This window comes from Bos mutus, chromosome 11 (assembly GCF_027580195.1).
Source record: "Bos mutus isolate GX-2022 chromosome 11, NWIPB_WYAK_1.1, whole genome shotgun sequence".
NCBI classification, from domain to species: domain Eukaryota; kingdom Metazoa; phylum Chordata; class Mammalia; order Artiodactyla; family Bovidae; genus Bos; species Bos mutus.
Genome location: NC_091627.1, coordinates 26561743 through 26633831, shown reverse-complemented (window position 1 = coordinate 26633831; position 72089 = coordinate 26561743). Strand labels below are relative to the sequence as shown.

Sequence of the window (72089 nt, the reverse complement as noted above, 5' to 3'; positions counted from 1 at the left end):
ACTTTATTTTGGGGGGCTCCAAAATCACCAGAGATGGTGATTGCAGCCATGAAATTAAAAGACGCTTACTCCTTGGAAGGAAAGTTATGACCAACCTAGATAGCATATTCAAAAGCAGAGACATTACTTTGCCAACAAAGGTTCGTCTAGTCAAGGCTATGGTTTTTCCTGTGGTCATGTATGGATGTGAGAGTTGGACTGTGAAGAAGGCTGAGCGCCGAAGAATTGATGCTTTTGAACTGTGGTGTTGGAGAAGACTCTTGAGAGTCCCTTGGACTGCAAGGAGATCCAACCAGTCCATTCTAAAGATCAGCCCTGGGATTTCTTTGGAAGGAATGATGCTAAAGCTGAAACTCCAGTACTTTGGCCACCTCATGCGAAGAGTTGACTCATTGGAAAAGACTCTGATGCTGGGAGGGATTGGGGGCAGGAGGAGAAGGGGATGACAGAGGATGAGATGGCTGGATGGCATCACTGACTCAATGGGCATGAGTCTCAGTGAACTCCAGGAGTTGGTGATGGACAGGGAGGCCTGGCATGCTGCAATTCATGGGGTTGCAAAGAGACAGACATGACTGAGCAACTGATCTGATCGGAGAAGGAGTCTGGACTGGCTCCCAGGGCTGCCCTTTGCCTTTCGAACCCTGTCGACCTTCATTTGTCATCTGTGCTCCTGAAGGGTATGAATTTATCTTATTTATATTTATGTCCTCAATGCCTCACCTAGTTTGTGACTCACGATGGCCATCCCATAGTGGCTGGTGAATAAATGTAATTCATTTTCCTACTTCACAAAAGATAGCTAAATCATGCAATATTAAGCTGTACAAGATTGACGTAAGGGTAATCAAACTGAAAGTCACTTCATCATATCCAACTCTTTGTGACCCGCATGGACTATACAGTCCATGCAATTCTCCAGCCAGAATACTGGAGTGAATAGCCTTTCCCTTCTCCAGGGGGTCTCCCAACCCAGGGATTAAACCCAGGTCTTCTGCATTGCAGGCAGATTCTTTACCAGCTGAGCCACAAGAGAAGCCCAAGGATAACAGAAGCCCAAGGGTAATAAGGCTAAAAACCTGGCTCTATTCTAGCTCATAGATTCCAGCCTACACAGACTCTTCTCTCCTGCCTTAGATTATTTATATAATACAAGGCACATATCTAAGTAGATTATCTTCTGATCCAAAAATACTCAAATCTTATATAGATCTCCCTACTAATGTCAAAATGATTTCCTTTTGAGTTGCACACGCTACATCTACTTCCTTTTTAAAAGCTAGACATTAATAGATCTAAATTGTTCTTAAATTATAGTATGTCATCCTTGAAGAATCATGAGACATTCTTCAAAAACTAAGATGATATTAATGGATACAATGTTTATATAATTTTCCTTTTTGACAACTACTATAGAGTTTGTGGGAAAAATGATTAATAGCATAAAAATGACTTCTATCTTTGGCTAACTAGTATCCAGTAATTAATCAACTCATCACAACTGAAGATAATGTGTACTTGTAGCATGCTCAAATTTCTTAAAGATGACATGATTGCAAGTGGCGATATTCCAAATCATGAAATATTTACATGGCAATGAAAACAGTTAAGACACAACAGGCAAGTAAGGACAGCATTGTTCTGGACAGAAAAACAGAAATGTGAAATGTGCGCTCAAAGATGAACAGATATATGGGTCCTTCATAAGAGCCTAAGACATCTCTCAGGATAGGCCAGTCTTCTACAAGAGTAAATGATTAGAACCCTTTGCTATGTCTGAGATGCAGCTGTAAAGGCTATTGCCTCTCAAAACTGGAAATAGAACTGCCTTATGATCCAGCAATCCCACTGCTGGGCATACACACTGAGGAAACCAGAAGGGAAAGAGACACGTGTACCCCAATGTTCATCGCAGCACTGTTTATAATAGCTAGGACATGGAAGCAACCTAGATGTCCATCAGCAGATGAATGGATAAGAAAGCTATGGTACATATACACAATGGAGTATTACTCAGCCATTAAAAAGAATACATTTGAATCAGTTCTAATGAGGTGGATGAAACTGGAGCCTATTATACAGAGTGAAGTAAGCCAGAAGGAAAAACACCAATACAGTATGCTAACGCATATATATGGAATTTAGAAAGATGGTAACAATAACCTGTGTACAAGCCAGCAAAAGAGACACTGATGTATAGATCAGTCTTATGGACTCTGTGGGAGAGGGAGAGGGTGGGGAGATTTGGGAGAATGGCACTGAAACATGTAAAATATCATGTATGAAACGAGATGCCAGTCCAGGTTCGATGCACGATACTGGATGCTTGGGGCTAGTGCACTGGGACGACCCAGAGGGATGGTATGGGGAGGGAGGAGGGAGGACGGTTCAGGATGGGGAACACATGTATACCTGTGGCAGATTCATTTTGATATTTGGCAAAACTAATACAATTATGTAAAGTTTAAAAATAAAATAAAATTAAAAAAAAAAGTTAAAGTGAGTAATAGCTGCTCTGGCCATTGGCCAAGTGTCATTTAATTCATCTCTCTTTCTCTCTCCCTTCTTCCCTCCCTCCTTCCTTTCCTCCCTCCATCCTTTCTTGAATCCTCATTTTCCCCTTCTCCTCTTCCTTCTCTTCCTCCTTCTTCCTCTTTCATCGTCTCTACCTCTATTCTACCTCTATCACAATCTCAACCTCTCTACTCTGTCTGTCCATCCGTCTCTTTAGATTTTTCCTGAACTTGTAGCTTTAATGATTCAAGAATGAAAAGGAGATTACTAGTATATGTTGAGATATTCCTTTAAAATACTGTCAAGCATAGCAATAATAAACAGTCAAATCTAAGCCAATTTCTACATATCCATTATATTTGAACAATGTATTGTCAGAATGTCTAATCAATTTAGACTCTAGGAACTGGTTCCAAGGTTTCACATTGAATTAATTTACAAAATTTGCGCTGACTCAATTTCCCCTTCTTTCTACATTCCATTATCACTGGACTAAAGTAATCAAACTACTATTTTGTAATAGTAATCCTAATTTTTTACAAACACAGCTAATATAAGTAAACAGAGAACATTTGCAAACAGATATCAGGACACTGTTATTTGTATAAAATCTAGCCCAGAAAATATTGGATTTTCTTTGGTATAAGATGAACTACAGAATTTATTATTTTAAGAACCCTTCCAATTTGAAATTGCATAGCCTACATTTCTAGGATGCCAGATATCAATTGCCTTGAATTCCATAAAAATGGATTATTATCCATTTCTCTCATAGTTCTATGATTCAAGAAGTTATTAATAAGACACAAAAATGTACTGTTGCACTTTACTGTTCAAGCAAAAGTTAGAAAACATTTTTAAAAAAGCATTTCACTTAATGGTGCTTATCATTCTACAAAACCAGCTCATTTAGCCACAGTCCTTCCTAAAAACAACGGACACTCTTGCATATATATGCATTTTCCTATCTCCATCGGAGTGTCACAGTAGACCTCTTTAAACAGCAAACAGGACTTGTATCTAGCGTTAGCTTTATTTAAACATTGGGAGTATTGGTATTACTGACATCAGTCTCTTCCTTGAAGTCCCCATTCTCCATAACTAACTGTACAATGTATTTTCTCAGATTTACTTACCCAAAGGCAAGGGAAATATAATTGGCTTTCTGGTGACAGTAAGCAACTCTTCTCAGTAAAAGCCCATGTATTAAAATTGTATGGACTGGTTCACTACTAGGCATCATGTGGATGTTTCAGGAGAGTTTCCTAAATCAGTCAGTGGTGCGAGCAGGCTATAGTCAAAGGACATTTTGGCTAAATATTTGCTCCTGGCATTTCTTGACTTTCACTAGAAATCAGGCATGTTTTATTACACTGGAAATTCACCCATGGATGGTATAGCTGTAGTGGTAACTGAAGTGATTCCCATCGTGTTAATACTGCTAGCACTAGGTGTTACCGTTTATAAAATGATGACTTTCACTAAGCACTTCACATGTGATATCTCATTTAATCCTCCGAACCACTAGAAAATTATAATCATTACCCCCATTTTACTGATAAGGAAACAGAGTTTTAAACTTCAGGGCCAAATACCTAATAAGTAATAGATCTGCCTCTTAAATCCAGGTCTGGTGAATTCTACAGTCTGATTTCCCCCCTAGTTCTTTACTATAAATAATGTTTAGAGCATAAACAATTACTGGCATAGAAATAGAAATAAACTGGACATCAAAAGCTCTTTTTATAATGTAATTGAAATAGCTTATCTTCTAACCACATCCTTCATCCTGAGTTTGTTAGTATTCTGCAGGAAAACATGGGCCTAGAATCAGGTAAAAGAAGTACTGGCTTTGAAATTACCACCAAGTTAGTGTGTGATTTGGGGAAATCCAGTTAATCTCTTTGGGTTTTGGTATTGAGATATACAAAATGAAAGATATGGATTAGATCATCTTTGGGGTCACTTACTATTTTGAGATTCTATAGATGTCCATTAGTTGATAAAGCCTTGCCTTTGTGAAAACACACACTTTATCTAAACCACAATGACCATGCTTTTTCTAATTAACAGGATCTTAAGAAATGAGATTCATCTTTTTTTTTTTTTTTTTCCTGAAGCTAACACAGCACTAGAAATCAACCCTCTGTGTGCGCTTAATTGCTCAGTTGTGTCCAACTCTTTGTGACCCCATGATTGTAGTCCATCAGGTTCCTCTGTCCATGGAATTTTTCAGGCAATAATACAGGTGTGATTGCCATTTCTTCCTCCAGGGGATCTTTCCAACCCGGGTACCAGACCCACATCTCCTGCATTGCGTCTCTTGCATTGCAGACTGATTCTTTACCACTGAGCTACTTGGGAAGGCAGTAAATCAACTCTACTCCAATATAAAACAAAAAAAATTTTTTAAGTACTTAAGTGCAGTGCTGTGCTGCATGTGGTGGTGTTAGTGTTATTCTTTCCATTGACTGTTATCTTAAATGAGTTTTTATTTTATAGATAATGGTCTTATATGGTACAGAAGGTGCTTCTTCATACATGCTTCTCATTAATGATTAGTGTTCATTCATTCACTTGCTTGTGTGCTTTGACATTGCTTTTTGTTTTTTTTTTTTTTTTTTTTTTTTAAATTTTATTTAAAAAAAAAAATCACATGCTCCCCATCCTGAACCCTCCTCCTCCCAACCTCCCCATACCATCCCCTGGGCCTTCCCAGCGCACCAGCCCCAAGCATCCAGCATCGTGCACTGAACCTGGACTGGCATCTCGTTTCATACATGACATTTCACATGTTTCAATGACATTCTCCCAAATCTCCCACCCTCTCCCACAGAGTCCATAAGACTGTTCTATACATCAGTGTCTCTTTTGCTGTCTCGTACACAGGGTTATCGTTACCATCTTTCTAAATTCCATATACATGCGTTAGTATACTGTATTTATGTTTTTCCTTCTGGCTTACTTCACTCTGTATAATAGTCTCCAGTTTCATCCACCTCATTAGAACTGATTCAAATGTATTCTTTTTAATGGCTGAGTAATACTCCATTGTGTATATGTACCACAGCTTTCTTATCCATTCATCTGCTGATGGACATCTAGGTTGCTTCCATGTCCTGGCTATTATAAACAGTGCTGCGATGAACATTGGGGTACACGTGTCTCTTTCCCTTCTGGTTTCCTCAGTGTGTATGCCCAGCAGTGGGATTGCTGGATCATAAGGCAGTTCTATTTCCAGTTTTTTAAGGAATCTCCACACTGTTCTCCATAGTGGCTGTACTAATTTGCATTCCCACCAACAGTGTAAGAGGGTTCCCTTTTCTCCACACCCTCTCCAGCATTTATTATTTGTAGACTTTTGGATCGCAGCCATTCTGACTGGTGTGAAATGGTACCTCATAGTGGTTTTGATTTGCATTTCTCTGATAAAGAGTGATGTTGAACATCTTTTCAAGTGTTTGTTAGCCATCTGTATGTCTTCTTTGGAGAAATGTCTATTTAGATCTTTGAACAAAGAGAAGAAATACAGTTCCACCCATCAGAACACTGACACAAGCTTCCCTAACCAGGAAACCTTGACAAGCCACCTGTACAAATCCACACACAGTGAGGAATAGCCACAATAAAGAGAACTCCACAAACTGCCAGAATACAGAAAGGACACCCCATACTCAGCAATTTAAACAAGATGAAGAGACAGAGGAATAGCCAGCAGATAAAGGAACAGGATAAATGCCCACCAAACCAAACAAAAGAGGAAGAGATAGGGAATCTACCTGATAAAGAATTCCGAATAATGATAGTGAAATTGATCCAAAATCTAGAAATTAAAATGGAATCACAGATAAATAGCTTGGAGACAAGGATTGAGAAGATGCAAGAAAGGTTTAACAAGGACCTAGAAGAAATAAAAAGAGTCAATATACAATGAATAATGCAATAAATGAAATTAAAAACACTCTGGAGGCAACAAATAGTAGAATAACAGAGGCAGAAGATAGGATTAGTGAATTAGAAGATAGAATGGTAGAAATAAATGAATCAGAGAGAATAAAAGAAAAACGAATTAAAAGAAATGAGGACAATCTCAGAGACCTCCAGGACAATATTAAACGCTACAACATTGAATCATAGGGGTTCCAGAAGAAGAAGACAAAAAGAAAGACCATGAGAAAATACTTGAGGAGATAATAGTTGAAAACTTCCTAAACTGGGAAGGAAATAATCACCCAAGTCCAAGAAACCCAGAGAATCCCAAACAGGATAAACCCAAGGTGAAACACCCCAAGACACATATTACTCAAATTAACAAAGATCAAACACAAAGAACAAATATTAAAAGCAGCAAGGGAAAAACAACAAATAACACACAAGGGAATTCCCATAAGGATAACAGCTGATCTTTCAATAGAAACTCTTCAAGCCAGGAGGGAATGGCAAGACATACTTAAAATGATGAAAGAAAATAACCTACAGCCCAGATTATTGTACCCAGCAAGGATTTCATTCAAGTATGAAGGAGAAATCAAAAGCTTCTCAGATAAGCAAAAGCTGAGAGAATTCTGCACCACCAAACCAGCTCTACAACAAATACTAAAGGATATTCTCTAGACAGGAAACACAAAAATGGTGTATAAATTCGAACCCCAAACAATAAAGTAAATGGCAACGGGATCATACTTATCAGTAATTACCTTAAACGTAAATGGGTTGAATGCCCCAACCAAAAGACAAAGACTGGCTGAATGGATACAAAAACAAGACCCCTACATATGTTGTCTACAGGAGACCCACCTCAAAACAGGGGACACATACAGACTGAAAGTGAAGGGCTGGAAAAGATTTTCCATGCAAATAGGGACCAAAAGAAAGCAGGAGTAGCAATACTCATATCAGATAAAATAGACTTTAAAACAAAGGCTGTGAAAAGAGACAAAGAAGGTCACTACATAATGATCAAAGGATCAATCCAAGAAGAAGATATAACAATTATAAATATATATGCACCCAACACGGGAGCATCGCAGTATGTAAGACAAATGCTAACAAGTATGAAAGGAGAAATTAACAATAACACAATAATAGTGGGAGACTTTAATACCCCACTCACACCTATGGATAGATCAACTAAACAGAAAATTAATAAGGAAACACAAACTTTAAACGATACAATAGACCAGTTAGACCTAATTGATATCTATAGGACATTTCATCCCAAAACAATGAATTTCACCTTTTTCTCAAGCGCACATGGAACCTTCTCCAGGATAGATCACATCCTGGGCCATAAAGCTAGCCTTGGTAAATTCAAAAAAATAGAAATCATTCCAAGCATCTTTTCTGACCACAATGCAGTAAGATTAGATCTCAATTACAGGAGAAAAACTATTAAAAATTCCAACATATGGAGGCTGAACAACACGCTGCTGAATAACCAACAAATCACAGAAGAAATCAAAAAGAAATCAAAATTTGCATAGAAACGAATGAAAATGAAAACACAACAACCCAAAACCTGTGGGACACAGTAAAAGCAGTCCTAAGGGGAAAGTTCATAGCAATACAGGCACACCTCAAGAAACAAGAAAAAGTCAAATAAATAACCTAACTCTACACCTCAAACAACTAGAAAAGGAAGAAATGAAGAACCCCAGGGTTAGTAGAAGGAAAGAAATCTTAAAAATTAGAGCAGAAATAAATGCAAAAGAAACAAAAGAGACCATAGCAAAAATCAACAAAGCCAAAAAGCTGGTTCTTTGAAAGGATAAATAAAATTGACAAACCATTAGCCAGACTCATCAAGAAACAAAGGAGAAAAATCAAATCAATAAAATTAGAAATGACAGTGGAGAGATCACAACAGACAATATAGAAATACAAAGGATCATAAGAGACTATTATCAACAATTATATGCCAATAAAATGGACAACGAGGAAGAAATGGACAAATTCTTAGAAAAGTACAACTTTCCAAAACTCGACCAGGAAGAAATAGAAAACCTTAACAGACCCATCACAAGCATGGAAATTGAAACTGTAATCAAAAATCTTCCAGCAAACAAAAGCCCAGGTCCAGACGGCTTCACAGCTGAATTCTACCAAAAATTTAGAGAAGAGCTAACACCTATCCTGCTCAAACTCTTCCAGAAAATTGCAGAGGAAGGTAAACTTCCAAACTCATTTTATGAAGCCACCATCACCCTAATACCAAAACCTGACAAAGATGCCACAAAAAAAGAAAACTATAGACCAATATCACTGATGAACATAGATGCAAAAATCCTAAACAAAATTCTAGCAATCAGAATCCAACAACACATTAAAAAGATCATACACCATGACCAAGTGGGCTTTATCCCAGGGATGCAAGGATTCTTCAATATCCGCAAATCAATCAATGTAATACACCACATTAACAAATTGAAAAACAAAAACCATATGATTATCTCAATAGATGCAGAGAAAGCCTTTGACAAAATTCAACACCCATTTATGATAAAACTCTCCAGAAAGCAGGAATAGAAGGAACATACCTCAACATAATAAAAGCTATATATGACAAAACCCACAGCAAACATTATCCTCAATGGTGAAAAATTGAAAGCATTTCCTCTAAAGTCAGGAACAAAACAAAGGTGCCCACTTTCACCATTACTATTCAACATAGTTTTGGAAGTTTTGGCTACAGCAATCAGAGCAGAAAAAGAAATAAAAGGAATCCAAATTGGAAAAGAAGAAGTAAAACTCTCACTATTTGCAGATGACATGATCCTCTACATAGAAAACCCTAAAGACTCCACCAGAAAATTACTAGAACTAATCAATGATTATAGTAAAGTTGCAGGATATAAAATCAACACACAGAAATCCCTTGCATTCCTATACACTAATAATGAGAAAACAGAAAGAGAAATTAAGGAAACAATTCCATTCACCATTGCAACGAAAAGAATAAAATACTTAGGAATATATCTACCTAAAGAAACTAAAGACCTATATATAGAAAACTATAAAACACTGGTGAAAGAAATCAAAGAGGACACTAATAGATGGAGAAATATACCATGTTCATGGATTGGAAGAATCAATATAGTGAAAATGAGTATACTACCCAAAGCAAATTATAGATTCAATGCAATCCCTATCAAGCTACCAACAGTATTCTTCACAGAGCTAGAACAAATAATTTCACAATTTGTATGGAAATACAAAAAACCTCGAATAGCCAAAGCGATCTTGAGAAAGAAAAATGGAACTGGAGGAATCAACCTACCTGACTTCAGGCTCTACTACAAAGCCACAGTTATCAAGACAGTATGGTACTGGCACAAAGACAGAAATATAGATCAATGGAACAAAATAGAAAGCCCAGAGATAAATCCACGCACATATGGACACCTTATCTTTGACAAAGGAGGCAAGAATATACAGTGGATTAAAGACAATCTCTTTAACAAGTGGTGCTGGGAAATCTGGTCAACCACTTGTAAAAGAATGAAACTAGAACACTTTCTAACACCATATACAAAAATAAACTCAAAATGGATTAAAGATCTCAACATAAGACCAGAAACTATAAAACTCCTAGAGGAGAACATAGGCAAAACACTCTCTGACATACATCACAGCAGGATCCTCTATGACCCACCTCCCAGAATATTGGAAATAAAAGCAAAAATAAACAAATGGGACCTAATTAAACTTAAAAGTTTCTGCACATCAAAGGAAACTATTAGCAAGGTGAAAAGACAGCCTTCAGAATGGGAGAAAATAATAGCAAATGAAGCAACCGACAAACAACTAATCTCAAAAATATACAAGCAACTCCTACAGCTCAACTCCAGAAAAATAAATGACCTAATCAAAAAATGGGCCAAAGATCTAAATAGACATTTCTCCAAAGAAGACATACAGATGGCTAACAAACACTTGAAAAGATGTTCAACATCACTCTTTATCAGAGAAATGCAAATCAAAACCACTATGAGGTACCATTTCACACCAGAGATTCATCTTAAAACATTAATTATGGCTGAGAAAATTGTCTGAATAATCTAGTTATAAAGATGGGAAACACTGGACATTGTGCTCAGTGTTTCACTAATGCCTTATCAGTTCTGAGATATGTCTCTTTATACTTATTTTACAGAAAAGGAAATTGAAGCCCTGAGAGGTAATGTTTCTTATCTCAGGTTATGTAGCTAGAAAAGGGTGCAGCAGTGGCTCAGACCCAGATCCCTCTCCAAAATCACAGACTGTCAGGAATTAAAGGGGTTTTGGAGTTCACATAGCTTAATGTTCTGTCTAAAATTAATATTGCATTACTAATTCCAGTGAAGTAATTTAGGATCTTTTGTACTGGATAGAGCTGTGAAATGTACAGTCTCCTAAGGTTTGGATGAAGAGATAAGGACATAAAACACACTAGAAGATTTTTTTTAAAAAAAAGGTAAGATCCAATAAAATGAAGGAAAACCCAAATTTAACACAATGATTAGGAGCTCAAGCCTTAAAAACTGACTTGCCTGGGTTCAATCTTGACTCTGATACTTAATAGGTATGTGAGAAAACAAGGTACTTCAAACTCGGTAAGCCTCAGTCTCTACATCCATGAATTAGGAGTACAGTATCTATTTCAACACTGTGCTATTAAGATTAAATGGTATAATTCATGTTAAACTGCTTAGCAGAAGTATCTAACACACTCATAAGTAGGCTATTGTTCTTATTTTTCAATGAACAAAAGGGAAGAACATGAATCTACAGTCATTACTTCACTCTGATCTCCAAAACTCCCAACCTTTCTTCCCAATCCCCTACTGCCACTGTAAAGAAGTTACATTTCACTAAGGACAAATCATGCCCATGGTTCAGTAACTGACTTAAGTGTGTCAACCAGCCATTATTTGTCTGACTATTAGCTGTCTCACCAGAGATAGCTTTAAGAAAAGAGCAGCAAATATACTAGTCCCAAGCCCTCATTGTAGAGCTTCGGCATTCAATATAAACCTCAGCCTGACTAAAGACATCATCACAGACCAGGTAGTAACGCATGCAACCTCTAATCAAAAAAAAAATATTTGGCAAGAATTGGAAATGTCAGAAAATGAGGAGGGAAGGAAGAGTATGAGGTAAGAAAAGTGCTTCAGCTTCAAATATGATTAAGATGGATGGTTAGCGATAGGGTTGTGCCAGAAGCTAGTAGCATGGATGATTTGTCTTGGAAGAGCTCATCTAAAACAATAATTCTTGTTTACGTGCAATTTTTATAGCACTTTCCTTGGAAAACATGAAGGTTCTCAGCACAGTACCTCAAGTTCTTCCAAGGAACAATTATAATGAATAGTTTTAGGGCTACAACAAGTTTGGCAAGAAGGGGCGTAATTAGGGAACAATGAGGACAATGAGCAGCCAAAGGAGAACGGCATGGAACAATAAACTCGGATGTGTGATGATGCAGAACCAGGAAGAGAAATCAGTCTAGTGGTGCTGACTCTCAAACCCTCATCTCTTAGAATAAAAAAAGCTGTTTATTATAAATTCAACTTTGATTGAGCATACTATATTTTAGGGGCTTCCCAGGTGGTGCTAGTGGTAAAGAATCCACCTGCCAGAGCAAGAGACACAAGAGATGTGGGTTCAGTCCCTGGGTCAGGAAGATCCCTTGGAGGAGAGCATGGCAATCCGATCCAGTGTTCTTGCCTGAAGAAACCCTGGCAGGTTACAGTCCATTGGGTCGCAAAAAGTCAGACACAACTGAAGCAACTTAGCACGCACACAAGGGTTAGTATAGGGTAACCTCTAAAGGTTCTTCACGGTCTTAGAAGTGAAAAAAGCCTGGCAATAATTTAATATGGGACCAAATTTAAACAATACACATACTACATTCCTGAATATAAAAGCAAAGAATGTGTGCTATTTAAATGAACCACTATGAGAAAAGATTTAAATTTTATAAGCTGGGCAAAGAGATGCCTAATGAAATAACTTTACCAAGGAGGAAAATGAAAATGAATTTAGATTTGATTAAATAAATGAAGAAGCAAAAGATTTTGGTGACTCTCCAAAACTAAATTTAAGCCAAGTCGTTCAATAAAAATTTAGCAATATTTATTCAAGATAAAAGCTACAAGATTTGAACAAGTTGTTCTAAATTTAATATCAAATGGAGGCTTAAAATGGAAATTAATGCACTTACTCCCACAAGATGAAGAAATCAAAAAAGTTATTATAATTTCAAGCAAAACAGTGGTAAGTTACAGAAGTATTTTAGTTATTTCTGACTAAGAAACAGCTAAGCATAACACATGTATTAGAACTATTCCTTAATCAGGCAATCTGAAAAGATATCATATGTTTGATTTCCAAAAAAAAACAAACCATTTAAACATTTCTATAACATTCTTAGAAAAAATACACATAAAAGAGTGCTATTTGATTGTCTTGGAAATCTAATCAATCTTCATGTAACACTGAATTAATGGGAAAACACTTTAGTTTAAGTAGAACTTAAAGCAAATTACCTGCTTATGGCCCATTTTTAAGTTCAGTGCTATACCTACCAGAGAACAGAGGTATCTTATAAATCCACAGAAATGATTTACTCAGGGCCTTTAAAACTCCCCTATCCTGTGTAATTCTTTAGGTTACCAATCCCACACTTCCCTGCCCACCCACAGGCACACCAGGCCCAAGACAATTACAAGAGCCTGAACTTGTGTTGTGTTCACTGTTTTGGTTCTATATCATTCTCTCAATCCCTTTTTTGCAGCTGATTTCATACTGCCTTCCACTCTGTCTACTAAACTTGCTGCCCATTATCATCATCCTTACCTTACCTGTTACATCTGTCACTTACCACCACTTTCCTAGCTTCAACCTTGGTTTTTCTCAACAACACAGTTTTCTTTATACCATTCCTCTGGCCACCTTGAATGAGCTTCCTTGAGAAGTCCACTTGACCCCAAGACCTTCTGCTCCAGTGTACTCCACAGACAGGGCCACCATTAACTCTGCCCAATCCATCAGAGGAAAACAAGACCAATATTTTTATCCCCCCAAGTAAGTTATCCCAAGGAGTGAAAGTTGCTCAGTCGTGTCTGACTCTTTGTGACCCCATGGACCAGACAGTCCATGGAATTCTCCAGGCCAGGATACTGGAGTGAGTAACATTTCCCTTCTCCAGGGGATATTCTCAACCCAGGGATTGAACCCAGGTCTCCCACATTGCAGGCAGATTCTTTACCAGCTGAGCCACAAGGGAAGCCCAAGAATACTGGAGCAGTAGCCTATCCCTTCTCCAGCAGACCTTCCCGACCCAGGAATCAAACCAGGATCTCCTGTATTGTAGGCAGATTCTTTACCAACTGAGCTATGAGGGAAACCCTGATAAAAATTCTATAAAATTCTTAATAGGTGACTGAGCATATAGAAATAAGAGTGTCATCATTTGGCTGAATGAGAAATGACTACTCACTTGATCAATAAATAAAATTAAGTACCTGTGATGTATGAAACATCATACCAGGTGCTAAAGTCCAGCATATTCCATGACCACAGGTACTTTAAAATTTAATGGGTATAAACTTTTGACAGGTAATTATAAGAGAAATGAAAGTAATAAAGTAGAGATGCAAATACACAGAAGTGTATTAGAAAGAAATAGGAAGACTAGCTTATTGAGATGTCAAAGAAATCTGTGCAAAAGTCAGAGAAAGGTCTTTATAACATATTCCATCCAAAAACTCAATTTACAAATACAAGCATTTTGAGCTGGAAAGACAAAGTGACCAGTTTGCCCCATGAATGAAAGAGTAAAAGGGTAGTGGCTAACTTTATACACTTAGCTCTCTATCTTCTCACCTACTCTCTAAACAGCTTCCAAAACAAGGAACAGGTTAAAAATACTGCACTACACAGAGAGATGAACAGTAGGCAAGCAATTAAAGTTGTTATCGTAAATGAATTTTGTGTGTGTATATGTATGCGTGCGCTTGGGCTTCCCTGGTGGCTCAGATGGTAAAGAATCTGCCTTTAATGTGTGAGACCTTGGTTCATTGCATGAGTTGGGAAGATCCCCTGGAGGATGGCATGGCAAGTTGCTCAGTCATGTCTGATTCTGCAAACCCATGGACTTCAGCCCTTCAAGCTCCTCTGTCCATGGGATTCTCCAGGCAAGAATACTGGGGTGGGTTGCCACGCCCTCCTCCAAGGGATCTTCCCAATGCAGGGATCAAACCTGCATCTCTTATGTCTCCTGCATTAGCAGGCAGGTTCTTTACCACTAGTACCACCTGGAAAGCCCTTATAAATGGTAACCATCTTTCTCTCTGTCTTCATGTGGCCTGAGGCTGGAGAGAGAAAGAGATTGGATCAGCTCTGGTGTTTCTTCCTCTTTTTACAAGGAAACTAGTCCTATCAGATTCAGTTCAGTTCAGTTCAGTCACTCAGTCGTGTCTCTTTGCAACCCCATGAATCGCAGCACACCAGGTCTTCCTGTCCATCACCAATTCCCAGATCCCACCCAAACCCACGTCTATCTAGTCAGTGATGCTATCCAACCATCTCACCTTCTGTCGTCCCCTTCTCCTCTGGACCTCAATCTTTCCCAGCATCAGGGTCTTCTCAAATGAGTCAGCTCTTCCCATCAGGCGGCCAAAGGACTAAAGTTTCAGCTTCAACATCAGTCCTTCCAATGAGCACCCAGGACTGATCCTCTTTAGGATGGACTGGTTGGATCTCCTTGCAGTCCAAGGGACTCTCAAGAGTCTTCTCCAACACCACAGTTCAAAAGCATCAATTCTTCGGCACTCAGCTTTCTTCACAGTCCAACTCTCACATCCATACATGACCACTGGAAAAACCATAGCCTTGACTAGATGGACCTTTGTTGACAAAGTAATGTCTCTGCTTTTGAATATGCTGTCCGGATTGGTCATAACTTTCCTTCTAAGGAATAAGCGTCTTTTAATTTCATGGCTGCAATCACCATCTGCAGTGATTTTCGAGCCCAGAAAAATAAAGTCAGCCACTGTTTCCACTGTTTCCCCATCTATTTCCCATGAAGTGATGGGACTGGATGCCATGATCTTAGTTTTCTGAATGTTGAGCTTTAAGCCAACTTTTTCACTCTCCTCTTTCACTTTCATCAAGAGGCTTTTTAGTTCTTCACTTTCTGCCATAAGGGTGGTGTCATCTGCATATCTGAGGTTATTGAGATTTCTCCTGGCAATCTTGATTCCAGCTTATGCTTCCTCCAGTCCAGCATTTCTCATGATGTACTCTGTATAGAAGTTAAATAAGCAGGGTGACAATATACAGCCTTGACGTACTCATTTTCCTCTTTGGAACCAGTCTGTTGTTCCATGTCCAGTTCTAACTGTTGCTTCCTGACCTGCATACACGTTTCTCAAGAGGCAGGTCAGGTAGTCTGGTATTCCCATCTCTTTCAGAATTTTCCACAGTTTATTGTGTTCCACAGAGTCAAAGGCTTTGGCATAGTCAATAAAGCAGAAATAAATGTTTTTCTGGAACTCTCTTGCTTTTTCCATGATCCAGCGGATGTTGGCAATTTGATCTCTGATTCCTCTGCCTTTTCTAAAATCAGCTTGAATATCTAGAAGTTCATGGTTCATGTATTGCTGAAGCCTGGCTTGGAGAATTTTAAGCATTACTTTACTAGCGTGTGAGATGAGTGCAGGGTCCCAAATTTATGACTTCATCCAACTTTAATTACCCCTTTAGAAGCTTCATCTCCAAATATAGTCATGTGAGGGGTGGTTAGGGCTTCAATATATTAATTTTGGGACAATACAATTCAATCCATAATAAATAGGTAATTACAGCAGATAGCAGAGGTATGAATGGGTGACAGTGGAAAAAGAGGAAAAGGGACAAAACCCAGAAAAATCTATGAAGGAATAATCACTATGGCCTGTAGCTTACTTGTATACTGAGAAGGACAGAATAATCCAAACTGAAGACAAGTTTTAAGGAATGTAATTGACAAAAAAACAAAAAAACCTGATGGTTGGATGGCATCATCAACTCAGTGAACTTGAGTTTGAGCAAGGTCTGGGAGATGGTGAGGGACATGGATGCCTGGTATGCTGCAGTCCATGGGGTCGCAAAGACTGGGATATGACTGAGTGACTGAACAACAACAAACTGACAAAAAAGAAATCATCCTTCTTTAGAAGACCACTGTCTTTTTGTTTTGAAGAGAAGTATCAGAAAAAGAGGGATGGAAACAATGCAAGGAATTTGGTTGAAATTAAGGAGTTAGCAAGTCATACAAATGGTTGTGTCTACTAGACAACAAGAAATACAGGCTAAAAAAGTAAATAAGAGGTTCACATTTTAGCCAAAAGGATCATTGAGATGTAAACAGTTATAGAATTGTTACAATTAAGATTGAAATTAGTAAAAAATTATGGGATTTTTCTGTTTTTTAAACATAAGTATATTTTTATTTCCTAATAATCAACCCATTTTATTTTATTTGATAAAACTGAATGTGGAAAATGATCAAATATAAATTTATTGAAACTTGAAATATTTCATGCAGCACTTCTAAAGCAAGTTTATAGTATACAAACCTCATGAAGCAACTTTGTGGAAGTAAAAATGGATATAAACTCTAAGTCTCTACCAGAGATCTGTAATGTTCAATGAATGATTCCAGTATCAATAAGGATAGTCTAGAACAGTGGCTCCCAGCTTTGCACAGCAGTATCATCAAGGGGTATTAATGAAAATGAAGGTTAACAGGGTTCACCCCAGGCTTCCTGAGTCAGATCTTAGAGCTGGGCCTGGATACTTCTACATTTAAATCATCCTCAGACAAATGTGATGCATGACTAGAATCTTGGTCTACAATAGAATGGCAAGATACTTCTCTTGGTAACATGGTGCTTTATCTTTCTGTCATCATGAGCCATTAATATTTGCAATGTGCCCTTTCCATGAGACTAGGCTTCCTTCCAGTGTCTGAGAAATCTGACATTTCATTCAGAAATCTCTGAATGCATTCAATGAATATTTTCTTAGTATCAGCATCAAATACTTTTATGCCCTATAAAAAGATGGACTGCACAGCAACCCTAGCAAACTAATACAGTGAAATAGAGGCTGAAGGAGGGGCCACTGCTTTCTAGTAAGATGGCATACTAAATCAGACAGCTTCCAAGACCACAAGCATGAGGGGAGTCAAGAGCCTGCAGAATGCTGTGCCCTGAGGCGTCCTCTCTGGAGAACTGGGTCAGTTCCCTGTGAGCAGCTCCCAAGTCAGCCCCTCATCCTCTGTCTTGCACTTTTTTGTCTTGCATTCCAATCTGTTGCCAATGCCTTGTAACCATCCCTCCTGCTGCCTTTTCAGATCTCATTCTTGGTTGGAGTAACCGCTGACTACAGGCGGTGGCTGTTTTCTGACTGTGCCACCTACGGATCTCTTCTCTGTAAATTCATGCTTAATCACCTGCTACTCAGTGAAATGTTGAATTGTTCAAATAAACACTGCCGGGAGAGCTAAGATCAACAATTTAGGCCTGTGTGTTAGCAGTCACCTCTTAAAGGGTGTGGGGAGGCCCAGGCTTCTGTCCTCAGCCCTATGATTACCATACCTGACAATCCACTGCTTTCCCACATCTGATACCCGTGTGGATTAGGTACTTCCTGTTTAGAAATTCATTTTCTCACAGTTCTGGAAGCTGATGGTCCAAGGTCAAGGTGTTGCCAGTTTTGGCTCCTTCTGAGGCTTCTCTCCTTGGCTTGTAGGTGATCATCTTCTTCCTTTGCCTTCACACTGTCTTATGTCTGTGTCTGTCTGTATTCTAATCTCCAGTCCTTACAAGGACACCAGTCATACTGAGTTAGGGCCCAGCCATATGACCTTGTTTTACATTAATTTGAGCCTCCTTGGTGGCTCAGATGGTAAAGAATCTGCTGCAATGAGGAAGACCCAGGTTTGATCCCTGGATCGGGAAGACCCCCTGGAGAAGGAAATGGCAACCCACTCCAGTATTCTTGCCTGGGAAGCCCCATGGACAGAGGAGCCTGGCGGGCTACAGTCCATGGGGTCACAAAAAGCTGGACATGACTGAGAGATTAACATTTTACATTATTTCTTTAAAGGCCCTATCTCCAGATACAGGCCCTATTTCACATTCTGAGGGGCTAGAGGTTAGGACTTAAACTTATGAATGGAGCATAGGATATAATTTAGCTTAGCACCCCTTGATATGAGCACTTTTCTTCTGTTATACTACATTTTTCTGTCCATGAGGAACCTCAAAATTCTAAGTGGGGAGGATAATCTCCCTGAGGCATGTTTTCATCCTTTTGGGAGAGGTAAATGTCCTCTCAGATAACTAATAGGGCATGGAAGGATAGGCTCTGAAGAAGGCAGAGATAAACTTATGAAGCTTAATAAAGCTTATACATCGGGGCCTGCTCTTATGAGTTCTAGAAGCCACAGAGTGTTCTGGCAGGAAAGGAAAGTAAGGCTACAACCAGGAAAGGATTTCTAGATATTAAGCATTTCTGATAAACTGGCAAAGAGATTTCAAAAAGAGAAATCTGAATCACCAAGCTACCAGTAATTTGTTGTGATTTTGTTTAATTGTCTTATTAAATTTTTATTTTCACACCTAATATTATATTAAAACTTCTGTTTTGTTTTTTTGTTTCTCTTAAGCTTCAGAGTCTCCCAAAACCTAGAGCTGCCCCATGGAAGATTTGAAACACATGAAATTCTTTCTCACAGATCAAATACTTAAATGTCTAGAAATCTAGGACAAAGCTCCAAAGTTGAAGTGCTAAATCATCGACTAAAGAAAAGCAGAAGAGATTTGGGAAGTGAACAAGCAAAGTGTATTCTGTCTCTGGAATTCCACAAGATTGAGACAGAGCTGACAGAACCTGCCCATGGCTGCTGGCCACTCTTCCTGAAACTTAGCTATCTTTTAAGTATTCAGTCCTGGACTGCTACCCATGCTAAAAAATGCCAAAGTACAGAGGAGGGAAAAAATATATTTCACTGGAAAATAGTTTAAAAGTCTATATTCTAATTGTAAAATCATCTTTAACAGGAACTGAGGCCCCTTTTCTCAGCAACTTAATTTCCAATCTCACCCAAAGCCATGTCTTTGTAATCAGATCAAGGTGACACACTGAGGGCCATGCAGCTCATGTTTACCAGAGTTTTGATGCACCATACGAACTAATAATCCCAGCCACAGAGCTGCAACATGCACCGTACTAACTGCCAAGCTTGAAGACCCCCAACTGTAAGAAAAATGCAAAAAAAGCTGTAACACCTCATGCCAGTGCTTAGTGGTATGCAAAACCTCATTCCTCTCTGCTATTTTCAACTGTGAATTCTAGTCCCTCTAATTATGGCTCAATTATTCTTGGTCAAGGAGCTTATATTTGGAGTTTTGTGATACTAACACTTTTCTCTACAGTTTGAGTTCGGGACTAGTTGAGAATCAGACATGGTTGTCAGAGAGACCCAACATCAGATGTATTACTTAAAATAACTAGATAAGAGGATATGAATTAAATGAAAAGTCACAGTGAACTTTCTAAAATTTCTTCCAAACTTTACCCAAAAGTGGAGTGGACAACTGGAGGCCTGTCCAGCTGGCCAGAGTTCCCTGGTAATACGTGCTTATGGCAAAGAGAAGACCCAGAGGTACCCTCTATAAGAGCAGCCACATTTGAAAGAAATTGAATTTAGGAGCTAAACCAAACCACTTGCTTCCAAACTCACCCATTAGATGCGTCATGCCTATCCATGTGGAAAGGAGTATGGAGAGGCAGGAAGGCACAAAAACTCCAGGAGACGTCTCTCCTGCCAGAACACCGAAACAGAAAGCACAGGGAGTGTGGGTCTCCATCTAACAGCACTAGCAACACAGAGCTCAAGTCTTACAAATGTTTTGAACTAAAGATCGGAGGAAAGGTATTTCCATAAATATATCCAAAGAAAGTAATCAGTGACACTAATAAGCAGTGATGTACCAGTATCTTCATTTTAACATTAGAGCAGGAAAAGAAATCAAAACAATAAGGAAAAAGAATTTATGTCTCTCTTAAAATATTTTCTGAATGCTTTTAATGAAATAAAAAGACATTCATGATATAATGGTGAATTTTTAAAAAGGAAACAAAATTATATTACAACAAAATCTCAAAACGTTTTATTACAACAAAATTGTAAGAATATATATGAAACATTACAGGCATATTTTTATTATGTATTTTATAGATGTTTTACAAGGAACATATATTAATAAAATCAGAATAAGATTATCTGTTTAAATCTTCCCAGCGTATCCAATCCATGATTCACTATGTATACTAATTTTATATTTAGGCATCATTTTCATGAGTTAAAAAGAAACTCAAACCTGTATAGCATATTATCGTATTGGGGACAAATGAAAATTCATATTTGTGTGGGTATTCCCATATTTCCACACATAAAACAGAAAACATATATTTTATCCTATTGCTATAATTTGCCTAAAAAAATGGGGACAAAAATCTAATATATCTATTGATTTTAGTGAAATTATCCTTGATCAAATAAATTAGTTTCTGTGAACAACACCAATATTATCCTTAATTATCCATGAATAGGGTTACCAGATAAAATACAGTGCTCAGTCACACAGTCATGTCCATCAGACTGTAGCCACCCAGACTCCTCTGTCTATGGGATTCTCCAGGCAGGAATACTGGAGTGGGTTGCCATGTCTTCCTCCAGGGGATCTTCCTGACCCAGGGATTGAACCCGGGTCTCTTGTGTCTCCTGTATTGGCAGGCAGATTCTTTACCACTAGTGCCACCTGGGAAGCCCTTAAAATAGAGTATGCTCAATCAAATTTGAATTTATAATAAACAGTTTTTTTATTCTAAGTATGTTCTATGCAATATTTGAGAAGTTTCATGCAATATTTTCAGGCTTCCCTGGTGACCCAGCAGTAAAGAATCTACTTGCAATGCAGGAGACATGAGTTTGATTCTTAGGTTGGGAAGATCCCCTGGAGGAGGGCATGGCAACCCACTCCAGTATTCTTGCCTGGAGAGTCCCCATGGACAGAGGAGACTGGCAGACTAGAGTTCCTAGGGTCACAAAGAGTCGGACATGAATGAGTGACTAAGGACATGCAATTCTTGCAACATACTTACAGTGAGAAATCATTTATTGTTTATCTGAAATACCAGTTAAATTGGCCACCCTGAATTTTTATTTGTTCAATCTGGCAATCACATTTATGATATCATTTCAGAAAGCCACAATCTCTACTCTGCATATTCATTATTCTAGCTCCAGCAAGGACTAAACAATTGAATTAACTGGAACATAGTTTATCAAGCTAAAACTAGAGCTTTCTAATTCAGAGGAGCACACTCCCAGGGAGCGTGCAGAGATTCCAAGCTTGTACACCTCGCTCTGGATGCCCCACTATCATGGCCTTTGCAGACCCCTCTCTCCCCATCCCTTTAGAACAGTCCCAGATAAAACAAGAGAAGCAGAGAATCCAAGTGTTCTAGTTTCCAAATTAATTATAAGTGAAGTATGTGGGAGCCCAGCCATCCTTCCCTATCTCTAAAAGCCACCCAGCCACACCACTGTACCCCATGACAGCTGCAGGAGAATGGGGTTGCATCAACTGTGGGTCATTCCCTGAAACACAGAAAGCAGGAAGCCAGGAGTCACCCATGGAATACCTGTCACCATTGGAAGAAAGAAGGAAGAATCTGACTTCTTTCTTAGTATCCCAAAGATGCCTATCTCACACTGTGATCACAGTAAGATAAAGGCAGGGCACGGACAAGAGGGTCACATGGACAACTGCTGTTTTATTGGCCTGCAGCTAGTATTCCATTGATGTATGAACAATAAAGATATAGACCAAAAGAAGCAGGATTCAAATGCCCTGCCTCACACATAGGTGAGACCTCATCCTCCAGAAGATTTTAGTAGCCAGGAGGCTCTCTGGATCCTTCATTAAGTACTGATCTGAAACTTCAACAGATACCCCTCGTTGTTTGATACTGTTGTTTAAAAGAAAGATCAGCAATATGAACTCTGACAACCAGATCAGCAGGAAAAGGAAAGAATCCAGCAGAGGACCTCAAAAGGGGACATGTTCACTGTCTGACCTTATAACCACATGACCCGCCACACCGAAAGGCATTCACAATGGCAGGTCCAGCTTCCTCCTTGAATAACCTCCCCTCCCTCCAATTCACTAAAACATTCAATTTCTGCAAAGAAGTTTTATAATCTAGTAGAGAAAGTGACAAGTAAGACAGCATCATAGTTAACTCTTGTTATTCAATCACATAAATGGCCCTAAGACCCCAGCTGATGAATTATACGTTCATCACCCTACAGCTGTACTGTTCACCTGTCACGGTCCCACACACACACAGACTGAGGATAAGCCCCATCGTCCAACAGTTTGAAATCTATACTCTTAGCCCAACGTGCATTGGATGCAAACCAAGAAACAGAAATGACACCTTCTGCATTCTAATTTTTGCGACTTAAATATCATTTGCTTTCAAAATTATTCCAGTATTTTGTTTTGCATTTTGCTAAAAAGCCAATTCTGGGCTCCAAAATCACTGCAGATGGTGATTGCAGCCATGAAATTAAGAGACACTTACTCCTTGGAAGGAAAGTTATGACCAACCTAGAAAGCATATTAAAAATCAGAGACATTACTTTGCCAACAAAGGTCCATCTAGTCAAGGTTATGGTTTTTCTAGTGGTCATGTATGGATGTGAGAGTTGGACTATAAAGAAAACCGAGGGCTGAAGAATTGATGCTTTTGGACTGTGTTGTTGGAGAAGACTCTTGAGAGTCCCTTGGACTGCAAGGAGATCCAACCAGTCCATGCTAAGGAGATCAGTTCGGGTGTTCATTGGAAGGACTGATGTTGAAGCTGAAACTCCAGTCCTTTGGCCACCTGAGGCGAAGAGCTGACTCATTTGAGAAGACCCTGATGCTGGGAAAGATTGAGGGCAGGAGGAGTAGGGGATGACAGAGGATGAGATGGCTGGATGGCATCACCGACTCAATGGACATGGGTTTGGGTAAACTCCGGGAGTTGGTGATGGACAGGGAGGCCTGGCGTGCTGTGGTTCATGGGGTCGCAAACAGTCGGATATGACTGAGCAACTGAGCTGAAAAAAGCCAATGCTTTCCTGGTGTGCAGTTAGCATATTTTCTTTTAGACCTACCCTTTGTAACACTATACACTTTACTTATAGATTATTTGCCTTAACAGCCTATAGAACCCGGCTTCTAGTCCTCTTCAACCAGTCTAGCTCTTCAGTTGAGCTTTTCTTAACTATCTAGGCTGATTGTCTCCACATGTCCTTTGACTGGAAGCTTCTATTCAGCCAGCCCTTAAGTATACACAAAGAAGTAGAAAACTGAAAGCAAAGACTCCTAGCCATTAGGAATAAAGCTCTATTCCCATGTGTCCAATTTTTATTTTAAACTGATTCTGGCAATGAAAGGCATCTGAAAATCCTCCAAAAATTAAACTATATTGTCCCTATCAACAAAATACTTCTGATAACTCTTTGCAAACCAAGCCCCCTGTTAGAGAATCTGAAGGTCTGAGCTCTTTGACACAGGGGTCCATCAATTTGCTCCTTTCTCACTGAATTCACAGGAGTGTGAGGTGGGAAAGAATGATTAACTCATCTTGGCTATCACTCAATCTTGTGAGAGGACAGCATCTAAACTCAGATGACTGTACCAGACTATTTTCCCCTCACAGAAACAAAAGCTGGGTTTATCTCCTGGGTATTTTCATCAGAATGGTAAACCTCTACTGCTGTTCATCAAAAAAGACCACCTCCCCACTCTCATGCAGTGTTCAGATGGGGAGTGGTCAAAAAGCAGAAAGTCTGGTTGAGTCTCAAGGTTTCTACCTGCCAGGAGTGCTGTAATGAAAGTGCATAAGACCTGGTGTGAGCCCCAGCATCCTCATTTGTAAAATAGGAATGAAACCCTGCCTCCTAGGCCAATATAGGAAATGAATGAGAAAATTTGAGCAAAAATATTCTACAACATGGATGGATACAGAGATTATCATACTGAGTAAAGTAAGTCAGAGAGAAAGATAAATACCATATGGTATCATTTATAGTGAAAGTTGCTCAGTTGTATCCAACTCTTTATACAGCCCATGGAATTCTCCAGGCCAGAATACTGGAGTGGGTAGCATATCCCTTCTCCAAGAGATCTTCCCAACCCAGGGATTGAACCCAGGTCTCCTGCATTGCAGGCAGATTCTTTACTAGCTAAACCACCAGGGAAGCCCAAGAATACTGGAGTGGGTAGCCTATCCCTTCTCCATGTGATTTTTCTGACCCAGGAATTGAACCGGGTCTCCTGCATTGCAGGCAGATTCTTTACCAGCTGAGCTGCCAGGGAAGCAATCCCAAGGACTGTAGCCCACCAGGCTCCTCTGTCCATGGGGATTCTCCAGGCAAGAATACTGAAGTGGATAGACATTCTCTTTTCTGGAAGATCTTCTTGACCCAGGGATCGAACCCAGGTCTCCTGTGTTGCAGGCAGACAGATTCTTTACGGTCTGAATGACCCTGATAAAAGCAAGTTCATAGCATGTGAGTTGTAGCTACAGAGAAGAATGTCTCCAGAGGATTCCTCTCAAAGCACAGGCAGAGATCCTTATTTGAAAATAATGTTTTCATTTTAATATACTAATGTTAAGCAATGTTTATCTGCACCAGATATGTCACTTTGGAAAAACATAGCAGGCTGGTATTTTCAGTTTGTTTATTTTAGACCACTTATACAATAGCAGTTTCTCTCTCTATAAAAGCCTTTCCTGATCAATAATGTGTTTAACTTCAACTTTAAGAAGGTATTTAAATTAGCACATGATTCTCAAGTTCTTTCTTCCTAAAGCAGTTCTACAGAGTAACTTTCTAAATATTGCTTTCGTCTGGGCCAAATCAACTGGCAATGCCAGAAATACATTACTGCAAAGTTGCATTATAAGACAGTGCCATCAAAACAAAATGGTGAAAACCAGAACAGTTTTTATTAATAGCAGCAGAACCTAATTTCATGGGCTTTAATTTACCATTTTTATATTTTACTATGACATTATCCAGATATAAATTGTTATGATCAGAAGCTATTCACTAGGGATAAAAAAAAGTTAGAACTCTGCTTTTAAAATAAGACTTTGCCTATATCAGTGAAGGACACACTAATAAAGATTGGTCTGGAACATTTCTCTTTATGACGATTGACTTATCAGCAATAGTTACTGAAGCAGAGTTGGAAATTACATAATTGCCAGAAACTGTAGATATTTGACTTGGCAAGAACCCTAGGTTTATCTGATTTATTTTTGTAAGAATTGGGCCCCATGGATATTTAGAAATGTTTAATGAAAGAACAGTAGAATATAAATGAAACAAGCAAAAATCCTCTTTTCAAAGGCGGCATTTAACTCCGTCGTCACTGTTGCGATAACACAAATAAACCAAAGACAAACCTTTGGTGATGGTGCTGGGGAAAGCACAACTACTCCAAATCAAAACATCGTGAGCTACTAACATCTGGACATTTTCCCCCTCTTCATAATCATGCCCGTCCATTCTTGGCCTACTCTTTATCAGTGGGCACTGCATAATGTGACACTGAGCCTCAGAACATATGCACAGTAAAGAGAGGACAAAACACGAAAGACATGTTCATGTTACAGGCACGTTCTGACCTCTGTCTGCACTCAGGGAGGAGGCCATCCACTGTCAAGAACAGAGAGACAGAGAGAAAAAGAGACGAGTGTTTTACTAACCCGATTCCATTCTCCTGCCTTTGGACTTCAAATGCCTAATATAATGCTTGTTACAAAGCTGATTCTCAATAGAGTTTTGTTATTGAACTGAAGCAAATGAGAAAGATGGACTATGAGAAAATAAAATAAAATAAAGCAGCTAGATACAGTAAGAAGAGACAGACTGCAAAGCCCTGGCTTCTCTTCCTGGTTCCATCATTGATCTGCTTTATGACTTTAGGTTAAGTCCATTCTTCTTTCTAGACTTTAGTTTCTTCATTTATAAAATAAGCCCATTTTTCTTGATGGTATCCAAAATGTCATCTACTCCATTAACCCATACTTTATAAAAACCTGTTGTCCCACCAAAAGTGTCACACTTCCTCCCCAATACAACCAGCTGCTTGTACCAGCCAGTGTATTTACTTGATAAGTTCACTTATTTTGGTGATGCTTCTCAACATAATTTCATACATTACTTAACTTTTTAATTGTGCTTCCTCTTGATGTTCCTACTTGGCATAGCTCTGATATCATCCGAACTTTGGTGGGCAGTCACATAGCCAAAAAATTGTTTTGAAGTCAGATAAACAGAGTTCAGTTTTGGTTCCTTCATTTCCCCAGAAAGTTACTCAGTTCCCATGACACTTATCTGCAAAGTGAGATTCCTATTTCCTTCATCATTGAGTCGCTGTAAGACTGAAAACAAATAAACACATAGAGTAGTCATCTGGCATCTAGCAGTTTCTCAATATATGTGTTTGCTTATAATCCATCTATGGCCTTGCAGATCCTATTGTGGAAATGTAGGTATGTTTCCTATGTCAGTTTCACATTGTAAGATCAAGCTTGGAAATGAATGGGTTAAAGAGATCTTAGAGAAAGAGAAGTCCATTCATTTCAAAAGGTAGTCACCCAGCCTTCATTCTTTCAGAAATATTTATTGAGGCCTGTGATGAAGCAGGCCAATTTATGCACTAGAATACAAAGTATAATCAAGGTGATCCGGGAGGGACAGACATACAAATGACAATCGAAGTGTCCTGTAATATGTTTGATAATAGAGGGTTATACAATGTTAGAGGAGCATCATGGAGCATGAAAATCTGATAAGATTTGCCATTAACTTAGTAGTTTCAAAATTCTCTTGCTTGCATTAGCTTTTTTTTCCCTAATTGGAGGAAAATTTCTTTACAATGTTGTGTTGGCTTTAGCCATACAACAATGTGAAGCAGTCATAATTACATATAAATATATCCCCTTGCTCTTGAGTCTCCCTCCTCTCCCCCATCCCACCCTTCTAGTTCATCATAGAGGGACAGGCTGGCTTCCCGGTATTATATAGCAGCTTTCTACTATCCATTTGGCACATGATAGAGGATTTGCGTCAATGCCACTTTCTCAGTTTGCCCAGATCTCACCTTTCTCTGCTATGTCCACAAGTCCATTCTCTATGTTTGTCTTTCCTGCAAAATGTCCATCAGTACCATTTTTCTAGATTCCATACATGTGCATTAATATATAATATTTGCTTTTCTCTTTCTGACTTAATTCACTTTGTATAACAGGCTCTAAGTTCATCACATCCAATCCTAAAGAAAGACAATGCCAAAGAATGCTCAAACTACTGCACAATTGCACTCATCTCACACGCTAGTAAAATAATGCTTAAAATTCTCCAAGCAAGGCTTCAGCAATATGTGAACCATGAACTTCCAGATGTTCAAGCTGGTTTTAGAAAAGGCAGAGGAACCAGAGATCAAATTGCCAACATCTGCTGGATCATGGAAAAAGCAAGAGAGTTCCAGAAAAACATCTATTTCTGCTTTATTGACTATGCAAAAGCCTTTGACTGTGTGGCTCACAACAAACTGGAAAATTCTGAAAGCGATGGGAATACCAGACCACCTGACCTGCCTCTTGAGAAACATGTATGCAGGTCAGGAAGCAACAGTTAGAACTGGACATGGAACAACAGACTGGTTCCAAATAGGAAAAGGAGTATATCAAGGCTGTATATTGTCACCCTACTTATTTAACTTTTATGCAGAGTACACCATGAGAAACACTGGGATGGAGGAAGCACAAGCTGGAATCAAGATTGCCTGGAGAAATATCAATAACCTCAGATATGTAGATGACACCACTCTTATGGCAGAAAGTGAAGAGGAACTAAAGAGCCTCTTGATGAAAGTTAAAAAGGAAAGTGAAAAAGCTGGCTTAAAGCTCAACATTCAGGAAATTAAGATCATGGCATCTGGTCCTATCATTTCATGGCAAAAAGATGGGGAAACAGTAGAAACAGTGGCTGACTTTATTTTTCTGGGCTCCAAAATCACTGCAGATGGTGACTGAAGCCATGAAATTAAAAGATGCTTTCTCCTTGGGAAGAAAGTTAAGACCAACCTAGACAGCATATTGAAAAGAAGAGACATTACTTTGCCAACAAAGGTCTGTCTAGTCAAGGCTATGGTTTTTCCAGTGGTCATGTATGGATGTGAGAGTTGGACTATAAAGAAAGCTAAGTGCCAAAGAATTGATGTTTTTGAACTGTGGTGTTGGAGAAGACTCTTGAGAGTCCTCTGGACTTCAAGGAGATCCAACCAATCCATCCTAAAGGAGATCAGTCCTGGGTGTTCATTGGTGGGACTGATGTTGACTGAAACTCCAATACTTTGGCCACCTGATGCAAAGAACTGACTCATTTGAGAAGATCCTGATGCTGGGAAAGATTGAGGGCAGGAGGAGAAGGGGACGAAAGAGGATGAGATGGTTGGATGGCATCAGGGACTCAATGGGCATGGGTTTGGGTGGACTCTGGGAGTTGGTGATGGACAGGGAGGCCTAGCGTGCTGTGGTTCATGGGGTTGAAAAGAGTTGGACACGACTGAGTGACTGAACTGATAATAGGCTGTCAGTTCGTCACATCACTACAATGGACTCATATCTGCTCTTTTTATGGGTGAGTAATATTCCACTGTATACAGGTATCACATCCTTAGTTTTTAAGAGGAATATAGTGCTTGGGGAAATACCCAGCTCTCATGTTTGAGTCTATTTTTTAAAGCAGGGTAAAGATAAATAATCAACTTCTTCCATAGGAAAATAAGTAATGGAGTATTAGTTCAATAATTATTTCAAAGATACCAATGAAGGGACTTTCCTGGTGGTCCAGTGGTTTTAAGACTTCATCTTCCAATGCAGGGTGTGTGAGTTCATTTCTTGGTAATGTCACATAGCCAGAAGAAAACAGAACATAAATAACAGAAGAAATAGTATAATAAATTCAGTAAAGACTTCTAAAAAATATATGTTTCTCAGTCATGTCCAATTCTTTGTGACTCCATGGACTGTAGCCTGCCAGTCTCCTCTGTCCATGGAGTTCTCCAGGGTGGAATACTTAAATGTGTTGCCATTCCCTTCTCCAGGGGATCATGCTGATCCAGGGATCAAACATGTGTCTTCTGCATTGCAGGCAGAGTCTTTACCAACTCATATTATAAACAAGTCTATTTGTACTTTGAAACATATCATGCTTATGTTTTTTTCTCATCATTAAGAAAAAGTCCATGCATACAAATAACTCAAATGTTCACAAGGTCTTTATATAGTCAAAGTCAATACGGGTAGCTAAGAAGTTTCTCACGTTAGAATATTATTCAGTTTTAATAGTGAATAACTGCTAGATAGGATAAGTACCTTCAATGACCTGGATGCTAAATAACTTAACAAAATTAGGACTCTAATCTAATCCTTTTCATAAACATGGTGAAAGAAAGTGAAAGTGAAGTCGCTCAGTCATGTCTGACTCTTTGTGACCCCATGGACTGTAGCCTACCAGGCTCTTTCATCCACAGAATTTTCCAGGCAAGAATACTAGAGTGGGTTGCCATTTCCTTCTCCAGAGGATCTTCCCGACCCAGGGATCGAACCCAGGTCTCCCACATTGCAGGCAGACACTTTACCATCTGAGCCACCAGGAAGCCCATAAACATGGTACTTACTCTGATTTCAAATATTTTTCTCAAAATGACATAGGTTCTTTCTGAATCTTTTGCATTTTATCTTTCATTATCTCTTGAGTATAGAGGAGTGTTTCTAGTTTCAAATGTTTAAAAGTTGGTCTGATAGCTATGTGTATGTAAGAAACTGGGGCAAGAAACACTGGAGGCAGGACAACAAGGAAGAAGGCTCTTCATCTATTTTAAAAACTACCACAGTGTTATGGGTTAGCAATTTCAAAACTATCCAATCTTTACACTAGAACTAAGGGAAAAAATATGTTGACGGAAGCCCAAATAAGGGAATTACAAATACAGAAAAAGAGATTAAAGTGAATCATATAGAGCTAGATTGCAATTGGGGATACCAGAATAAATTCATGAGTTTCAATACTATAAACATGTAGGTAGATAAACAGATATGGAAATAAACACAGATGTGTGTTCGTGTGTGTGTGTGTGTGTGTGTGTGTGTGTATTACAAAGCTCCACCAACTGGAAGAAACTAGAAGCTGTGACATACTAGAAGCAACAAGCCACTTAATGCCTATATATTGGTTTCTAAATACTAAACAAAACAGAGCTCTCAAGAAATATTAATAGCTAATTTCAGAGGTGGAAGAGAGAAAGTGTAAAATACATCCTTAGAGCTCTGTTATTTCAGAAAGTAGAAAAGAACTGAAAGAATTATGGGGACAAATCAAAGACACATAAGAGGTTACTTGGAAGAGCTTTTACTGGCCAAATCTGGAAAAAATTTGTGCATCTAAATAAATGATGATATTAGTGAGTTTTTACCCATTGAATAAAACAGAAATCTATGAACCCTAACCCTAATTTATTTAACTTATATGCAGAGTACATCATGAGAAATGCTGGACTGGAAGAAACAGAAGCTGGAATCAAGATTGCTGGGAGAAATATCAATAACCTCAGATATGCAGATGACACCACCCTTATGGCAGAAAGTGAAGAGGAACTAAGGAGCCTCTTGATGAAAATGAAAGAGGAGAGTGAAAAAGTTGGCTTAAAGCTCAACATTCAGAAAACTAAGATCATGGCATCCGGCCCCATCACTTCATGGGAAATAGATGTGGAAACAGTGGAAACAGTGTCAGACTTTATTTTTCTGGGCTCCAAAATCACTGCAGATGGTGATTGCAGCCATGAAATTAAAAGACGCTTATTCCTTGGAAGGAAAGTTGTGACCAACCTAGATAGGATATTCAAAAGCAGAGACATTAATTTGCCAACAAAGTTCTGTCTAGTCAAGGCTATGATTTTTCCTGTGGTCATGTATGGATGTGAGAGTTGGACTGTGAAGAAGGCTGAGTGCCGAAGAATTGATGCTTTTGAACTGCAGTGTTGGAGAAGACTCTTGAGAGTCCCTTGGACTGCAAAGAGATCCAACCAGTCCATTCTGAAGAAGATCAGCCCTGGGATTTCTTTGGAAGGAATGATGCTAAAGCTGAAACTCCAGTACTTTGGCCACCTCATGTGAAGAGTTGACTCATTGGAAAAGACTGATGCTGGGAGGGATTGGGGACAGGAGAAGAAGGGGATGACAGAGGATGAGATGGCTGGATGGCATCACTGACTCGATGGATGTGAGTCTGGGTGAACTCTGGGGGTTGGTAATGGACAGGGAGGCCTGTCGTGCTGCGATTCATGGGGTCTCAAAGAGTCAGACATGACTGAGCAACTGATCTGATCTGATGAAATGTATAAAATAATAATCTTATAAAAATGCATAAATGCATGAGGAAATATACTTTATTAACACATCTTCTTAGTTCAATGTTTATTTTTGCCTTTGCTGCCCTTGCCTTTAGAGTTAAATCCACAAAAACATTGCTAAGACCAATGTCAATGAAATCACTGCCCATATTTTTTTCTAGGAATTTTATGGTTTCAGACCTTACATTTAAGTCTTTAGTTGATTTTGAGTTCATTTTTGTGTATGGTGTAAAATAGTGGTTTAGTTTCATTCTTTTCTTTGTATCTGTTCAGGTTTCTCAACAGCACTTATTGAAGATTTATTATTCTTTCTCCATTGTATGTTCTTTATTCCTTTGTCATAAATTTACTGTCCATATATGTGTGGATTTATTCCTGAGCTATCAATGATGTTCCATTGATATGCGTCCAACTTTGTGCCAGAAATATACTGCTTTGACTACTAGAGTTTTGTGCTAGCTTGAAATCAAGGTGCATAAGTCCTCCAGCTTTGCCGTCTTTCAAGATCGTTTTGGCTATTCAGCATCATTTGTAGTTCCATACAAATTTTGGAATTATTTGCTCTAGTTCTGTGAAATGTCATTGTGATTTATTTTGATAGGGATTGCACTGAATCTGTAGGTTGCCTTAGGTAATATGGCCATTTTAACAACATCATTTCTTCCAATCTTTGAACATGAAATATCTTTCAATTTATTTGTGTTTTCTTTGATTTCTTTCATTCCTTCTCCTTGGTTAAATTTATTCCTAGGCATTTTATTTATTTTGATGCAATTGTAAATTATTTTCTTCATTTCTCTTTCTGACAGCTTATTATTAGTATATAGAAACAGCACAGATTTCTGTATACTTGTTCTGTATCCTATGATTTTACCAAATTCATTTATTAATTCTAACAGCTTTTTAGTGGAGTCTTTAGGGTTCGCCATATATTGTGTCATACCTGAATGGTCTAGTGGTTTTCCCTACTTTCTTCAATTTAAGTCTGAATTTGGCAATAAGGAGTTCATGGTCTGAGCCACAGTCAGCTCCCAGTCTTGTTTTTGTTGACTGTATAGAGCTTCACCATTTTTGGCTGCACAGAATATAATCAATATGATTTTTGGTGGTGACCATCTGGTGATGTCCATGTATAGAGTCTTCTCTTGTGTTGTTGGAAGAGGGTGTTTGTTATGACCAGTGCATTTTCTCGGCAAAACTCTATTAGTCTTTGCCCTGCTTCATTCTGCATTCCAAGGCCAAGTTTGCCTGTTACTCCAGGTGCTCCTTGACTTCCTACTTTTGCATTCCAGTCCCCTATAATGAAAAGGACATCTTTTTTGGGTGTGAGTTCTAAAAGGTCTTGTAGGTCTTCAAAGAACCATTCAACTTCAGCTTCTTCAGCATTACTGGTTGGGGCATAGACCTGGATTAGTGTGATATTGAATGGTTTGCCTTGGAAACGAACAGAGATCATTCTGTCGTTTTTGAGATTGCATCCAAGTACTGCATTTTGGACTCTTTTGTTGACCATGATGGCCACTCCATTTCTTCTGAGGGATTCCTGCCTGCAGTAGTAGATATAATGGTCATCTGAGTTAAATTCACCCATTCCAGTCCATTTCAGTTCGCTGATTCCTAGAATGTCAACATTCACTCTTGCCATCTCTTGTTTGACCACTACTAATTTACCTTGATTCATGGACCTGACATTCCAGGTTCCTATGCAATATTGCTCTTTACAGCATTGGACCTTGCTTCTATCACCAGTCACATCCACAGCTGGGTATTGTTTTTGCTCTGGCTCCATCCCTTCATTCTTTCTGGAGTTATTTCTCCACTGATCTCCAGTAGCATATTGGGCACCTATTGACCTGGGGAGTTTCTCTTTCAGTATCCTATCATTTTGCTTTTTCATACTGTTCATGGGGTTCTCAAGGCAAGAATACTGAAGTGGTTTGCCATTCCCTTCTCCAGTGGGCCACATTCTGTCAGATCTGATAGATAGAGTGCCTGATGAGCTATGTAATGAGGTTCGTGACATTGTACAGGAGACAGGGATCAAGACCATCCCCATGGAAAAGAAATGCAAAAAAGCAAAATGGCTGTCTGGGGAGGCCTTACAAATAGCTGTGAAAAGAAGAGAAGAGAAAAGCAAAGAGGAAAAGGAAAGATATAAACATCTGAATGCAGAGTTCCAAAGAATAGCAAGAAGAGATAAGAAAGCCTTCTTCAGCGATCAATGCAAAGAAATAGAGGAAAACAACAGAATGGGAAAGACTAGAGATCTCTTCAAGAAAATCAGAGATACCAAAGGAACATTTCATGCAAAGATGGGCTCAATAAAGGACAGAAATGGTATGGACCTAACAGAAGCAGAAGATATTAAGAAGAGATGGCAAGAATACACAGAAGAACTGTACAAAAAAGATCTTCATGACCCAGATAATCACGATGCTGTGATCACTGACCTAGAGCCAGACATCCTGGAATGTGAAGTCAAGTGGGCCTTAGAAAGCATCACTAGAAACAAAGCTAGTGGAAGTAATGGAATTCCAGTTAAGGTATTCCAAATCCTGAAAGATGATGCTGTGAAAGTTCTGCACTCAATATGCCAGCAAATTTGGAAAACTCAGCAGTGGCCACAGGACTGGAAAATGTCATTCCAATCCCAAAGAAAGGCAATGCCAAAGAATGCTCAAACTACCGCACAATTGCACTCATCTCACATGCTAGTAAAGTAACGCTCAAAATTCTCCAAGCCAGGCTTTAGCAGTTTGTGAACCATGAACTTCCAGATGTTCAAGCTGGTTTTAGAAAAAGCAGAGGAACCAGAGATCAAATTGCCAACATCTGCTGGATCATCGAAAAAGCAAGAGAGTTCCAGAAAAACATCTATTTCTGCTTTATTGACTATGCCAAAGCCTTTGACTGTGTGCATCAGAGTAAACTGTGGAAAATTCTGAAAGAGATGGGAATACTAGACCACCTGATCTGCCTCTTGAAAAATTTGTATGCAGGTCAGGAAGCAACAGTTAGAACTGGACATGGAACAACAGACTGGTTCCAAATAGGAAAGGCAGTACATCAAGACTGTATATTGTCACCCTGCTTATTTAACTTATATGCAGAGTACATCATGAGAAACGCTGGGCTAGAAGAAACACAAGCTGGAATCAAGATTGCCGGGAGAAATATCAATAACCTCAGATATGCAGATGACACCAACCTTATGGCAGAAAGTGAAGAGGTACCAAAAAGCCTCTTGATGAAGGTGAAAGTGGAGAGTGAAAAGTTGGCTTAAAGCTCAACATTCAGAAAATGATCATGGCATCTGGTCCCATCACTTCATGGGAAATAGATGGGGAAACAGTGGAAACAGTGTCAGACTTTTTTTTTCTGGGCTCCAAAATCACTGCAGATGGTGACTGCAGCCATGAAATTAAAGGACGCTTACTCCTTGAAAGGAAAGTCATGACCAACCTAGATAGCATATTCAAAAGCAGAGATGTTACTTTGCCAACAAAGGTTCATCTAGTCAAGGCTATGGTTTTTCTTGTGGTCATGTATGGTTGTGAGAGTTGGACTGTGAAGAAGGCTGAGCGCTGAAGAATTGATGCTTTTGAACTGTGGTTTTGGAGAAGACTCTTGAGAGTCCCTTGGACTGCAAGGAGATCCAACCAGTTCATTCTGAAGGAGATCAGCCCTGGGATTTCTTTGGAAGGAATGATGCTAAAGCTGAAACTCCAGTACTTTGGCCACCTCATGTGTAGAGTTGACTCATTGGAAAAGACTCTGATGCTGGGAGGGATTGGGGGCAGGAGGAGAAGGGGACGACAGAGAATGAGATGGCTGGATGGCATCACTGACTCGATGGACATGAGTCTGAGTGAACTCCGGGAGTTGGTGATGGACAGGGAGGCCTGGCGTGCTGCGATTCATGGGGTCACAAAGAGTCAGACATGAAATCCACTGAGCGACTGATCTGATCTGATATATTGTGTCATGTCATCTGTAAATGGTAACAATTTTACTTTTCCCTTTCCAATTCAGATGCATTTTATTTCTTTTTCTTGCCCAATTTCTGTGGCTAGCACGTCCAATTCTATGCTAAAGTGGTAATAGGGGCATCCTTGTCCTGTTCCTAATCTTAAAGGAAAATCTTTCAGCTTTTCAATATTGTGTATGATATTATTCATGAGTTTATTGTATATGACCTTTACTATGTTGAGGGACATTCCCTCTACACCCACTTTGTTGAGAGTTTTATCATAAATGGATGGTGAATTTTGTCAAAAGTGCTTTATGCATCTATTGAGAAGATCATATGGTTTTCATTCTTCAGTTTGTTAATATAATGTGTCACAATGACTGATTTGCAGATGTTGGATCATCCTTATGTCCTAGAATAAATCCCACTTGACTGTGGTGTATGATCCTTTTAATATATCTTTGGATTTAGTTTTCTAATATTTTATTGAGGATTTTTGCATCTTTGCTCATCAAGGATGTTGGCCTACAGTTTTCTTTCTTTTTTTTTTTTTTTTTTTTTGTGGTGTCTTTGTCTGATTTTGGTATCAGGGCAATGCTGACATTCATATTCATCAAGTATGTTTGGAAGGTTTCCCTTCTTGATTTTTAGGGAGAATCTCAGGGCAGGTATTAAATCTTTGCAGGTTTTTAGAATTGGCAATCAAGTTGTCTGGTCCTGGTGTGTTGTTTATTGGAAGAATTTTCATTAATGTTTCAAATCCCTTACTAATCCATTCAGATTTTATGTTTTCTTCTCATTGGTCTTAGAAAATTGTATGTTTTAGGATTTTATTCATATCTTCCAGGTCACACAATTTGTTGATGTACAATTGTATAGGCTTCCCTGGTGGCTCAGTGTTAAAGAATCTGCCTGTAATGCAGGAAATGTGTCTATAATACAAGAGACATGAGTTAAATTCCTGGGTCAGGAAGATCCCCTGGAGAAGGAAATGGCAACCCACTCCAGTATTCTTGCCTGGGAGAATCCATGGACAGAGGAGCCTATGGTCCATGGAGTTGCAAAAGAGTCTGACACAACATAGCAACTAAGCAACAATTGTCTGTAGTAGTCTCTTATGATCTTTTGTATTTCTGTACTATCACTTATAACTTCTCCTCTTTAATTTATGATTTTAATTATTTGAGTCCTCTTTTTTTTCTTGGGTAGTCTAAGGGTTGTTCTTTCTAGAGACATACAAGAAAGAAACAGAGAAAAACTACAAAACAAACAAAAAATCTAGAAAATAATTAACAGTTAATTTAAATGTAAATGGACTAAATTGCCAATCAAAAGACAAAGAGTGAGTGAATTGATTTTAAAAAAGAGAGAGAGATACCCAGCTATATGCTGCTTACTAGAGACTACTTTCAGAAGAAAGGAAACACACAGTAAAAGGATGTGTGATGGGAGGACATGGCTGATCTTGAAGAATATTAATGATCTTAAGCCAAAAGATGCTAATGAGCAACAGGATGTGATAGGGAGGAAGACGCAGGGGTCTAGGATAAATCCAGGATTTTACCTGAACTACTGGGAGGATGGTAGTGCCATCCACAAAATAGGAACACAGGAGTAGAAGTAAACTTGTGATTTTACTGGAAAGGAGAAAGTGGGCAGCCAAGTAGACTAACCAGAAAAGAAAAAAAGGCTATGAATCTTGAAGTCAAACTTCAAAAGACTGCAAAGTGTTATGAAAGTCAATTTGGCCCATATGCATCCCCAGGAATACAGAATCCAAGGTAGACTAGACTTGGGATTCTACTTTGAGCTGTGCTGAGCTAAGAGACATTCATTGCTGACCTACATTTTACAACCATGTTGAGGGGGGAGGGACCTCTAGAAACAAGCTGCTTGCTCCTCAAATAGCAAACACGCATATTTTCTCACCACCAACGGGGCTGTTGCCAGGAAATCACACAGACCCCAAATAAAAAACAGGCCAAAGTAAAACAAAGAGAAAAGACTCCTAGTCTCCTGTTCATGGGGCACTAAAGTTCAGGGCAAGGCCCTCGCTAGGTGGTCACAGGGTCCAGATAAAGTCCTCCCCAGCGTCCCTGAAATTTGTTTTTGCAGGTGAATCAGGAGGCAGGGGACCTGGGACAATGATGGTTACTGAGTGCCTGTTCTGTGCCAGGCATTGTGCTTCGTCCCTCACATTTCTTGTTTCTTTTCTCTCTATGAGGTCAGTATTATTATCATTCCCATCTTACAAATGAGGAAACAGGCTGTGAGCTTAAGGAACTTGCAGAGACCCATAGGAAGTGGCAGCATTAATGTTCAAAGCCAAGTCTGCAGACCACAAACCCATTACTTATCTCCACAACATACCACCTGGCCAAGGAGGCAGACGTGCTGCCTGGGAGCTCCTGGAGCCCAGAAATGAAGTTCCTACCACTGTCACCTCCACGTAGGAAATAACTTGGTGACAATGCAGGGGCAGTGTGATGAACCTGCATACATGTAGACATCTCAACCTTCTCTTTTTTCCTTTTCTTAAAGCTGAGTCCTCAGAGCCCCTCTCAGATCATGAGTTCTCCAAGCAAGCTGATAGCGGCCTCCAGGTCCCAGGCTAGAAAGTATTCCCCTGCTTTGTTCTGCTCAAGACTTGGCTCTGGAAAGTGGAAGCACCACAGCATCATACATTACCAGACAGTTAAAAGGCGGCCTCTGTGAAACCCAGGACACGTCCTCCTTAACACACCCCAGTCCCAGGTGCGGCTGCGTATGTGACGTGAACACGAGGGTACATACTGAAGTCCTGCTCAGCACTTGCTCATCTGGCCGGCATGCAACAGGAAACTGAATAACTTTTTTCCCCCCTTTGGATGAGGCATAGCAAGCTGATTAATGATGTGAGGGAGAGTGGGCTAAGGAGGGGAGTTCTATAAATGTTTCTTTTAGGAGAGTCATAGCAGGCATGGGAAAGAAAGGTGTGCATTGTAAGGGGTGGAAGGCCGTGTTTGGCTAATTAGGGTTTGGTTAATGTTGGTGAGTGTTGAACATTCCTGCTAATGGCTGTTACTAATGGGAGAAATGGGATCATTTGTTAACTTTACTTATGAAAGTAAGTGTTGAAGGCAGAATGGAGGGGAAAAGGTGAACATGGACCATTTTGGCTTAGCCAAATGAGAAGTGGAAAAAATTCCTCATGATTTTTTAAAAAGATCAAGACCCTGATTTCACACTGGCACCAAGTTCTCTCACCTTTATGAGAAAGTGGTCACCAATTTCTACTTAGCCTGCCTGATTTTTAAGCCCTTTGGCCATCTTCCAATTGACCTTTTCTCCCTGTTGAAACATGCAGATATATATATATATATATATTTTAATGGAAGTTGTCTTGGAGGTATGTGTTATTAAGAACTCACTGTGAACTGTGCTACATGCTTTTACTTGCATGATTTCATTCAAGTTTTATGACAAAATTGTGAGACGCATATAAACACTTAATTCCTATTTTACAGATGGGAAGATTGAAGCTCAGAATGCTAATCTATATAGCAATTAAGTAACACTTCTATTTTTAAAGGACTTATACTTTAAAAGAACATCTTTAACTTTATGATTCCCCTTCAGATTACTTTAAAAATATATATTTTCTAGGGACTTCCATAGCGGTCCAATGGTTAGGACTCTGCCTTCCAAGCAGGGGTCACAGGTTCAATCCCTGGTCAGTGAAATAAGATTCCACATACCTTGAGGCCAATAAACCAAAATATAAAACAGAAACAATACTGTAACAAACTCAATAAAGACTTTAAAAATGGTCCACTTTAAAAAAAAAAAAAAAAATTAAAGTTTAAAAATAAAATAAAATTTTTAAAAAAAATAAAAAATAAAAAATGGACAAAGGACCTGAACAGATATTTTTCCAAAGATGATATACACACGGCAAATAAGTACATGAAAAGATGTTCAGCATTACTATTAGGGAAACGCAAGTCAAATCTCAATGACATATCACCTCATCACAATGGCTATTACCAAAAAAACAAACAAGAACTGAAAAAAAAAACCAAACCCAAATATTGGTGGGGATGTAGAGAAGGTGCTACACTTGTGGATTGATGGTGGGAATGCAAAATGGTGCAGTCATTATGGAACACAGTATGGTGGTTCCTCAAAAAAAAAAAAAAATTAAACATAGAATTACTGTACGAAAAAAAAAAATTACAAGTGTTTTACATTTTTTAATTCTTTCCCAATCCATCAATCATATCACATTAGCCTGTGCCACAGACAGAGTTCTCTGGCTACCCAAATTCACGGTTTCTCCTGAGTCATACAGATAATCAAGATGGACACACTCAAGAAATATGAACTTCAAAAACAGCTTATTCTTCACTGGTGAGTGCTGAGCAGCATACTCTCTTCTCTGGATAACCATCCCAGAACTTGTACTTTGCAGATTTGACCCATGTAAACAGAACACTCACATACCTGCCATCTGGGCAGGGCCTGGTATATGCATGCTGCCCTTCAATCAATATTCTGGATGAGGAATTTCCACTTACCAACTCATAGCAAGCGTACTATTCACAAACACTGTCAGCAGGATTGATATGAGAAGTTTCTCCTTATTCATGCTCTGTGACTTGTAGAGACATGGTCTCATTGGATAAGGCTCATATTTAGAAACTTGCAAGGTTTTTCTGATCTAATTAATTAGACTATTCAATTAACTGCATAGGGTTTCCAACTGACCTACTGTTAAGCTGGGGATAGAAGAATGGGCCACTGGAGAAGCTCCCAGATGAGGAAGTGTGATTAAACAAAAAAAAAAACAATCATTGTTAAGTTTCAGAGGCAGATAGGATTGAGTTAGAAACTTGATTCTATCTGCTGCCGATTTTGTGACTTTGGACAAGTTGCCTCATCAAAATCATGAGCTCTCATGGTCCATGTTTTTTCATTCATAAAGATTTCAGACCATCCCTAGGCATTTCAGAAGGGAAAATGAGCTACTGCAAGCTTTTGAGGGCCCAGGTTCTAGAACTCACACAATGCTACTTCTCAGCACCACTGTAGATAAAACACAGGCAGGCCTGATTCAAGGGGTGGGAAATCCCTGCTTCCTGAAGAGAGGGACTGCAAAGTAATGTGTGTGACTCACTTGGCCACAAAACCAGGAATTCTGGGCCAAATATATTAAAAGCATTCCACATATCTTTCTCCCTAAGAGATCCTCAAACTAGATATCATAATACCCATCTTGTAGAGATAAAAAACAAGGTTCAGAGATGTTGGGGGATTTACTGAGGTGTTGAGAGGTTTACTAAACAATTAGTAGCAGGGCTAGCTTTTAAATGCAGGTTTATTTGACTTGAAAACCCACATTGATACCTCAGGTATACATTTTGAAGGTCAATTATGAGTGATGACTCCATTTCTACAGAAAGGTGTAAAAAAGGATATATCACTTTATCCTCACATTTATTTTTCAGTTCTGTTCAGTCACTCAGTCATGTCCGACTCTTTGCAACCCCATGAACCGCAGCACGCCAGGCCTCCCTGTCCATCACCAACTCCCGGAGTTTACCCAAACTCAAGTCCATTGAGTCGGTGATACCATCCAATCATCTCATCCTCTGTTGTCCCCTTCTCCTCCAGCCCTCAATCTTTCCCAGCATCAGGGTCTTCTCAAATGAGTCAGCTCTTCGCATCAGGTGGCCAAAGGACTGGAGTTTCAGCTTCAACATCAGTCCTTCCAATGAACACCCAGGACTGATCTCCTTTAGGATGGACTGCTTGGATCTCCTTGCAGTCCAAGGGACTCTCAAGAGTCTTCTCCAACACCACAGTTCAAAAGCATCAATTCTTTGGCACTTAGCTTTCTTTATAGTCCAACTCTCACATCCATACACGACCACTGGAAAAACCATAGTCTTGACTAGATGGAACTTTGTTGACAAAGTAATGTCTCTGCTTTTTAATATGCTGTCTAGGTTGGTCATAACTTTCCTTCCAAGGAGTAAGTGTCTTTTAATTTCATAGCTGCAGTCACCATCTGCAGTGATTTTGGAGCCCCCTCAAAATAAAGTCAGCCACTGTTTCCACTGTTTCCCCATCTATTTGCCATGAAGTGATGGGACCGGATGCCATGATCTCAGTTTCCTGAATGTTGAGCTTTAAGCCAACTTTTTCACTTTCCTCTTTCACTTTCATCAAGAGGCTTTTGAGTTCCTCTTCACTTTCTGCCATAAGGGTGGTATTATCTGCCTGTCTGAAGTTGTTGATATTTCTCCCAGCAATCTTGATTTCAGCTTGTGCTTCTTCCAGCTCAGCGTTTCTCATGATGTACTCTGCATAAAAGTTAAATAAGCAGGGTAACAATATCCAGACTTGATATACTCCTTTTCCTGTTTGGAACCAATCTGTTGTTCCAGGTCCAGTTCTAACTGTTGCTTCCTGACCTGCATACAGGTTTCTCAGGAGGTAGGTCAGGTGGTCTGGTATTCCCATCTCTTTCAGAATTTTCCACAGTTTATTGTGATCCACACAGTCAAAGGCTTTGGCATAGTCAATAAAGCAGAAATAGATGTTTTTCTGGAACTCTCTTGCTCTTTTGATGATCCAACGAATGTTGGCAATTTGACCTCTGGTTCCTCTGCCTTTTCTAAAACCAGCTTGAACATCTGGAAGTTCATGGTTCACAAACTGCTAAAGCCTGGCTTGGAGAATTTTGAGCATTACTTTACTAGCATGTGAGATGAGTGCAATTGTGCGGTAGTTTGAGCATTCTTTGGCATTGCCTTTCTTTGGGATTGGAATGAAAACTGACCTTTTCCAGTCCTGTGGCCACTGCTGAGTTTATTTTTAGGAAAAAAAAAAGAAATCATTGGACTTCCCTAGCCACCCTAGTGGCTCAGTGGTAAAGAAGCCATCTCTCAATGCAGGAGATGCAGGTTCAGTCCTTGGGTTGGGAAGATTCCCTGGAGGAGGAAATCACAACCCACGGTATTCTTTCTTACTTGGGAAACCTATGGACAGAGGAACCTGGTGGGCTACAGTCTATGGGGTCACAAAGAGTAAGACATGACTGAGCAACTAAACAACAACAACAAACACTCAGTAGGTGTCAAGGTGCTCCCAGGGCTGTTCCACGACTGCTAAAACAGTCACAGACTATCAGAGGGCTAAAGGGATACGTTCATCACTCCTCCAAAAATATCCAAACACTTGAATCCAAGAGACTTAAGAATAAGCTCAGACACCTCTCCATCTATTAACTTTCCCATACTTTCAAAAATAGAAAAGGTATTTAAATCAAGTGCCTAAAGAAGTCCTAGTTAGCCTATATTCCTTGAGGTAGAAGATGGTGGTCAATAATTTGCAAGCCTGGGTTTTACTCTTTTAGCTCCGGATTTGAAAAGTCACTAAGGTAAAGTAAGTTAAGTGAGTGTGGTGGACACAGTTTAAGATGATGGCCCACAGAAGACCCTTATCCTTAAATGATTCCTTCCCCCTGTATGAAGTGGGACACCACCTCCATGATATGTTCTACAAAGAGATTTTGTAGCTATCATTTAGCTTACTCATCAGCTGACTTGGTTATATTAAAAGGAGATTTTTTCCAAGTAGGCATAACCTAATCATTTGATTTCTTTAAGAACAAAGCATTGTCTCTGTCCCTTAACAGAAGAGAAAGGCAGAGAGATTCAAGACAAGAAAGGAATTCAACATGACGGAGGTTCCCCATTAATGAGAGGGAGGGCTTGGGGCAAGGACCTGAGAATGGCCTCTGGGAGCTGAGAGTAAATGCTGGCCAACATCCAGCAACTTGGACTTCAGTCCTACAGTTGCAGGAAACTGGATTCCTTGAACATGAACTGACTTGGAAGCAGATTTTTCCTCAGAGCTTCCGATCCATCCCGGCGTACCTTGGTTTCAGCCTTAGGTGATCCTGAGCAGAGAACTCAGTTAAGACCACTTAGACTTCTAGTTTGAGGAACTATGAGATAATAAACAGACTTGTTTAAACTGATAAATAAATGGCGATTTGTTACACAGCAGGAGAAAATGGACGCAGCAAACCAATTCAAGTGGCAGATGAAGACAACGGGAAAATCAAATTTTTCTTTCCTTCCATAAGCTATTCAGTTGTCTCAGGAAAGGTGCAGCTATGTTGACTAACATGAGGCCCAACATGCCCCAAGCCATCCTTTTTGTGACATGGACAGTGTCCACTGCTAACTCATGAATGCCATTGTCTTCAAAACTTTATATTTCAACTATCACAACTGCCATTTGGTGCTGATACCATCATTATCTTCATTTTCTAAATGAGGATATTGAGATTTAGGATCATTAAACAACCTGTCAGAGATCACAGTGAGAAATGGGGGCTGGGAGGGGACAGAATTTAAGGATGGAAAACCAGGCAGTCTAACCTGGAGTGTACATAACCAACTATCTAGAAGACCTCTGGAGAACTTTGATTAAAGCTGTCAGAACTTCTCCTGTCTCAGTCCATGATGGCTTGACAATATCAGATAGACATGGCACATGTCTCTGACCTAAAAGCAGAACCATAAGTGAAGAACATTATTGGACCTTATACACCAGAGTCAGGGACTGGATTTTACACATTCTTCTCTGTGTGTACACAAGAGGGACAGATGTATGTTTAGATGTTTCGGGATGGGGCAAACACCAGGCAAAACAGTGAAAGTGTCATTCTGCCACACTATGTCTATCCACATTGAGTACTTTAACTTAATGAATGGACGTGGCCTTGCCATTGTGAAAGATACACCAAATACTGAAGCTACACTCAAGTGTAGAACAGGTCTCAGTGGTTAAAAATAGTCTCCAGATTTTCAGAAAGTTCTCCAAAGTGTGTCAGGATAAATAGTAAGAAATGATCAGGCCCACAAATGAGTCTGCCATTCATTTTGGCAGTACCAGAAAATGTACACCCACAAACGGGATTGATAGGATAAGTAACTTAGAAATATTAGACAGATTTAAAAAGAAGGAAACAGTAATGCTGATGATGATATTAAACATTTGAACATTGTTTAGACATTGATTCATAAAAACCCAGACAATGGTTATGAATGGATGCACCCAAATAAATACTATTTCTTTTTTTAAGCAGGAATAGAAGGAACATACCTCAACATAATAAAAGCTATATATGACAAACCCACAGCAAACATTATCCTCAATGGTGAAAAATTGAAAGCTTTTCCTCTAAAGTCAGGAACAAAACAAGGGTGCCCACTTTCACCATTACTATTCAACATAGTTTTGGAAGTTTTGGCTACAGCAATCAGAGCAGAAAAAGAAATAAAAGGAATCCAAATTGGAAAAGAAGAAGTAAAACTTTCACTATTTGCAGATGACATGATCCTCTACATAGAAAACCCTAAAGACTCCACCAGAAAATTACTAGAACTAATCAATGATTATAGTAAAGTTGCAGGATATAAAATCAACACACAGAAATCCCTTGCATTCCTATACACTAATAATGAGAAAACAGAAAGAGAAATTAAGGAAACAATTCCATTCACCATTGCAACGAAGAGAATAAAATATTTAGGAATATATCTACCTAAAGAAACTAAAGACCTATATATAGAAAACTATATAACACTGGTGAAAGAAATCAAAGAGGACACTAATAGATGGAGAAATATACCATGTTCATGGATTGGAAGAATCAATATAGTGAAAATGAGTATACTACCCAAAGCAATTTATAGATTCAATGCAATCCCTATCAAGCTACCAACAGTATTCTTCACAGAGCTAGAACAAATAATTTCACAATTTGTATGGAAATACAAAAAAACCTCGAATAGCCAAAGCGATCTTGAGAAAGAAAAATGGAACTGGAGGAATCAACCTACCTGACTTCAGGCTCTACTACAAAGCCACAGTTATCAAGACAGTATGGTACTGGCACAAAGACAGAAATATAGATCAATGGAACAAAATAGAAAGCCCAGAGATAAATCCACGCACATATGGACACCTTATCTTTGACAAAGGAGGCAAGAATATACAGTGGATTAAAGACAATCTCTTTAACAAGTGGTGCTGGGAAATCTGGTCAACCACTTGTAAAGAATGAAACTAGAACACTTTCTAACACCATATACAAAAATAAACTCAAAATGGATTAAAGATCTCAACATAAGACCAGAAACTATAAAACTCCTAGAGGAGAACATAGGCAAAACACTCTCTGACATACATCACAGCAGGATCCTCTATGACCCACCTCCCAGAATATTGGAAATAAAAGCAAAAATAAACAAATGGGACCTAATTAAACTTAAAAGCTTCTGCACATCAAAGGAAACTATTAGCAAGGTGAAAAGACAGCCTTCAGAATGGGAGAAAATAATAGCAAATGAAGCAACCGACAAACAACTAATCTCAAAAATATACAAGCAACTCCTACAGCTCAACTCCAGAAAAATAAATGACCCAATCAAAAAATGGGCCAAAGATCTAAATAGACATTTCTCCAAAGAAGACATACAGATGGCTAACAAACACTTGAAAAGATGTTCAACATCACTCTTTATCAGAGAAATGCAAATCAAAACCACTATGAGGTACCATTTCACACCAGTCAGAATGGCTGCGATCCAAAAGTCTACAAATAATAAATGCTGGAGAGGGTGTGGAGAAAAGGAACCCTCTTACACTGTTGGTGGGAATGCAAATTAGTACAGCCACTATGGAGAACAGTGTGGAGATTCCTTAAAAACTGGAAATAGAACTGCCTTATGATCCAGCAATCCCACTGCTGGGCATACACACTGAGGAAACCAGAAGGGAAAGAGACACATGTACCCCAATGTTCATCATGAGCACTGTTTATAATAGCCAGGACATGGAAGCAACCTAGATGTCCATCAGCAGATGAATGGATAAGAAAGCTGTGGTACATATACACAATGGAGTATTACTCAGCCATTAAAAAGAATACATTTGAATCAGTTCTAATGAGGTGGATGAAACTGGAGACTATTATACAGAGTGAAGTAAGCCAGAAGGAAAAACATAAATACAGTATACTAACGCATGTATATGGAATTTAGAAAGATGGTAACGATAACCCTGTGTACGAGACAGCAAAAGAGACACTGATGTATAGAACAGTCTTATGGACTCTGTGGGAGAGGGTGGGAAGATTTGGGAGAATGTCATTGAAACATGTGAAATGTCATGTATGAAACGAGATGCCAGTCCAGGTTCAGTGCACGATGCTGGATGCTTGGGGCTGGTGCGCTGGGAAGGCCCAGGGGGATGGTATGGGGAGGTTGGGAGGGAGGAGGGTTCAGGATGGGGAGCATGTGATTTTTTTTTAAAAGTAATAAAGAGAATTTAAAAAAAAAAAAAAAAGTCACATATTCACAGAGTCAGCTGGTTACTATGGAATCACATATGATGTCATAAATTTGACATTCTAAATGCAAACCTAAACTGAGCAACAAAAACAACAGGAAATGGAGCTGGGGAGAAGAAAACCTACATAACAACAAAAGAATATCAGTAGTTAGAGAAATGAGTCAAACATCTCTGAAACAGAAAAAGAAGGTCAGTGAATTGAATGTCCTAGAATCTTGCCAAAGGACTGAGGAAACATAGATGTCAGCCCATCCTTTTCTCGGGGGCAATGCTTTGCAGCAATCAAATTTCAGAGGATGACCACACATAGAAACAAAAGGAGAGGTAAAGAATATGGAGAGTGGAGGAAAAGGAGCTGAAAGCATGTGGTGTAAGTCCATCCAATAATCAGCATTCATTGAGCAGATGCTCACACGGGAGTGGTAAGAGGTGAAACACAGTTGCTATCTTTGAAGAATGCACAGCCTAGTAGGAAAGAGAATACATAAACAAAGTTCAATTTGGCGCTCAGTAAAAGTGTGTACACAAGACACAGGCAACACGGAGGAATGTTTAACACTGGGAACTTCTCCCAGGTCATGCTGAGCTTAGCTCTGAAGAACACTGAGGGGAAAAGGAGGTTTTAAGAAAATAAGGGTGGTATACAGACAAATACAAGTCATTTGGCATAAATAGAACAGAAATAAGATGTAGAGTGGAGGGTATACAAGTTACAGGTAGACAGGATACAGCATGAGTCTCTTGTCTCTCTAACCAAGCGAATGAAGAATGCACCTGAAAATAAAGCATCAGTAGATTTACATTTTATAAATATCATAAATAAATCGAGTAGATAGACCTAGAAGTTGAGAGGATTTGAGGCCATAAAATCTGGTTAAAAGCTGTATTTTAAGATTACATGTCCATAATGATCTAAAGGCCTAGAACAAGGCAATGGTAAAAGAAATGGAGAAGAGGGACTGGATTCAAATATCTTTTGGAGTTAGAAGTGGTGGGATTTTACGGTGGTGGTGGTGGTGTGTGTGTGTTTGGGGGCACGGTGACAAAAAGATTTTAGGATTAGTTCTAGGAATGCACAGCTATGCCATTCTCTTCAGACACAGACTCAATCACTCAACTTGAGATTTTTCGTGAGTGCAAGACACAGAGCATAAAGAGATTAACAGACTGCCCTTGAAAACCTCAATTTATGCTGGAAGTTGAGCTCCTTAAACAGATAAATAATATTAATCTTGACTGCATTATAGTTACTGAATTGGCAGGAAGCAATAGAAATACTGGCCCAGTAAAATAGTATTTCCTGCAATTGAAAATGAAAAAAAAAATTGAATAGATGTCCATGAAATAAGTTATCATCTTGTGTTTTCCTGCATGGCCTTCCCTATTAGTTTATTGATAAGAAACCTCTTTTCACTCTTGATGCTATGAATAGTTAGATGATACGGATAGAATACATGCCTATTGATTGATTTCTATAGGATTAAGGTCTTTGATTTTAAAAATCTATTATTGATGAGGCTCAGATCTACAGAAAATTGGTTTATGGAAAAAAAAAAAAGAGAGAGAAGTTTCAATTCTACATGGCAAATGAAAAAGTTCCATAAGAAGCAACCTTCTGAATAATGGGGAAAAAAATGTTCTGTGTAAGCAACTCCACACTTAATTCTAAGTGCTACTGACCTCTGGGAAATTATCCCAAAGCATTTCCCCCGTTATCATTTTTCAAATGATAAATGCATCATGTTTCGAAATCTATTGGCCTTTCTTGGTGGCTCAGTCGGTAAAGAATCCATCTGAAATGCAGGAGAATGCCTGTAAAGGAAGAGACCCAGGTTCAATTTCTGGGTCAGGAAGATCCCCTGGAGAAGGAAATGGCAACCCACTCCAGTACTCTTGCCTGGGAAATCCCATGGACAGAGAAGCCTGCTGGGCTACAGTCCATGGGGTCACAAGAGTCAGACGAGTCAGACACGACTTAGCAACTAAACTACCACCACCTCAAATCTATACATCAACAAATTTCTATATTAAAAATTTGTTCGTATAGTTCTCTGATATGTATTCTTTTTACTCACGCTTGTTAGAACAGGGGAAAAAATAATATCTAAAATCTATATTTTTTGATAATGGCAAGGAGACAAATTCTAATTCTTATTTATCCTTTCATTCCCCATACCCAAAGTTTCTAATGTCCCTGAGGTAAAAAATTAATAAACATTCTTTGTTTCCATGTCAAGAATGAGACTGGATCGAGGTACTCAAAAGACAGCCTAGAAGGAGACAAATCTAGAAAGGATTCTGAGAAATCAGTTCGTCTGACCACTCAGGTGAGCTGACCTCTTTAGAGTTGGTGAGAAAATTAAAGAGTAGACAGCATAACAAAAAATATTAGGGGGCAGTGGAGTTTGGGGAGACAAGACCAAGCTATCAAGATGTGCATTAAGGGATACCTAATGCCCTTGTGGAGAGGTCGAGAAAAACCTAGGAGAAGCTAGCTGGTCCCTGCCTCCCAGTCCAGTCCACATCCCAGTCTTCATACAGAACAAGCGGTATAGAAACCTCTGCTCAGTCTAAGGGAAGAGACTGGTCTATGTTCAAATCAGGGAGGGAAGGGGAGTCTGGCCATCACATTGACCATTTTCTGCACCATCTTTCAGATGAGGCGTGCAGTCATACCGAATCACTCGCTGAGATGTTGCTCCATGCGGGGTCACCCGTCGTGTAGACGCTGCCTTTGTGCAGCTGAGGGAAAAGTACTTCTTAGCCCCTGCCGCACAATACGTATTTATATTCACATGTGCCTGTTGTGGGAACAGGGCCGGCAGATCACGATGATCAGGGTGAGCAGAGATCAAACTATTGATTTTGGAGGGGAGCCACAGGCAATCTGGGTGAGGGGAAGGATACGGGAATAGAAATGTCCACTTGCCTCTCCATGGTCTCCTCCATCCTGTTCCTCCCAAAGGGAGTGCTAGAGGGCGCTATTCCTTCTCCTGCAGTGCCTGGAGCCCTGCGGCAGCCTTAACCAGGTACCAGCTGCTTTCATCTTTGCAGTCTGGTCAAAAGTGCTGGAGATGTCTTTTCAGCATCTGATAACAGGCTCATCCTTAAGGAAAGATGTGGGGAAAAGGGAGGAAGAATGCTCAACTCTACTAAGCTTCGCATAAGACTCTTAGAGTCACAGGTGAAAAAACATGAGATACCAGATTTGCTTCTTGGTTTTGGATGCCCTTCCAGGTAGATTCCCACTTCATGGATCCTCACAGAAGTTAGGATTCAATCAGAGCTAGAAAAATACACAAGGGCTAAGGCTGAATTACAGGTTATAGAGGTCAGGGACCTTCTCACTGATCACTGCCATATTTAGCTCGACATGGCTATTTCATCAGCACATGTGTGGAAGGACAGGGGGTGGGGGTGGGGTATTACACTTCTGGGTCTCTTCTCTCCTCAAAAGGGATCACAAGAATTAACTTTGCCGAAGTCAGACTCTCGAGGGTACGTAGTGCGAAATCAGTGGTCTCGAACTTCACGGAGCCCATCCACCAGACCTCCATCAGCAGAGGAGTCCAGAAGCAAGAACACCAGTCTTAAGGTAGAGATGGGCACGAAAGGGAAGAGCACATTGCAGAATAATAGTAATAATAACAGCAATGTGCATTGATACTTTCTATGTGCCAGGCCCTGTTCTGTGTATTTTATATCTTTCAGCTAATTAGTGTCACACACTCCCACCCCCACTAATCCCCAGCGTAAGGAAACTGAAACACAGAGTCACCTAAGATTTCTCATTAGTAATGCCCACAGAACTAAATCAAAACCTAGAGTCTCTAGGTCTCTAAACGGCTCCCTGAATGATTAAACTCCACGGTTTCTCCTTCCTTACTTCACACATTTAAAAACTATTCATTGAATACTCAAGACTCAGAAGAGGGGGTGAAAAGGTCAACAAAGGAGATAAATTGTTGAAGAATACTAGGCTGTGTGACACTGTGAGCCCTTAACTAGGCCTAGTCACACAAAAGAAAAAGTCTGTCGTGAGATTAAGTTTTTGAATGCAGAGGGTGACCCGGTCCCAGGCACTGGGAGAAACAATCTGTCTATCTTTGTGAGGACTGGCTCAATAATTTAACCAAGAACTTGCCTTTTGAAACTTGTGAAACAGTCACAAAAGCTGGAATGATATATGGATACTTATAATCTCTCTTACACCTTAGTGAAAGAGTCCTTTCTCTAGAAAGATTGCTTCCAGTTTAGGAAGATGATTCTCTCCAGTTGAACTTCCCTGGCACAAGAAACTCTGAAGGGGAGTCACTTGATTCTCCAGCCTGCCGACCTTCCCAGTATTCGCTGCTTTAACTACAGGGGGCAAAGGTGGAGACACATGCCCCGACATGATGCTTTATAGAGCCTTCAGTGGTGGGGACTTCCGGTCCAGCCACTCGCTGAGTTAACTGGAGGTGGCAGGTGGAGACAGGGGCAAGCAAGGTCCCTTACTCAAGCCCTCTGTCCTACCTGGAGGTCTCTGACTAAGCAGGTGTATGTGAACAAAGTGACAGAACTTTGTAAAGTGTGTGCCGACTATGTAGGAGCAAGGAAAAGGACCTCCACCCTGTCTATCACAAAAGGAAATGAACAAAGAAAGTGAAAGGGGCTGACAGGGCAGCTGGGGAAAATGAGAGCTGTCTTTGTGTTCACATAACAGAAATGTCTAACATTTGGAGCCCCTTAAGCCCTATTTAAGGGCTTCCCTCATAGCTCAGTCGGTAAAGAATCTGCCTGCAATGCAGGAGACCCAGGTTCGATTCCTGGGTTGGGAAGATCCCCTGGAGAAGGAAATGGCAGCCCACTCCGGTATTCTTGCCTGGAGAATCCCTAGAGGAGCCTGGCAGGCTACAGTCCATAGGGTCGCAAGAGTTGGACACAACTTAGCGACTAAATTACTACTACTACTACTACTAAGCCCTATTTAAAAGAAGCTGAGATGAACCAGGATCCATGTAAGAGCTAGGAATGGAACAGACAGAAGGGACAGCTCCTTGATGCCAGCTGGGTGGAGAGGAGTACAGGGACCCTAAGCAAGCATGGAACCCAGAGGCCCACTTTCTTGTTCCAGCTCCCCAATAGCTCCACGACCTCCCGGACTTCATCCACCTCCCCTAGCCATCAAGAGTCACCGAAACAGCTGTCAGCACAGCCCTCACCAACCACGCAAAACATGCCACTCGACTCACGGAATTCCATGTCCCCGGAGGCCCAGCTGCAGACCACGTCCCGGCGCACCACCAAGTCTGAGAATCCTGACACCTGGTCTCACAGCACGGGGCGAGAGATGCGAGAAAGCCGGGAGAAGAGAGAGTCCCGGGACACGCGAGACATGTCCCGCTCCCGGGACTCGCACGATTCCAGGGACACACACCAGCGGGAATACTCGCGCACGCCTCCCTCCGAATGGAAATCCTATACTCAGCGCAGGATGCTCTACCCCTCTCAGATGGACCACGACTGTGTGTCCGAACTGGCCAGGAAACGAGAGGAAGAGGAGGACGAGGATGAGGCCTACTGGGCGTCCGTGAGAACACTGTACGAGAAGACACCCAACTGCTCGCGCCCCAGGCCGGTGAGCAGGGCCTGCCTCCCCTGGGCACCCGGGTTTATCCCCACGCAGCCCAGCCCTGAGGCCTAGCTCCTCTCCGTGGTGCAGGGAAGCTCACTCAGGCCACTGCTTCTCCTCCCTAAACCTGCCCCTCTGCACTGTAGACGCCAGGATCCCATTCTTGGCTGTCTCCAGCATCCCAGTCCTCCAAGCCAGGACCACCTATTTGCTTCCCACCCTACCCTGGCATGAGCTCTATTCCTGACCCCTTTGTATCTGTGTGACTGTCCTCCTGTTGGTGCCCCTCTCTGCAGCCCAAACCCAAGCATGCCATCACTGTTGCTGTGTCATCCGGGGCACTCTTCAACATGATGGACAGCAGGAAAATCTATGATGAAGAGGGTCTGGAGAAATACATGGAGTATCAGCTTACCAACGAGAATGTCGTCTTGACCCCAGGGCCGGCCTTCCGCTTTGTCAAGGTACTCTGCAAAGCTGTCTCTGGCCCTCCAGGACTTTAGAGGGCAGGCAAGGACCCATGCCAACCCTTAGGATCTCATCCAGTTTTCCTTATCATTCCTAGTCCACCCTTGTCATTCTTGCCATTTGCAAGTTGACCCTAGGTCACTTTGTATTTTCAAAGAAACTTCAACACTGTTGAGGGAGGGACTGCAGCCCGAGGTTTGGAACTCTGAGTCCAAATCCTGAGATCTGTAACAGAAACGATCATTCCCTCCACAGAAGGAGCAATAACCAGAAGCAATAGTGAGTTTACAATTCCAAGTAGTAGAAATGAAACACCCCATTCAAATATGATGAAATTCACATTAGCTTCTCCTGCCCCAAACACAGCACATTAAAAAAGTCAAGATGCTCTTGGCACTTAGGGGCATGATTTTAATAGAGAAAGTAATCTTGGAATTTGCACTAAAATGTATAGCACTTCTAGCTCTGATCCCCTATACAGCTTATACAAATATGATACAATAACATCATAACCAGGCAGAAACAAATGACACCTCTGCTAGTTGTAAGTAGAAAGTAGTTATGGAGCATAGTGGAATCATTGGATGAAACCACAAACCTATTCTAAAGACTCACATTTAAAAAATAGACAAAATGCTCACTTTGGTGGCACTCGTGCTAAAATTGGAACAATACAGAGACCATTAACATGGCCTCTGTGCAAGGATAACATGAGAACTCTTGAGGCAGCCTATATGTTTCACAATAAAAAATAATCATCAGATGATCAAAAAAGGCAGGTTTTATGAATCAAAAACAAAAATAGACAAACCCTAAAAGGGTTAGCCTGATCTTATGTCTACCTCACAGAAATAATTCTAGTAAACCAAAACATCACCCATCTTTCAATAAACATTTGCTGAGGTCCTTTGTATGAGAGGCTGAAAATACTGAAATGAATGGCATAACCCTGCCTTAAAGGAGCCACAATCTCTCAGGGAAGAGTCTTCGGAGCTTGAATTGGACACCTAAGGGATCCGTTCCCTCCAGACCCCCGATGCCCACCTTGCCTGGCCCTCCTCACACACGTCCGTGTTTGTAACCTGCAGGCACTGCAGCATGTCAACTGTAGACTCCGTGAGCTGTATCCTGACGAACAGGACTTATTTGATATTGTACTGATGACTAATAACCATGCCCAAGTGGGAGTGCGGCTTATAAACAGCGTCAATCACTACGGTAAGTAAAATAAATACCGTGTGGAGGAACAGCTTGCTGCTCTGGAAGAGAGAAGCCATGTTATTTTGCTCGCCGTGGCCTAACTAATGCAGCCTCTTTGATACCGACACCCCCTTCTGCGTGAGAATGTTTATTTGCCTATGTCAGAACAAGAGAGGCCATGTTCATTTTTAACTTCAGCCCAGAGTCGGGCCCAAAGCTCTGGACTTAACTTGTCAAGTGTGAATTTCAAAGTCTTAATCCCAGGCCCTGCAATATATTTCTCTGTTTTACGTTTTTCACTTCTGAACTTGACTTCAAGGAGCCGTCAGCCTAGGGCTTTCTCTGTGTGATCAGACTTCTTGCTCACCACAGATGCATGTTAAAGGTTTTAAGGTTTTTACCTTTCCTTTCCACTCTTAACATCTGACTCTCCCCGGCTGCTTGCCCCATACATCAAATTCATACCCATGCCAGCAAAACTGTCTTTATTCCTTTACAGGGAAAATTTGTTTGACACTAGACTCTTCATGACATCTCCATCAGTGTGTTAGAGAGTTTCAAGGGAGGTCCCCATTTTTCCTCTTATGAATTTACCTGACTTATGTGGAGACCTTTAGCCTATTTGCTAAGTGACATGTCCAGTCTTACGGGTATGTCCAAGAAAAAATAAGATTTAAATTTGGTAAAACGATTATCCTTTAATTAAAAATAAATAAACTTAATTTAAAAATACTTCTATTACTAAATACAAAATTACTTTCTAGACAGTCCGTGCCAATTCATACTTTCATCCATAGTGTATGTAAGTGCCTATTTTACAGACTTCTCACCAGCATCTAGTGTTTTTTTAAAAACTTTGGTTGATTCAGAAGACATTTAAAGGTCTATTAATTTTTAGTCTGATAATGACCTCATTTAAAATTTCAAGTCAAGAGAGACAATTTCAGACCTTTTGTTCTTCAGTTTTAGGGAAATAGTTTAAACCCTATCACTACTGACTATTACATTGTATTGTTACTAAGAAAATATGGAAATGGTACTTAAAAATAGAGCCACATCTCAGGTGGCCCTCTCATCAAGTGAGGAGGCTATAGCTGAAGCAAAGGTGCACTCTTCTAGCCTAGACAAGAGTCAATGTTATCTAGTGGGCTTAAACAAGTATTTATGTCTCAGTTTCCTTTTCTATAATGAGGATAATAATGCCTGCCATCTCAGTTGTTGTGACAGTAAACTGGCGTGGCCTATCTGGACATACTTCATAAATTATTATGCAGCAGACATACCTACTATTATATAAAATAGCTGAGACATTTTTCAATATTGGTACTATGAACATAATTCTAAAATTTCTCTAGGCACTCAGTTATTCTGAAGGCAGCTTTAATTTGCATTTCCAGTAAGCATGCTGTCTTTAACTTGCTGCCATAACAAAGTCTTTCTTGCCTGATAATAGGATTACTAATTGACCGCTTCTGTCTGACTGGAGGAAAAAGCCCCATTGGCTATTTGAAGGCATATCTTACCAACTTGTATGTTTCTGCGGATTCTGACAAAGTACTAGAAGCAATACAAGAAGGTATTCCTTGGTTTTTTTCTTTCTCGTTAATAAAGAAGTCTCACTAGTGTTTCCTTGGGCTTCAATGATTATGTTGTTTACATCATTGTCACTGGATTTTCTGCTAAGGTGTTTCCACAAGTAGCAGCCCTTAAGTTTGTCTTTTAGAGCTTTGACCTTCCTTGAGGTGGACGTCTTCAGTGATTGTCCTACACCCATTTTACACCCTCCCATCCCTTATAGCAACAGAGGCAGCTCAAAGACAGCTCGTTTGAGATGTGTGGTTGTGAAGAGGAGTTGAGTTGTCAGGTAATAGCCAGAGAGGAAATTCAAGGTCTGGGAGGACTATTCTTAGTTTTGTTTTTAAATAGTAGACCCTAAAACTCATGGTCCTAAGACTGTTTATTAATTCCAATGGTCTGCCAGGGATCGCCTCCGCAACGATGTATGAAGGCGCCAAGGACATGTCTTACTGCGACACACAGCTCCGTGTGGTCTTTGATGGGGATGCCGTCCTCTTCTGTGAGGAGCCTGAACACAGTACCAAGGATCACGGGCTGGACAAATGCTTCCAACATGAAGCCCTAGCAGACAATAAGCCTCTTGGTCAGGTAGGTTCAGTGAAAGCTGCTTTATTTTGATCTACTTATTTTCCAACATATAGATATAGTTATTTCTTCACTGTTTTATAAATTTTTTTAGGCACTTCTCACTTCTTATCCTTTGTAGCCTTCTCTCTTTCTTTCATGAACTCCTCATTTTAAAGCTGCCAACGTTTTTGGTTTTTTTTTTTTAGTGTTCTTTTATCCTTTTGGAAATGTTTCTATCCTCTCCCCATGATAAAGAGTTCATCTCCTCCAAATTATAAGTAAAGAAAGAGAGGTAATACAGCTTACAAATTAGCCAATTCTACATAATAAGTTCTCAAAATAGTAAGATCATTTCCAGCCAGTCAGTAAACTTGTTGAATCTCTCATCCATGACCTCAGACTCCATGAAGGCATAACATGATTGAGAAAAATCTGCAAAACTGAGAGTTTGAATCCAGTCAAATAATGAGCCTCAAACAAGTGCAAACTATGAACAATGAATCAAACTGAAATTAAAATTTTAGGTTTGGGGAAATCAATCCATGAATTGAAGTGTTAAAGTTGTGGTCTAAAATAAACAAAACCTACAACTTCGAAACCAAAGGAGATCTGAATAGCAAAATTTTCTCCAAACTGAATAGGAAACAATAGATTATTCAGGTTTAACCTGTGAATCTTACCAAGACCTTTTTTTAATTGGCATTTTTTTCTCAGCTCTTCTTGAACTTAAGATGTACTTAAATATTATTAGTTTTATTACATTTATAAAACTATGAAGAGACTAGTTGAAAGCTGAATGTTTTACTAACTTACCGCACATTACAGCTCAAGTGATATTTAAATTCTATGTGTTCATGTGTGTGTTTAACTTCATAGTCCCTTCCGAAATAGCTTGTTTAGAAGTCTTGAGCTCATGTCAAGAAGTTGTTCAGTGTTAACAAAGTTTACTAATAAAAGGAATACCCTTTGTTATAATTGACATGCTTGCTTTGCTGAAATTTAGAGCCAATTGTATATTAACCTTTAAATATTATTAAAATGTACAAGATCTCTAAAAAATAGCATTTAAAAATTCTGAAAATAATTATTTCAAGATAATCTTAAAACACCATTTTTCCTCATCCCCGGGAAATAATCAAACTTTCTTTTAGATTCTGTACTTATCAGTTCCTTTTTTCCATATTTTAAATCATTTTCCCATTAAACAATTGTGAAGCTCAACACTGGTTATTGGAGAAATACCCAATGAATTTTATTAAGCATACTTGTTTCCATAATATGGTCCTTCTGAAGGTGGAAAAATATGCTACTTTTCACATAGAAAGGGTAGCTCTTCTATAAAGACCAGACTTTGCCAGATGTTTCCACTGATGGGAAAGAAGTTATGAGGTATGATTCCTAACTATGATTTTCAATTATGTTGGCCGTGGGGCTTGTGGTTTGGTCATAACAATGTCCAATTGTCTCAAATGGAGGAGATCTGAGGGTCACCAGCAAATGGGACAGCTGGACAGGATTAATTTATCCACTCTCATTGTCTCCTGATTTGATATCTGTCTCATTTCACCATTCTAGAATAGTGATCTCTGTGTATGTGTGCGCGCACACATGCATATGGGTGTGTATGTGTCTGTTTTAATCAGAGTTGTTGAGGTGTACTTCATATACAGTATAATTCATCATTTTTAGTGTATGGTTCTGAGGGTTTTGGCAAACATACATGTACAGACATGAAACCATGATCGAACTCAAAATACTAACAAAATTCACTTGTGTTTCTTTGTAAGTCATTGTACTCCCTCTCTTTAGGATCTGCCAACCACTAATCTGATTTCTGTCCCTAATGTTTTGCCTCTTCAGGTATCATATAAATGGAGCCCCAAAGGATGCAGTCTTTTGAATTTGATTTATTTTACTTCAAATGATGCATTTGAGATTCATTCATGTCATTCGTGTATCAGTAGTGCATTCCTTTTTATGCTGAGTACTAGCCTTTTCTACGGAGAAGGCAATGGCAACCCACTCCAGTACTCTTGCCTGGAAAATCTCAGGGACAGAGAAGCCTGGTAGGCTGTAGTCCATGGGGTCACTAAGAGTCAGACTCGACTGTGTGACTTCACTTTCCCTTTTCACTTTCCTGCATTGGGGAGGGAAATGGCAACCCACTCCAGTGTTCTTGCCTGGAGAATCCCAGGAATGGGGGAGCCTGGTGGGCTGCTGTTTATGGGGTCTCACAGAGTCGGACACAACTGAAGCGACTTAGCAGCAGCAGAGGCAGCCTGTTCTATGGATGAACCACATGTTCTTAACAATTTACCTACTGGAGAATATTTAGGTCATTTCCAGTTTGGGACATTTATAAATAAAGCTACTTTAAGCGTTTTCACACAGGATTCTGTGTAACATAAAATCTCATTTCTCATAGGTAAATACCTTGGAGTAAGATTTCTAGGTCACAGGATAAATATATGTTTAACTTTAAAGAAACTATTTTCCAAAGTGGTCATACCACTTTGCATTTCCATGAGAGATCTTTTACTCTGCATCCTTGCCAGTATTTGGTGATGTCAGTTGTTTTTCATCTGTTTGTTTTAAGCTGTTTGGTGGTTACATAATAGCACCTCATTGTGATTTTAATTTGCATTATCCTAATGACAAATGATATTGAACATTTTATTAAGTGCTTTGCCATTATAGGTATTCTTTGGCAAAAAATTTCTGTTCAGATCTCTTGCTCATGTGAATTGGGTTGTTTTTCATTTTATTATTGAGTTCTGAGAGTTCTTTATATATTCTGGGTACAAGTCCTTTATCATATATTTCTTTGCACATATTTTCTCTCAGTCTGTGCTTGTTTTTAATTTAAATATTGTTCAGTGTCCTTCAATTAGCAGAAACTTATTTGTTGCTGTTGTTAAGTTACTCAGTTGTGTCCAACTCTTTGAGACCCCATGGACTGTAGCCTGCCAGTCTCTCTGTTCATGAGATTTCCCAAGCAAGAATACTGGAGTGGGTTGCCATTTCCTTCTTCAGAGGATCTTCCTGATTCAGGGATCAAACCTGGGTCTCCTGCACCGTAGGCGAATTCTTTACCATCTGAGCCACCAGGGAAGCCTCAGATTAAAATCTACCATCTTCCTATTTTTTGGATTTGTTTCATCTTGAGTTAACTTTAATTTTTTTTCCTTTTATTATTTTTGCTTTTTAACTTATTGTACATGGGGGCTCCCCAGGTGGAACAAGTGGTAAAGAATCTGCCTGCCAATGCAGGATATATAACAGACACAGGTTCAGCCCCTGGGTTGGGACAATCCCCTGCAGGAGGAAATGGAAACCCACGCCAGTATTCTTGCCTGGAGAATCCCATGGACAGGGTAGTCTGGAGGGCTGTGGTACATGGGGTCACAAAGAGTCAGACACAACTGAAGTGACTTAGCATTTGTTGTATATATTGTATGTTTTTAGGCTTCCTAAAATTGCATAACCATTAATGATTTATTACTCATGTTAGATTTTATAGTAGTTAGCATCAGATATATAATATACAACCTTAATTAATAACAGTCTACTTTCATAATAATATTATGCCACATCATGTATAACGGAAGAATCTTACAATAGTACACTCTTAATTCCTCCCTCTCATGTTTTGTGATACAGTCATACATTTTAATTTCACCTATGCTATAAACTCAAGTTTTGTTTTAAAAATTAAGACTTTATGATTGTATCACATAGCAAAATCCAATTCTCTGTCCTGTGCTAGAGGGACAGCTAAAAGTAAGTGTTCAGAAAGGTTGAAGATAAAAGTAAGTGTGAAGTAGGGTATATATAAATTACAGTAAATATAGACAAGATTGGATTCAAACCCTGAAGAAACTGAACAAGATAGAAAAGTACACTTTATATAAATATTAAAATGTACAATTCTACAAAAATAAATAAATTTAAAAAGTAGTGTTTTTGGTTCAGTTCTAAGCTAAACTTTAGAGTAACCCCATTTTCCCATGGATAGTTTATGTCTGTTGCCCTGGTTCAACTTTTTACAGAAGCTTCTTTCACTCTTAAAATGTGTGTGTTCAAATGATAAATTATATGGCCATCCTATTTTGTATTCTAAGAATGCAAGGATGGTTCCATACAAGGAAATATAATCACAATAAACGAAAGAGTTTCAGCAATGTATTACTGGTCTATACTGCATGCTTCATGCAGTATTACACGTTTCTTATAAATATCTGCTTTTTTAGCATTCACTTCCTTTTGCTCCATGGATGACAGCTGTGACATATGTTCCTTTTGCAGGGTCCCTTGAAAGGCTTTATGGAAGATTTAGGCAGACTGCAAAAGAAGTTTTATGCCAAAGACGAACGGTTATGTTGCCCTATCCGGACCTACCTGGTTACAGCCAGGAGTGCAGCCAGTTCAGGCGCCCGCGTGCTGAAAACCCTTCGCCGCTGGGGTCTAGAAATAGACGAAGCTCTTTTCCTTGCTGGAGCCCCCAAAGGTCCCATTTTGGCAAAGATAAGGCCCCATCTCTTCTTTGATGATCATATGTTCCACATTGAAGGGGCACAGAAATATGGTACCACCACAGCTCATGTACCTTATGGAATTAGTCAAAAGTGAACAATTAGGGATGGGGAGGAGAAATAAAGCATCGAGTCTGGTATTACGGAATCATCTGTGGATCCCTAGGGTAATTAGGTATTTAAGTAGACTAGACCTCACAACTTTGTTAATTTGCAAAGGTTTTCTCTTGAGTTTTCAAAAACATTTTGAACTCTCAGGTTACCTTCAAGCTATTTCCATTTGAGCTGTCAATGCTGTTGATAACATTGCAACTACCTCTGTGTATAAGTCATAGTGATGACTCTTTAGAGTAAGTTTAGAACTTGCAAAAGGGCTATGTCAGAAGCCTACTTAGTTTTACAAAGCATTGCTCATTTTTGGATGTTGGTAGCTAGAATGAATCATTACCCATCATTGTTATAGAATAGTGGGTCTTCACAAGTGGAAAGATAGGGGTTAAGTACACTCTTGAAAACTGGAGCTTTTTAGTCTGTTGTCCCTGCCTTTCTATCAGTGCAAAAATGAAAATACCACTCTACCTGCCTGAGTATACCGATTTTGATATTGTTCATTCAGAAATAAAGAAGCTAGTTATTCATACAAGTTACTTTCATCCAAGATGAGTTCCAGACAGAGCATCCTAGAATCTTTGAAGCTTATTTGGTGGATTCATTGTCTCTGGACTATATGGCTTCATATTTGAAGTCTCTGGCTTTCGTTCTGGCAGGTAGGTCCAACGTTTGTACGAGGAAAGAAGTCTTGGCTACCACTTCAAAATGTGACAGTAAGTGTAGCTTCCTAGCTTCATTGTTGTCATTCTTTTGTGATTTTCGTTTAAAAAAAAAAAAAAAAGCATTGATTGGTTAGTAATCATAGTCTACTACAATGTTAGAAACAATGAGCTGGTTATTTTCAATGGTTACTTTATTTTTCATCAAAGCAAACTTCATGACATTATCACCTTCCTTTTTTTTTTTTTTTTGTAATCAGTGAAGAACCTAACACTCAAAAAGATTAAATAGTTTGACTGGGAATGTACAGGTAATAAATGGTAGGACTAAGATTCAAATTCAGATCTCACTTCAAAAGCTATATGCTATTTCCCTTCCTCATACCCTCTCTTGCTCCTTCTACTCCATTTCTTCTCTACCCCACCCACATATTCCATACCTAGTTCTATTAAATCAGACCGCTGCTGACACAGACTTTTTGATCTGCTTCCTAACTGGATGTAAGCCAGTCTAAAATAATATCGGTCATTATGCTTTCTGAGTACCTACTGTTTTCTCTGCATTACCCAATAATAAGGCCACAAGACAGACTCAGATATTATCCCATCCCATCCTATTTAACAATCCCTTAGAAAAAATCAAATGTACAAGTTCAAATACCCAACACCAGAGGGTTAATAGTCTTCAGTGCCAACTGAGGTTGAAGCAGAGATCTATATGGGCTGGAAGTTGTCAGGAAATGAAGGTGGGCTTTGAAGGATGGGAAGATGTGGAAGGAGAGAAAGGAAGAGAGAGAGGAAACATGTGCTCCTGGCTCAGTGAGTTGGAGAGGCAGCATCAAGTTACAGGTAAGGTGGAATAAAGGCCTCCCTTTCAAGACTGTTGTTCCTGGTGCTCATCCCATCTCTGAGCTCCATTCTCAGCACTCAATAAGAAAATACCTTCTGGCATCCTACCCGTTTGCTCTTTGTATTAATATTATGCCTTTGGTTGCATGTTATATCCTTCCCAAATATAAGGAAGTGGAGGAGGGATTATCAAAATCATCTGTGGAGTGTAGTTCAAATTATAAAGGTTGTGTGTCTCATCTTTTGTCCTAAAGATTCTAGAATGGGGGCAGGCAGGGAGGTCTCTGTCCCAGACAGTAGGCACCCTGAGGGCAGAAATAGGACCCTATTTCCTTGTGACTCCACAGGGCACTGGGCCTGGCACACGCTAGATGGGTGAGTAGATAAATGTATTCCAGCTTAAGGGTAACCTGGCCTAAAGTTTGAAGTTTGCAGCTCAAAGATGTATCTCTGTGGCAATAGCCACCCCCACCTCCCTCATTTTTGAAGCATTTTACAATGTAAAAAACACTTTCACTTCCTTGTTACATTTAATATCCTCTGCAAACAGGAAAGAAGACACTTGTGGATGAGCCTGTAAGTCTATATGTACAGTCAGTCCAAGCTTTCCACCGTGTATCTCTCTCAGTGTCCCATAAGACCATCTGAGGATGACTTTTTATACAGTGATCAATGCTAAATAGTCTTCCATTCCCAGATCAGCCGCATCAGAATCACCTAGGAACCTGTTAGAAATGCAAAGTCTCAGGTTCTATCTTGGCTTCTAATGAATTCGAAACGCTAGTGCCTGGGCCCTGAAATTTCTGTTTTTACATGTCCTGTGGGTGATTCCGATGCAACGCCGAAGTCTGAGAACCGCAGATCTATTCTGTTTCTAACTGATTCATGCTGCTTAAGTTCTTAGCATCAGCTATGGGGGTCGCGGGGTGGGAAGCGTTTCCTCAGACTTCAGTTCCACAGGGACCATCCTCCAGAGAATGAAGGTAAACTGAACTGAGGGTTAACAAGTCCCAGGTGTCCTAAACGGAAAACACAGTAAACTAGCCCTAAATTGTGGGATTTGTAAAGCAGCCTAAAAAGAGATTCGTAAGTTCAAAGTAGTCATTAGGCATCCCACAGGCAAGGCCACCACCACTCTGGGATTTCCGTGGGCAGTGGCCTCAGGAGCCTGAAAATCTAAGGACCTGAGGTCATCCTCCTCTAGCGATGGGAGCCCATTCCACCGAGGCACCACAAACGCCGGACTCTCTTAGCCAATCAGGTGCCCTCGGAAAGGAGACTACAAGTCCCAGCATGCCCCACGCCGCCTTCAGGAGACGACGAACCGCGTGCCCAGTGTCCTTTGCGTACAGGTGGCCGGCTTTGGACCTGGCAAGCCGCGACCCCGGAAGTCCCGCGCAGGGGCCGGTGGGCCCTCGGCCCCGGTGGCTATGGCAGTGGGTACCGCGGCAGCGTTAGTGGCTGCACTAGGTGGGATCCTGTGGCTAGCCGCCCGGCGGTTTGTGGGGTCCAGCGTCCAGCGGCTGCACCAAGGCAGGGACTCCGGCCTCATGCGCGGGAAGACCGTGCTGATCACGGGGGCGAACAGCGGCCTGGGCCGCGCCACAGCGGCCGAGCTGCTGCGCCTGGGGGCTCGAGTGATCATGGGCTGCCGGGACCGCGAGCGCGCCGAGGAGGCGGCGGGCCAGCTCCGTCGCGAGGTCTGCCCGGCGGGAGGCCCCGACTCGGGGCCCAACTCCGGCGGTGCCGGCGAGCTCGTCGTCAAGGAGTTGGACCTCGCCTCGCTGAGCTCCGTGCGCTCCTTCTGTCAGGAGATGCTCCAGGTGTGGGGCTTCGGGCACCTTCTGGAGATCCGCGACCGGCTATTGTGGGGGGTCTCGACGGCCAGGGCGGGGCGTGGAGGGCCGTGGGTTGAACGAGGAAAGGACCGCCCACAGTCGAGGGGGTGTGACCTTGGGAATGACCGAGGCCAGGGGTAGAAATGATCGAGTGATGGAGGCGGCTGGGGAATTGAAAGCTGGAAACATTGGTAGGGCAGTCTTCTGTCTTCCAAAAATGTTGAGGGGGAAAAAAAGTGGACCCAAGAGGAAAATAAGCGAATTTCTGAACATTTCCTCTTGCCATGTGAGGACAGCCCAGGAGGAGACACGCCAGTTCTCTGAATTGTTTTTTTCCTGTGTCCCAAGTGACTCTTTTGCACTAAGCCATCTCTCAAAGAGCCTGAGAGCAGATAGGGGAGGTTGCTCGCCAGGGACTTTGGAGCAAGTCTTTTTTTTTTTTTTTAATTTTCCCCTGCTGGAGTAGGAAGTTGCTCTCTGCCACCAGTGAATTCTTGAGTAGTATCCTTAGCGGGGACTCTGGCCTAATTTCCAAATAGACTGGAGCTTGGAACGCCAGTGGTCATGTGCTCTAAATAGGGACCGAAATAAAAATATCATACCTAGTATTTATTGAAAATGCCTGTGTGCCAGGAGCGGTTCTAAGCATTTCAGATATATATATATATATATATACATACACATACACACACACTTCTAATTTTTAATGAAATTAAAGTGACTTTGGCTGCTATTGTCATCTGGTCCTCACTGTGACCCTGCGAAGTAGGCATTACTATCCCCATTTTGCATCGTAAGGCTACTAAGGCATAGGTAGGCTAAGTAATTGGCCCAGGATCTCTCTAAAGCCCTTGCTTTTAACCCCTGTACTTCTCTTCTGTGTGCCAGTGAGGTAGAGGATTTCTTTGTATAGATAGTAAATATTACACTGAAATGGATGTTCTCTGCTGAATTTGTGATAGAAGGGTTTCCTGCAGAGGTGACTTGCCAGAGGTCTTCAGAAGAGTGATGTCTAAAATTACCTGGCATAAAAAAAAAGAGCCCATATGAAAAGAAGTCTCCTGGGTCTAGAACAGAAGCTTCATACAGTTCTAATTTTTTCATGATGCCCTTGGGTCAAAACAAAAACTTAGTTTATTCATTAAGTAACTAGGTCCAAACAACCTATTAACTATTTCTGTAACAACAGCTGTTTGGAAAAAAATATATACATAGCTGAAAGAAAAGATACTTTTATTTCATTTTTTAATAACCATAATTATCATAACCATACGTATACTATTGGGAAATGTGCATCTGTTCACTGTACCAGCTTGTCGGAATCAGATTGGATTTTGCCACCCTCATTTCTGTTCTCTGCTGATTTTTAACATCGTACTTGCATTTATTACAACTGCTAAACACTCACCTTTGCAAAGATAGGACATCATCAGAGGGAATATAGAATATATTATATTGAATATATCCAATATAAAATGTTGAAGCTGTGCGCCACTTGGAGACTGTAGTTGAGATGTTGAGCAACATATTGTTTTGTTTGCCTTGAAATTTTAAAACACTCCAGATCATCCTGAGAGTTCCTTGTGACTCTTAGGGTTCCTTAATGCACAGTTGGGGAGCTGTTACAGATCTAAAGAGGTGTGTTTCATTTTGTTTTTAGGACTAGTATTACATTATCAAGTAAAACAGGTTTAGAAAATAAGAAGTAATAGTTTATAAGAGATGTTGCAAGGATCAAAAACGGACCTTCCTATTCATTAAAGATGTAGATGGGGTAGCAGTGTATACTTATTCCTTGATACTATGGTTTTTTATTACTTTGAAAAGTAAAGGCACTTGACAAACCAATTAAAAGTTAAGGAAATAAACAGATAACAAAGTTGTTGTCCTTCCTGCTAAGTATGTATTAAGTTCCTTCCTGGCTCTGAAGTTCAGTAGTTCAGTGACTGTAATCAGAATTCAAAAAAAAGGAAGTGTAAATTTCCCACAAGTTGGTATTCTTGGTATTTATCTCATTTATCTTCTAGAACTTAAAAAACAGTAAATGATAAAGTCTTAAAATACACAAGCCCAGCAAAGAATGATGGCTTAGAAATGATTAATACAGGAAACTCTTCCAAAGGATTACTGAAAAGAACACTCCTTTCTTTCCCCCACGGGTGAACTTTTGCCTTCTTTTTGAAGTCGACTATTGGAAAAGCAAAAGGTGCTGAGACAGACAGAATGAGAAATAGTTAATCCTCTGACAGGTAGGCTCTGATAACAGTTGTGAAATTTAACACATTTTTCTTTTCATTTATGTTTGGCAAAAGGACCAGTAATATTTGAAATTTGACCTCAGATTTATATAATTGTGGGTCATCACTGTGTCTTTACACCTGGAACACGTATGTTTTTTTTTTTTTTCCTCTGCCTATCAAAAGAGACAGAGGAACCAGGAAAGGATGAGGGAAAGCCACCTTACATTAGGTAAGGAATGAAAAGACTTCCCTTTTGACAGTCTAAATTTTAGGACTTTAATCTGGAGGGATGCAGAAGGATATGATCAAACTGCAGAACTCTAACTGTATAGATCTCCTAAGTTGGGGACCCTTTGAAGCTTGAAAGCTTTTCATATAGGAAAAAAGAACTGTGAATTCTAAAATCATAATAGAGGTCAAAGGTGCTTGTTGGGTCTACCTCCTGTTAGTCTCCTTTTCTGTTATTGTGAGACTTGGTATATCTGATTCATGGTGGTGTTTCTGGTATTTGTATAACTGTAATTTTTGTCTTAATGTTCTTTGATTTATTCATGATGTTCTCTCCAGTCTTAATTTGTATCCCTGATGCTCTCTATTTCTTGGCCCAGTTGTAAGGAAACAACTTGAAGTTGCTCCATCTGCATGGTGCCTTTTACCTTTAGAAAACCAGAGTAAAGCAATCCTGACTTACCCCTGGGAGTGAACAGTGCTGACCTGTCTTCTGCTGTAGTTCCACTCTTGAGCTCACATTGGTTGTCTCACTTTGGTTTAAAAATCTCAATTAGAAAAGCAGTCTAGCTTACCAATTAAGAATAGGGCCACTGTGTCAATCTCATCTTCAGATTTTTGTTTGCCACTGAGGAACCCTGTAACACCGGACATATCACCTAACTTTAGTGCTTTCGTTTGCTTATAGAATTGTTAAGAGTAGATGATGATAACATGAAAAGCACAAGTCAGGCGCCTCATAAGCTTTCAAGTTGTCATCGTCTTTTTTTCTCTCAGTTGTTGAAAACTCATAGAGGCATTTTTTAGAATTTTAGTAGTTTGTGGGAATTTTTCTTTTTTTTTAAATTTCATTTTAGGCACATTTAAGGCCTGTGTTCCTAATTCTGCCGTTCTCTTTTTTCCATTTGAAGGAAGAGCCTAGACTGGATGTGTTGATCAATAATGCTGGGGTCTTCCAGTGCCCTTATATGAAGACTGAAGATGGATTTGAGATGCAGTTTGGCGTGAACCATCTGGGACACTTCCTACTCACCAACCTTCTCCTTGGACTCCTCAAAAGTTCAGCTCCCAGCAGAATTGTGGTTGTTTCCTCTAAACTTTACAAATATGGAGACATCAACTTTGAAGACTTGAACAGTGAACAGAGCTATAATAAAAGCTTCTGTTACAGTCGGAGCAAACTGGCTAACATTCTTTTTACCAGAGAACTAGCCCGCCGCTTAGAAGGCACCAGCGTCACTGTGAATGTGTTACACCCTGGCGTAGTGCGAACTAACCTCGGGAGGCACATACACATCCCACTGTTAGTCAGACCACTTTTCAATTTAGTGTCATGGGCTTTCTTCAAAACTCCAGAAGAGGGGGCCCAGACTGCAGTTTATTTGGCCTCTTCACCTGAGGTCGAAGGTGTTTCAGGGAGGTACTTTGGGGACTGTAAAGAAGAAGAACTGTTGCCCAAAGCTATGGATGAGTCTGTGGCGAGAAAACTTTGGGATATCAGTGAAGTGATGGTTGGCATATTAAAATAGGGACAAGGAATGGACGAGAGCTGTTTGGAAAACCAGATAGCAGCCCTGTCTTTAGTCAGGAATGGTGTGTCTTGGATCCTTGCTGCTTGAAAATACAATTTTGGTTTTACAATAGTACTGCTAAGAGGTTCATAGAGGTATTTTTAAGTTACTAAGAAGTTATTATTTGGAGAGCATAAAATTTCCCAAAAGATGTTTTAAATATATATAATAAGCATATCAATAATTATGAGTGATATGTTTATGCATGGATTACAAATATTGAAGAATTTAATGACTTGAAATAGATACCTTGAGAAGTTTTTCACGTAACTGTGAGTTTTATGGTATATTTAGTGTTAAATATTTTAATGATGATACTGGCTTTTGTGGGGAATAATATGCCTGGTGTGAATGCACAATTCTTACTTGGAATAAATTTATTGATACAGATTCTTAATTGTGTTTTTCTTTAGAAGCTTCACTGAAGTTAGTCCTTTATCATATCACTAGCCTCTACTGATGGTATGGCCAGTGTATTTTCTTCCCACACATTTTGTGCACTGCTTTAAGAAGTAATATTTCTAAAATATTAAAATTTGAAGTATTATTTCTAAAATTTGAAGTATTATTCAAATATAGAAGCTGTGTGGGTAAACCAGATTATAGCAATGCTTTGAGAATGGAGTTCTCAAAGGCTTTTCCTGAAAGAAATTTGTGGAATTCAGTAGTTTATAAGCAATTTCCAGTTAAACTTTTTAATATACTTTTGAGACTCTCCCTCAACTGGCCACAGGCTTACCTTGTACTCTTCACTCAGTGCTGTCCAGTCAAATTTTCTGAAGTGAGTAAATAATTCTGTCTGCACTGTCCAACATGACAGACTCTAGACACATGCACTTACTGAGCACTTGAAATTTAACTAGCAATTTAGTACACTAATTATTTGTTCACAACTCCAATTAGGCAGTTGGGATAGGAGTTATCCAAGGAAATATATTCTTACTAGATTTATTTCCTCAAGAACCAAGTATTGTACCTGATACACAGTACATATTGAATAATGAATTATGTATGAATAAATATTAAAATTAAGTAGGAATATTATAGGCATCAAAAATAATTTTAACTTTGTTTTAACCATCTCATAATATTGGCAAAGTGAATTATGACAGTGAAGAATAGACTGAACTACACAGAATTTAATGACCATTTTGACCAGGAGCAGTCCTGTCCGTAATATCTGGTTACCAGTATCAGTTCTTTTTAAGAAAGGCAGCATCTTGGCAGATGGTATGGAAGGTCTGTTTCCTCTTAGGGCACTGGCTGGTGAATATGAGGAGCACTGAGTGTTTGTATTATTACAGGTGTGTCTTTGCAGGTGTCATTATAGCTGCATCGTGTTCTTTGAAATGTATTTTTAAAAAATAATCCTAAAAAAGACCTGCTGAATTTAGAAATACGGGCAGGAAATACATCAGAATGCAACCTGGAAAAATGGAAGCTAATAAATCTGTCCTACACCTTGACTTCATTAAAAAGGAACCTTTTTTTTTTTTTTTTCATTTAATACCATCTTTTCTGGCTGTATTTTGATACCTGATGCTTTTCAGGGGATTTGGGACTTTTTTGTAAGAGTTGAGCCTTTCAGAGTTCTTATTTGTGGCACCATAATAAAATTGGATATATTAACTTATCATGGAAAACTAGAAACTTGTCTGGAAACACCAACTATTCAGGTCAAATGAGCTGCCATTTGGAAGATGTCCTTCCCACTTGGTGTTCAGTGGACTCAAGGACTAATCACTATAGTAGAACTAGTTAGATTTTGAAGATTATTTAAACCTTTTGCTTTCCTTTCCCCTTTCTGCTGACTTATTTCTATTTCACTGGACAAGGAAATAAGAAAAAGGCAGTTTTGTTACTGTGATACTCTTAGCAAATTGTTGTTGAGATAAGCATGTAACATGCCATACAATGGAATAATTGATTTGGAAACCCATTGGTTATTGACTTAATCTTTTGAAATGTTGATGTCTGTTTCAAGCAGGCTATTCTGAAAAGGTGAGACTTCTGGGTCTTCTGCCTCAACTTTGCTCAGAGTAACTATTTTATATAGTGGGATTCTAAGTAGTATTTAATTAGGACAGTGACCCCACTACTTAAATATACCACGACATTGGGTTTAATGAACAATTCTGTGACCTTGCCAAGTTACTTAACCTCAGAGAGGTTAAGTAACCATCTCTTCTGTTTCCTTGGCTCTGTCATTGAGACATGAATGCCTATTTTGGAGGACTGTTCAGTGAAGAAACCAACAGAGTAAAGAGTTTAACAAAATGCCTGCCACATGTTCATTTCCTCTTCCCAACGTACCTTAAGCGTTAATCAGTTCAGTTCAGTCGCTCAGTTGGGTCTAACGCTGCAACCCCATGGACTGCAGCACGCCAGGCTCCCGATTCATCACCAACTCCTGGAGCTTGTTCAAACTCATGTCCATCAAGTTGGTGATACCATCCAACCATCTCATCCTCTGTCGTCCCCATACTGTTAATAGTAATTAGTTGAGTATGCATAATGGGAAAAAAACAACCCTCTAAATCAAGAGTCAGTGAACTTTTTTTTTAAAGGCTAGATTGGGTACTTCCCTGGTAGTCCAATGGATACGATTCCACACTCCCAATGTCAGGGTCCCGGGTTTGATCCTTGGTTGGGTAATTAAGAGGCCACATACTGCAACTCAGCCCACACACAGCAACTAGAGAAGACCAAGCTGCAAAAAAGACTAAGCACAGTTAAATAATTTTAAAACATAATTTAAAACAATTTTTTAAATAAGGCTAGATTGTAAATACTTAAGGTTATTAAGCCACAGGTATATATTCTTTTTCTGCTACATATTCTTTTTTTGACAATCCTTAAAAAATATAAAAACATTCTTGGATCACTCAGGCCATACTGTTGTACTTATGCAGCATCCGAATATATTCTTTTTGTTTTTAAGACACGGTGTAAGGCAGCAGCTCTCAAGTACACTGTTACTCCTATTTCTTAGTAAGGCTCATGTTGTTTCTCTTAATCATGCTCATCTCATTGGACTGTTTGCTTGCAGACCCAGGAAGTGGAGAGAGTATATTTTTCAAATCTCTCTGCAGCTCCAGATTCTGGTGTGAAGAATAGCAGTATCTGCCTTCAGCTCCCTCTCTCACAAACCTG

The 72089-nt window shown here is 39.8% G+C and overlaps 2 protein-coding genes and 1 non-coding gene across 3 annotated transcripts; all 3 read left to right on the top strand.

The window, feature by feature from the left end:
- Nucleotides 1-47637: 47637 nt before the first annotated feature.
- Nucleotides 47638-61537, top strand: NT5C1B (5'-nucleotidase, cytosolic IB). The gene is made up of 9 exons (XM_005895642.3): nucleotides 47638-47670; nucleotides 49719-49808; nucleotides 50939-51076; nucleotides 52598-53101; nucleotides 53392-53559; nucleotides 54652-54781; nucleotides 56217-56339; nucleotides 56745-56929; nucleotides 61214-61537. Exons 1-9 carry the CDS (start codon nucleotides 47638-47640, stop codon nucleotides 61535-61537), a joined length of 1695 nt encoding a protein of 564 aa, XP_005895704.1.
- On the top strand, nucleotides 54197-54303 carry LOC138990103 (U6 spliceosomal RNA). The gene has a single exon (XR_011466268.1). It is a non-coding gene; the product is annotated as a U6 spliceosomal RNA (small nuclear RNA).
- A 2839-nt stretch (nucleotides 61538-64376) lies between the features above and the next one.
- RDH14 (retinol dehydrogenase 14) lies at nucleotides 64377-69326 on the top strand. The gene is made up of 2 exons (XM_005891029.3): nucleotides 64377-64882; nucleotides 68277-69326. Exons 1-2 carry the CDS (start codon nucleotides 64490-64492, stop codon nucleotides 68892-68894), a joined length of 1011 nt encoding a protein of 336 aa, XP_005891091.3. The 5' UTR covers nucleotides 64377-64489; the 3' UTR covers nucleotides 68895-69326.
- The last annotated feature ends 2763 nt before the right edge of the window (nucleotides 69327-72089 follow it).

Bases quoted from the DNA above. Each gene is read 5' to 3' on its own strand.
- NT5C1B (XM_005895642.3), top strand. From the start codon at position 47,638: ATGAGTCAAACATCTCTGAAACAGAAAAAGAAG. The intron at 53,102-53,391 runs GTGAGCAGGGCC...CCCTCTCTGCAG, and splicing joins ACTGCTCGCGCCCCAGGCCG to CCCAAACCCAAGCATGCCAT. The intron at 56,340-56,744 runs GTATTCCTTGGT...ATGGTCTGCCAG, and splicing joins ACTAGAAGCAATACAAGAAG to GGATCGCCTCCGCAACGATG.
- RDH14 (XM_005891029.3), top strand. From the start codon at position 64,490: ATGGCAGTGGGTACCGCGGCAGCGTTAGTGGCTGCACTAGGTGGGATC. The intron at 64,883-68,276 runs GTGTGGGGCTTC...TTCCATTTGAAG, and splicing joins TCTGTCAGGAGATGCTCCAG to GAAGAGCCTAGACTGGATGT.